The 60,948-nt window shown below is 43.7% G+C and overlaps 1 protein-coding gene across 1 annotated transcript; it reads right to left on the bottom strand.

Annotated features, from left to right (window-relative positions):
• Nucleotides 1–316: 316 nt before the first annotated feature.
• On the bottom strand, nucleotides 317–29,758 carry LOC107397229 (E3 ubiquitin-protein ligase DTX3L). The gene is made up of 4 exons (XM_015977159.3): nucleotides 29,613–29,758; nucleotides 26,450–27,379; nucleotides 885–1,102; nucleotides 317–785 (listed from the first exon to the last, which is right to left on the bottom strand). The coding sequence occupies exons 1-4, from the start codon at nucleotides 29,616–29,618 to the stop codon at nucleotides 716–718; spliced, it is 1,224 nt and encodes a 407-aa protein (XP_015832645.1). The 5' UTR covers nucleotides 29,619–29,758; the 3' UTR covers nucleotides 317–715.
• Between the last annotated feature and the right edge of the window lie 31,190 nt (nucleotides 29,759–60,948).

Below are 60,948 nucleotides of genomic sequence, written 5' to 3'. Positions count from 1 at the left end.
CATTGGACGCGTCATTGCCACCCCCACAGCTCCTCTTAGCAGCCCGACCCAGCCGACTGGATGGCCACATGCTCCCTTCTTCCCCATACACTGCCGTAAATGAGGTTGACTCAAAACAAAGCCGGGCCGCCATCCTACCGGGCCTGTACAGGTTATCGGCCGCCCACCAGAAAAATCCCCCAAAGCCAACCTAAACTGAGCAGTCACCACACAGCTTTATATATGAGGCCCCACCATTCTGTGGTGGAGTTCCCCTGAGCCTCAGTGCTGCAAGGTTGGGAAAGTCCCATGAATTTGAACAACAGACACAATTTCATGTGATTTTTTAATACACTCCAGTAAGTTAGTAAGAAAACGATCACCTTGTGTTCTGATCCTAGTTCAGGTGTAACAACAGTAGACAAAAATGTGCTTGTTTTTGCATCGGAGTCCACGTCAGATTCTGTTGCTGCCTTCAGAGCTACGGACAGGTCTGAAGCTTTCAATGTGCAGAAACATTGCAACACAGCTTTGCCTCCAATCATTCACTACAGAAATACGTTTACATCTTTGGTTCCCCTACAGTGTTGACCTTCATTCCTGGGCATAATGCTTCAGTTTCCTTTTACATTTGAAACTCCTTAGAAAGATTATAAAAAATGAACAAAAGTCAATTTAAGGAAGAAAATGATGGAATAAAATTTGCTGAAAAGCCCAAATCAGCCTTTAAAACAATTTATTCAATTCCTTTCACTTTTAATTCTTCTCGAACTCTGCTGAGGTAATCAGGATCTGGGTACCCATACCTGCAAACAGGAATACATACTCATTAGCTCCATAAGGAAAGCTCCACAGCTGATCAGAAATCGAGGTTTAAGAAGATGATTAGGTATGGTGGTCCTTACAGAGTAGGTCCTCCACCTGTGGAGGTCTTGTGATGAATATCGTTCCACGTAACTGTGTTGTTCCTGCCACTGGTGCTGGACTGGCCGATAGTGAAGGTGAGTCTCTGGTCAAATGCTCGCCTGAGCAACTTCACGATCTTCCTTCCTTCTGAGGAGTCAGGGAGGTAGGCAGTCCGGGACACCCCCACAAAGGGCTGGCCTGGGTTTGGATGCTCCTCCTGCAGACAAAGACGTAGCTTCAACTTTTTACTGAATAAAATTAAAAAGTAATTATATGAAGTTGGATTCCCAGATCCCAGGAGGCAGGAATGTTGTTGGTCAACAAATCATTGTGTGTAGCTGGATGCTGGTGATGGCACCCTTTGTGCTGGGGTGTCCATACCAGATTCAACTCAACCAGTCGGGTCGGGGCATTCATGAGCTGAAAGTTCATACGTTGTTAAGACTAATCTGGGAAACAGTATAGCCTTTTTCCCAGGAACGCTACTCAGCCTAAAACCGCTCTGTACAGTTTGAGTCAGCCCATCTGAGTGAAGTTTTGTTCCCATGTCAGCTCCTATGAGGGTGAGGGTGCCCCTCCCCACACACACCCTCATAGGTGTGGGGGGTGGGGGTGATTTTTACTTGTGACAAAATTGCATTGTACGTTTTACTTTTAAGCTGAGAACTGTCAAGCTGGAAAATCCTGTCGTTGTTACCAACAAAACAACGGTTCCTTCAGAATAAAAGCTGAACTCGCTGACCCAAAGGGGGGTCCCTTTGACGCTGTGAAACACCTGCCGCTTTTACCTGGAGACTATCCATAGACTGGTTTGTCGTGCTGAGGACGCTGCTTCATTCGGCTCCAGTACCAGAGGAGGGTCCGTGGACCTTAATTAAATTGTAATACCCTTCATTTCCATTACACGTTTTTAGCATTAGAAATTAATCTGTATGCCAGTTGTTCTTAACCTTTCATAATCATTATGGACAGGATTTCTAGGCACAGCCGTGGTCTGGAGGGTGTCGAGTTCGGGGCCAGGAGAATCTTGTCTCTGCTTTTTGCGGATCATGTGGTCCTCCTAGCTTCATCGAGCTCGGACCTTCAGCTCTTGCTGGGGAGGTTTGCAGCAGAGTGTGAAACGGCTGGGATGAGGATCAGCATTCCAAATCTGAGACCATGTTTCCTGACCAGAAAAAAGTGTTTTGCCAACTCCGGGTCAGGAGAGAGGTCCTTCCCCAAGTGGAGGAGTTTAAGTATCTTGAGGTCTTGTTCATGAGTCAGGGAAGGAAGGAGCGGGAGATCGACAGGCAGATTGGGGCAGCATCTCCAGTGATGCAGACGTTGAACCGATCTGTCGTGGTGAAGAGGGAGCTGAGCCAGAAAGCAAAGCTCTCAATGTACCGGTCGATCTATGTCCCAATCCTCAACTATGGTCCGGAGCTTTGGTCAATGACCGAAAGAACGAGATTGCAGAAACAAGCGGCAGAAATGAGGCTCTGCCTTAGGGATAGGGTAAGAAGCTCCGACATCTGGGAGGGACTGTGTGTGGCGCTGCTGACCCTCCGCATCAAAAGGAGCCAGCTGAAGTGGTTCCGGCATCTGGTCAGGATGCCTCCTTCGGGAGGTGTTTTGGGCATGTCCTGCCAGCAGGAGGCCCTTGGGTCGACCCAGGACAACCTGGTGGTAATACATCTCTAGATTGGCCAGGGAACGCCTGGGTGTTCAAGCTGAGGAGCTGGAAGACTTGGCTGGGGAGAGGATTGTCTAGGAGGCCCTACTTGGGATGCTGCCCCGTGAGCCCTACCTGGATAAGTGGAGGAAGGTGAGGTGAGATGAGGTTACTCATTCTGTCTATTTTCGATTGAAAAGAAAAAAAATCAAAAAAGGAAAAATGGATTTCTTTTTTGTTATTTTGTTTTTTAAACGGATTCAAAAATAACAAAAAAGTTGTGTTTTTCTTGTTTTTTGTTCTCGTCTCAGATAAAATATATGAAATGGAAAAACTTATTTATTTTAATATTTAATTTGTCAGGTTTGCATCAACAAACCTGTCTGCCTACAGAGCGCTTCTCTGCATTCCTCCTGAAAACAAAATTTTTTATTAAATCATGGATTTGGTTAATTGGTCACTCAATGCGATTAACAAGATTTTTTTCAACAATGAGAACGGAGCAGGGGGCTCCTACTTGTCCACATGGTACGCACCCAGTGGGGTGTATATTGGATTCCTGGAAGGAGTGGAATATTATATGCCTTTCTCAGCTGTCCGTGGAAGACATCGAAGATGTGTGCATTTTCAGGAAGATAATTACTTGATTTCTTCTGCTGGAGTGGGAGAATTTCTGGTATTTTGAAAATTGGGAAGATGGGGCGATTGGTGTGCAAATCAGACCCATTTAAAGTCTCAGCAGTGTGGAAACAGCTCAGACTGAGATGTTACTCAAGATGAATCGCAAGCTAGAGGTTCTAGCTGCAATCCCGGTGTTAGTGAACAAGATGGATGTGATCTTGGAGAAAGTCACTGCATGGTATGGGCAAGATTAAACCCAAAAATTAGATTTACTGAGAAACTGGATTACCATAAATCCTCTAATACAGGCCCGGGCCTGTATTTTACTCAAGCTAATCAAGCTCCAGGCCTTTATTGGTAAGAGGGCCAGAATTAGAGGCAGGCCTCAACTTCTATTTGAGCAAAATGAACTACCAGTAGAATGAATAATAACGAGGTGTGTCTATTTGAACCTATAAAATACTAGGTTCATTTACTGAAAATGTACAGTTACAATTACGTGGTACGGTTTGCATATAAAACATTAACAACAAGGCTAAATTACAGTAGGGAAATACTGTATTGTAACAAACAATAGCAAACATACCTGTACTGCATTTTAAACATTATTAAATACCGGTATTAGAAAAGGCAACAGCCACCTTACCGCTTCAAAGTTCAATCGCTTCTTCTCGTTTGGGTTGTAGTAAACTTAAATTTTTTTAAAGTGGACTGTCAAGTAATGAAAATCGAGTCGACTTTGACTAGTCATTGATGACGTCATACACCTGAAGCTGCGCGGGAGGGGGTGGGGTAGGGGTCGGTTGGTTCACTGGAGTTTTTGACAATTAAAATTGCGCCCACATTTTCAAAGTTAAACACATTTCTTTTAACAACGGTAGTTTCTGCTTCAGCCCTCTCCCCCCTCCCCCTGCGCAGCGGCCGCAAACTCACTGATGCGCCTGCAGCCTCTCAGAGTTCCTGCTGCTCTAAACATTAAAATAATTATTTCATTTTCTGTTCCTCACTTCTGATTACCTTCAATGGTGTCTGTTTGTTGCAACCAGCAGGTACAAAAACTAACTTGTTTTTATTTGACTATTTTTCTGTCCTGTCTGTTTATTATCTTCCTGCATCTCCTCTCAATCCTAAAGAGAAACTGCTACCTGGGTTCATATATATTCACCTCATGAGTTACCTTTGAACTGCAGTTCTAAAAGATCTACCGACCGCAAAAACAGCAGAGTGCTCACCGGCCGCATCAGTGATCGGTGCGTCACCGAGGACAAAACAGGTGATGCGCCCCGCTCCACAGCAGCGAAACGCATCAGGCACAAATAAAATAATAAAAGACAGAAAACATAAAAGGAAATGAGCCGACATGAACGATCGCGTGTTAAATTAGTTTTTGAGGTGGCGACACCTGATTTGATAATGTTACTGTGGCCGTTCTCAGGACGCAGATGTCTGGAGCGCGTCAACAATCAGAGCTTTGCATGCACAAGCTGGTTAAGGTTAGGATGGGGGTGAGGGAAAGTTAAATTGCAAGAGGGTAAAGGTCACAATTTGGTTAAATGTCCGTTTTACGGCGGGTGTCAGTACCGACGCTCTGGCACAGCGCATTGCCTCCCGACGCGCAGCAGCTCGTCACCTGCTGACAGCAGCCTGCTGTCTTTTCCGAGGACTGCACCTTGCCGGTCATTATCACGTGACAGCGACTAGTCGATGACAGGCATAAAAAGTCACTATAGAGCGGTGAAGTCGACTAGTGACTAGTTCATACAACCCCTACTGCTCCCCAGAGTGTTCTGCAGCATAATCAGCACGTTCTCTTTGAACTTGATATCAAATTTTCACCTCCTCTTCGTCTCCGCACGGTTAAAGTTACCCTCGGGGTCAATCACTGGCAAATCAAAAGTGAGACGGATGACACAACCGCCCCCCGTGGTACTTGCTTGTTACCACATTCCACCTGGCCACAATAAAAAAAAAGAAAAACGGCCATTATTCATCTCCGCCGACTTCGACCAAAATGTGATACCCGACCGTTAATTGAGTACAGGCCAATATTAGAGAATTTACGGTAGTTAAATAGTGAAAGGCAGAGAGAAAATTATCTCTGCCTGACCCAAATAATTCTTATCTGAATCTGGTGCCCTGGTAGCCTTGAGCTGCGAGAAGAACCAATCAGACCAAATCATATGCTGGTACGTCGCAAATGTAGCGTCACTACATAATCTCCTCTCCCCCCATGTAGCTGCTACTTACCACATTACCAGCTTTATGTTGTTTTTCTTCCTGAAGGAAGGATTTGAAGTTCGCTGAACTTACAGTAATTTTTCTTATGTTTTTCTCCATGTCTGGTTTGATGATGTCGCTTTGGCAATGCACATTTGTAGTCCTGGACTTATTTTCACACAAAACCTAAAATAACGCTTACCCCCGTTAAAAAATATGCACTTTCAACACATTAAAATGCGTCTTTAAAATTCATAGACATTAATATGTGAAATCCATGGCCCTGTAGCGGAAATTCACATTTCACACTCTTAAATTAATTTTGTTTGGATTTACGAGAAGGACAACAAACTGTTATTTCACACAAAGCTTTAATTTATCTTATTTCAAACAAAGCTTTAATTTCTCTTACACTGCAACAGAAGTGACATCTGGGCTTGACTTATAGTTACTCCTACACTCAATCCTCAAGTCATAAATTTTACCATGACTTGTGCTTCTGTCCCGTATCAATCGGAGGACCTGCACGGTTTCAGAAACGGACATGTTCTATATCAAACTGTCATGGCCTGACCTCCACCTAAGGCTGGGGTACTCGTAAAACTTCTCAGGGGTTGTTCTGGAAGCTTCCAGAATTTAGTCTTTATGAAACCTGGTATTTTTGTTTATCAGCAAGCAAAAGGTGTTTGTTTGGTTACCATTAAAGTCAATGTGTTCAAAGTAAATATTTGAACTGTCATCAGTTGTAGGAATAAATGTTTGTTTTGTGTTTTCTTTTATGTTAAAAGTCTGCCATTTTTGTTTCACCAGTTAAAGTTCATGTTAATGGTCAAGTTTTAAGGAATGAATTTAGTTATTCCCTGTTTAAAGTAATACTTTTTGATGCCTTATATGGATAATTTTGGTAAATTGTGATGTGGACTTTTATGGTTGGAAAGGTTGAGTTTATTTGGAAGAGCCACAGTGCCGTCCAGTAGTTAATAGGGGAAATGCATGTGGGTGTGTCTAAGGAAAAGATATTAAAAAAATACCTTGTTTTCAAGCCTCGCGGCAGAGCAAAAGCACAAAGAACCAGGCCTTAAGCAAATTCTGCTAGGCTCCACACCTCGCCTAGCAACGCCGTTGTTCCAAAGTTTCTCAAGTCATTAGCGCTCCCAAAAGCTACAGTATAACTCAGCAGCAACTCATTAAATTAAACCAATTTATTTCTGTTTTTTTTATCGTTTACATCAAACTGAAAGTTGGTTTGGTTTGGTAAAGTTTTCACAATAAGAGTTAAACTAATTTGGAGTAGTTTTTCTTATTTGGCTTCGTTTTTTAAATTTTGAACCCGCGCTCTGAATTCAACGTTTTCAGCGCAGCTGAAGTGAAGGAAACACAAAGTCAAGCCACTGCAGAGGAACGAGTCTTCTCCTCCACCACACAGATGACCGTCGACCAACTCAGGGGCCAAATTCCTTCGGCCCCGAGCGCCTCTTCGCAAGAGAGGAGACCCAGTGTCGGTACAGGAACTGCTCGGGTGCCAGATTGGCTCAGGGTCCTTCGACTGTCGATGACGTCAAAGTACGGCAAATCCACTCGGACAAAATACACTACACATCTTTATACTGTTCTTTCACTCAGGTTTTGGAAAGAATTTAGCAGTTGTGTTATTAAAATAATGTTTCGTGGTATTTGTAAAATAAAACACCATATTGTATTCATTTAGTAAAGAATGTGTAACTACATAAACTGAAGATCAGCCTGTGCCAAAATATTTTCTAAAATTTAAATAATTAGCACCTCTCTCGGTTTGTATGAATGTTGAACTCCTCTTCATATTTTGTTAATTATGTTTAATATTTCAATCCATTTAATCAAAATTTGAGTTCATCAAGGTCTCCATTCATCAACTAATATTTTTGCTTTAATTTCACATTTTCTTTGGCAATATGAATGTATTTCCCCAAAAATATTTTCCCATTTCAATAAATGCATTTCAGTATAATCACAATTTATTTATGTTGTTCTGCCTGGGAGTATTTATTGGACCAAAAATCAGTTATATGTATATCTAAAACTAGATCTTTTTATTGAATACTGAAAGGCAATGACCAACCAACATTGAACATTCAACATTATACTCAAAGAATTCCATTACTATTTAAATACACCACCTAAGGTTGCAAATTTCCAAATGTATTTGAATACAATTAAAAACATTTTAAAAAATCAATGACTGAAAAAAATAGTGTAAAATTTTTCATAGTTCAAATTTTATTTATATCAAAAGCACGAACACTGGAGCAATACAGTAAGCACAAGCATGTAACAAATAAGAACAACAGTCCAAAACAGAGGATCCCGGGGTCTGACTGCTCCTCTCAGCAAGCAAGTCGGAGATGAGATGCAGGAAGGGGAGCTACAACAAAAACAGAATTTATATAATTTTATTATATTTACAACTGAGATTACAATTACGATTTAATTCACAAATATTTTCTCAAGGGGCTTTTCTCATATTTTTCAACTAACAGATGCAAAAAAAAATTCTATGCAACTTGTACTGAATATAAACAAGTTTATGTATCTACATATCTACAAGTTTATTTGTCTACAGACACATTGTTGTATTTGAAGGTGCAATGCTTTGCAGCCAGGAGCACATCCCTTGAAGGATCATAGGTATTAGCAACACCAGTGAAATTTATTTGCAGGAAAGAAGTGTGTCCAGTTTATTGAAGTATTTTGTGTTTAGTTTTTGACGTCTTGTCCATGCGTAGTTCAGCTACACTTATAGCTGCTAGCCAAAACTCTGGAGTTAAATGTTTTCTGGCTTCACTAAAATACCTGTCTGTACTTATTTGATTGATGGTAGTTTTACTTTCTATTAGACTCCAAATGTAATCATTTGGCACGTTTCTAATTGATAATTTGTAAGAATGTAATCGGTGATATTAGCATTAGCATTCCTATGGGTTTTTCCATGTATATTAGCATTGCACTAACCACTTGCTGCCAGTCAAACTGCAGCCTTTATGATTAGATAATTGTAATGATAACAGCAAATCATTATTTGTTTCGTATCATGGCTTATGTAGTTCATACTGCTAGATGGTAGGGGGAGCCAGAGGGACGCAGATGACCCGCGGTCTGGGACAGTAGAAGGAAGCTTGTTTGTTGCATGTGAGCCTGAGTTCGATAAAGTACCTTCTCTTCAAGTAATGGTGTCGTTATTGAGAACCCACAACAATACAAGAAACAAGACATGGTGTCAGAAGTTGGTCTTGAAGAAAGGTGACGGGCAACTATATAGCTGTACCGACAGATCAGTGTGGCAGTAAACGTAGTGTAGCTAACACGCCGAGGGGGGAGAGAAAAAAAAAGAGACCTAGCAACGTGAGCATGGAAGGCTTACACCCACCACCAATTCTTCAGTTGACTGGAAATGTGGCTGAAAATTGGAGAAGATTTAAGCAACGTTTCACGTTGTACCTGTCAGCAATTGGACTCGACGAGGCAAGTGATAAAAAGCAAGCATCAGTGTTTTTGCATGTAGTGGGTGATGAGGCGCTGGAAGTCTATAATAACTTCACGTTTCCTGATGGTGATGGAATGAAGCTGAATGAAATAATGGAGAAGTTTGAGGCTTACTGCATACCTAAGAGAAATGTGACGTTTGAGAAGTACAGATTCTTCACATGTGTACAGAAGACGGGGAGACAATAGATCAGTATGTCACAGAGCTGCAGAACAGGAGTAAAACGTGAGTTTGGAGGACTGACACACTCTTTGATAAAAGACAGACTTGTGTGTGGGATTCCAGACAACGGGTTGAGAGAGAGGCTACTGAGAGAGGAAAATCTTGACCTGGAAAAAGCATTAACACTGTGCAGAGCAGCTGAAACAGTGAGGGCACAAGCTAAAGAACTGCTGAGTGACAGCTGCAGAGTGGATGCTGTAAAAAAGAACACACACAGGGTCAAAAAAGAGAGTGCTGCTGCTGAAGTGAAACTGCAATTGAAATCGCCAGCGAACAGGGACAGAAAGGAAAAGACTTGTGGTCGCTGCGGGATGCAACATCCTCCTAAAAAATGTCCGGCATATGGGAAAAGATGCAATACTTGTAACAAAAATAACCATTATGCTAGGTGCTGCAAAGTTCAAATCCCGAAACAAAGTTCGGTCCATACGGTGGATGAAGACGACACAGAGGAGCTCTATGTAGCTGCAGTGACAGACAATAAAACAGGAGGAAAGGACTGGATAATGACTCTCAAAGTAAATGACACACTCATGAAGGTCAAGCTGGATACTGGAGCTCAAGTGAATGTCATATCTGAAGCAGAGTTCAAGAGAATCAGACCTAGACCCAAAATGCATGCTACGTCGGTGAAAGTGAGTGGATATTCAGGTTCAGAAATACCTGTAAAAGGTAAATGCATGGTTAAAGTGACACACAAGGACAAGGAGCGCACGCTAACGTTCATCGTGGTGCCAAAGAATGTGCAGTCCATACTAGGGTTGCATGCCTGTGAGAGTCTGAACCTAGTGAAAAGAGTGCTCGTCGTGGAAACTGATGATGACATGGACTATAATGAGTTGATGAAGGAATATGGTGACCTGTTTCAGGGACTTGGTTGCCTTGCTGGAGAACACACAATCAGAGTCGATGAAAGGGTTAAACCAGTCATTCATCCGTGCCGCAAAGTACCATTTGCTCTACAAAAGCCACTAAAAGCCGAGTTGGACAGGATGGAAAACCTGGGAGTGATTGAAAAGGTTGATGAACCAACGGAGTGGGTGAGTTCTCTTGTTATTGTGGAGAAAAAGACGGGAAAGCTCAGGGTTTGCATGGATCCTAGAGACCTGAATAGAGCAATAAGGAGAGAACATTTCAAACTGCCTACAAGAGAAGAGATCATGTCACAGTTTGCAAAAGCAAAGTAAGTTAGCAAGCTAGACGCTTCATCAGGATTTTGGCAAATGAAGCTGGACGAAGCGAGTTCGAAACTGTGCACGTTCAACAGGCCATTTGGCAGGTACAGATTCCGGCGACTGCCGTTTGGCATTGCCTCAGCACCGGAAGTGTACCACAAGACAATACACATGATCTACGAACACCTGGAAGGAGTCGACACGTCAATGGATGACATCATTGTGTGGGGTAGCACAAAAGCTGAACATGACCTGAGACTGAGAAATGTTCTTGAAGCAACCAGAAGAGCCAATCTGAAGCTGAATAAGGAGAAATGTCAGCTGGGCGCACAAACTGGCATTCGTTGGAGATATTCTGAGCAGTGAAGGCATCAGGCCAGATCCTCAAAAGGTGGCTGCAATTGAAAACATGCAGAGGCCGCAATGCAAGAAAGATGTGCAGAGGTTTAATGGCATGGTGAATTACATGAGGAACTTCATACCCAATCTCTCGGAAAAGATGGCGCCACTGAGACAGCTAACGGAAAAGAGACTCGAATGGGAGTGGAATCATGAACATGAGAAAGCATGGCGTGACTTGAAAGATTTGCTTACGAAGGAACCAGTTCTGAAGTTTTATGATCCAATGAGGCCTTTTAACATCTCATCAGATGCATCACAGAGCGGGCTTGGAGCTGTTCTGTTGCAGAAGTATGATGAGTGGCAGCCTGTTGCCTAAGCATCGCGATCGATGACAGATGCAGAGACGAGATATGCGCAGATTGAAAAAGAACTGCTAAGCATAACTTACGCCTGTGAGAGATTTCACCAGTTTGTGTCCGGGCAGGCTGTCAGTGTTGAAACTGATCACAAGCCGCTGAGAGCATTGTTCAAAAAACCACTAAATGACTGTCCGCTGAGAATCTAAAAAATGATGATCCGGCTGCAACGTTACACACTGGACATGATGTACACGCCTGGCAAGCTGATGTACACAGCTGACACATTATCCAGAGCTGTTGATCCAAATGTGTCAGCAAACACCACGTTGGATGATGATGTGAGAGCATATGTGAGCATGGTCACAGGTGCACTTCCCGTTGCAGGAGGGAAGATGGAGCTCATAAGAACAGAGACAAGCAAAGATGGAACATTACAAGCACTGTGCAAGACTATCATAGATGGATGGCCCAGCTGTAAGCAAAGCTGCTCACCTGTTCTTCAAGAGTATTGGAACTGCAGAGCAGCATTGTCAGTAGTGGATGATGTGGTGTTCAAGGGAAGTAAAATTGTTATCCCAAAGAGCCTGCAAGGAGAGATGCTCAAAAAGATACATGCAGGGCATCTAGGCATGGAAAAATGTAAAAGGAGAGCACGTGAGGTGATGTACTGGCCACGGATTAATCAGGACGTGACAAATGAAGTGTCGAGCTGTTCAACATGTCTGACATATCAAGCAAGCAATACTGCTGAGCCACTAACGCCACACCCAGTGCCAGACCGACCTTATCAGAAGGTGGTGGCGGACCTCTTTGTGTCTGGAGGAAAGGACTATATTGTGGTCACAGACTACTACTCTTTGTATCCAGAAGTATGTTAACTGCAAACAACAACAGCAGAAGCTGTAATCACCTCTATGAAAGCTGTATTTGCACGACATGGTGTGCCAAGTGAAGTGTTCACAGACAATGAACCACAATTCTCCAATATGAGGTTTGGACAGTTTGCCAAAGAATGGGACTTTGTTCACACGACGTCAAGCCCACGTTACCCGCAATCTAATGGATCAGTTGAAAAGTCCGTCCAAACGGTGAAGAGGCTGATGAGTAAGGCAAGAGACAGTGGTGCTGACTTCTACCAAAGTCTGCTCGTATACCGCACAGCGCCACTTGAGTGTGGTATGTCGCCAGCTCAGCTGCTTATGGGACGACGCCTGAGATCAAACTTGCCCATTCAGGATAATCTGCTTAAAACACGTGAGGGAAACGGCGTGAAGAAGTTTAAGGAGCAACAAAAAGCGAAGCAGAAGTTCTATTATGATAGAGGAACAAAGAATTTGCCTGAACTGCATGCTGGGGATCAGGTGAGATTCAAAGACAAAACCAGCACATGGGAGCAGAAAGCAACAGTTCTACGGAATGATCAACCTCGATCATTCATCATTCAGACAGAAGATGGAGCTGTGCTGAGAAGAAATTGCAGAGATCTTCTTAAGGGACCAGTGGTAGAGGAGCAGAGGTTGGAGGCTGCTGATCAAACACAACACACACATGAGACACAGTCACCTGTAACATCTGCACATACACATGTACACACACCGAGAAGATCTGTAAGACAAGTGAAGCCACCCATGAGACTGACTGAACAGATGTAATGTGTTGACATGTTGTTTGGAAGATGATGTTACGTTACCTCTGTAAGTTCACCATGTTTGGTTTTTGGGGTTGAATGGGTTATAATTGTTGAAAGCTAGTTAAGTTGTTAACATTACTTTACCAAAGCTTGGCTTAACCAATAACATATAATTAGAGGCTGTTTATGTTTATGTAAGTCAGTATGTTATCTTATAAAAAAAGGAAGATGTAATGATAACAGCAAATCATTATTTGTTTAGTATCATGGCTTATGTAGTTCATACTGCTAGATGGTAGGGGGAGCCAGAGGGACGCGGAGGACCCGCGGTCTGGGACAGTAGAAAGAAGCTTGTTTGTTGCATGTGAGCCTGAGTTCGATAAAGTACCTTCTCTTCAAGTAATGGTGTCGTTCTTGAGAACCCACAACAATACAAGAAACAAGACAATAATCTCTTTTTGTCACATCGCAGTTTAACTGCACATGCAATTAATCGTTCAGCCCTAATAGACATGCAGCTCTATGTTAAAAGTGTATTTTCAAAGAGTCGCTAAAAATCAACATTAGGTCACAATACTACTTACTATTAATTGTGTAACGTTTCGATGCCTTTCGAATGGTGGTCTTTCTGCTCTCAGGATGTTGAGGCGATGAAGAGGCTGTGATAAGTCCCTTTTAAAAGGTAATGATGGATTTCTTTGTAAAAGTTGTCCATCTTTCCAACAGAAAAATTTGTCTGGACCAAAGTAACATGATAACGTAACTTCCGTAAGCTTCATTTTCAGCCAATCAACTACTTCGACGTCATCGGCAGTCAAAGGAACCCGAGCCGATCTGGCACCCGAGCAGATCCTGTACCGACACTGGCTGTCTCAGCCCTTGACTACCCTCTGGTGACGAGGAAAAAGGTCTGTTGAATCATTTCATTTGGCTGACTTTTCTTGCTAAAGTCCGCTTAGTGAATTCAGACTATCACATTTATGGCGTGTTTTATCTCGATCCCAATCCATGGTAACTTTTAGGGCTTCTTCTCATTTCTCTGCTGCAAGGAATTTTCATTTGCATGCAAACACACACGCATGAACACGCCCCCTTCTGCATTACCATATCCACTCAAACACACACGTAGCCACTTCACATAAGCTCACATGACTATTCACTTTGTTCCCCATTAGAACTTATCCTCAATTCTACTATAATCTTGTATGTCACCAAATTTCCACTTTTAATACGGGTCAGTTCAGTTGATATAATCAAAGCTTTGGGTATATCCATTTTCCTAATTCCAATGCGTGAAACTATAAATATATGTTTGGATTACTTGTAATTTGTATTAACTGATGTTTGTAATAAACTCACAAAACGAAAATAAAAGCCTTATCATTTCTAGCAATCTTGAGAATAGTCGGCGCATTCTGGCGTGAATTCATCCTTTAGATTAATTTGTGATGTTAAATTTAGACTGATTACATTGGAACAGATCTGAATATCAAATTCAATTGTCCAGTTTTAATGAAACTGGTGGTGCCCCGATTAAACCAATATGAGGTGACAAACAAATAAATAAGCTGAATCCACACTCGTTGGGATATATGTTCACCACATTTGATGTATAGATATAAATCTATTAATCGCTACAGCGCATAACAAGCAGAATTAGAAAAAAATGTTTTTAGCCTCATTGATTTGCGCTAATTTTTTCGTTATTTCGGGGACCCGTAGTGCGGAAAAAGATGGGCGTTAGGCTCTGAAATATTTTATTCCAACCCTCCCTCTATCTGCAGACTCAATAATTGGTAAAAATAAATAATAATTATAATTGATTAACAAATAGATTTTTAGGCATTGTATTCCTGCTAGTAAAAATAGCTGTTGATTTATTAATTTTTAATGAAGACTAGTGAAAGTACGATCTGGACTAGGATCAATTAAAATAGGAAATACAAGAAGGTGTGGTTGTTAATTAAATGCTAATATGGCTTGCCACAAGTCAGGTCTGCTTCCACAGCCAAACACAGTCCATGCTTCGACTCCTCTTGTGCAAATAGATGCCATGAATGACGAGGTGCTCCATTAATACAGGTGTTTCCATAATGACACAAATCTGAACACAAGTGTTACTATTAGCTCTGGTGCTGTTTACTTTCACAAGATGCAGCCAAAACTTATTTTCTTTTTTTCCGGTATTTTATTAGTTCGCAAACTCTGAGGTGTTTCGTAAACAAAGTTTGTAAGAGAGAGAGCAGTCTATGTCTGATGTGAACTGCAACAGCAGGAAGAGCGGGGTTTTCGGCTCAACAGACTGTTTACTGGAAAACTACCAAAAATTTGTACCGAAAAAGATCATTCTTTTTGTTTTATCAGTAGCTACTCTGCTCTACGCCAGTCTTGATTTCATAACTTAGCATCACAGAAAGACCCGCTGGATCCCTGACCCAAAGCAGGGCTCTCACACGCGCCACTAGCATAAAAGTTTCATGCCAACGTAGGTCTTGCTTCATTGCAAAGCCAGAGGACACTGCCAGTCCAGCGGCTGGTCTCTAAATTAGGAGGGGTCTGCTACTCACACACCGGTGTTACAGAAAGAAGCTGACCCTCTCGGGGCAGCCGCAATCGTGTTTATCAAAGGCAAAATGGTCGCTCTCTTTTTTTGTTAACAAAAATAAAGATTTTTTTTTATATCAAACTATCTTGGCTGATCTTAAATACAAAAAAACTGCAGTCTGTTTTTCAAGCATTTCCAAGGACTTAATACAGAAATCAAGTACTTTCCATACCTTGAAAACACGTTAATAAAATTCAAGCATTTTCAAGGATTTCAAGCACCCGTATGGAACCTGAGCTAAACATGACGGTGGTCAACAGGGAGGTGCTGGCTTCTTGCCCTCTAGCCAGAGGCTGGGGGCCAGGGGTGATGGGGCTGATGTCACGTGCCATGGGGTCTATATGGAGAAGCTCGCCTCACTAGGGATAAATGGACAATAAGAAACAAAAGTTGCCCACTGATCCACAGCAAGTTTCCATAATTTTATTTCTACATCATTGAAATGTTTTTAACTGATACTTTAAAAACTACAAACTGAGTACCAAGTACTTTTATTTATTAATAATGAAAAAGAACAACTGAACAAGTATTAGAGTAAAGGAACAAAAAGTTAGTAAACACAAAGAAGTTCAGATACAATCAGAGCTCCAACATGTGAATTTTGGTTTTATGTTTGTCATCAACAGATGTTAAATTTGAGCCATGAATGTTTTTATGCAGAGTTGTAAATAAAAACTTTCACAGAAAAATTTCTGGTTGATGTTAATTGCTGTGGAAAAAGAAAAATGCCAAATTGATCTTTTGTATATTCTGTGTTTCAGGCATGTAGCGATAAATATAGATTTATATCTATATTTCAAATGTGGCATAGATTTAGCCTGTTTATAATATTATATTAATTAATCGGGGCACCACCAGTTTCCGGAACTGGATTTAATATCTATATCTTCGCAATGTAATCAGTCTCAGTGTCGTGAGGCGGTGGTGAGGACCCAAGATGCAGGACCCAGGATGACACGAGGCACGGATGATGATTAAGTAAAAGTTCTTTATTTTTAGGTGAGCCAAAAACCAAGTATATCCAAGCTGGAAGCCAAAAATCCAAAAACCAGATAAATATCTGGGGATCAAAAACTCTGGAATAAACACAGAGGGACGAAACTGACAGAACTACAAACAACATTAATGGACCGACACAAGACAAAGACCAGGCAGGGCTTAAATAGACTGGGAGGGGCAATCAGGAAAACAGGCAGAAGGTGTGCGGAGTGAGCTGCTGGAGGGAAGGCAGGTGATGATAATAATCTAAATGGGGAAACAGAACAGAGAATGGCAGATAACCCTAAAATACAATATTTAAACCTAAAGACTGAGGGAAAGGCTCACACAACTATCTGGAGGAGGACATAATACACACATATACACTCAGACACACATACACAAACCCAAAAACTCTGACACCTATAAACAGAACTGGGAAATGACCAAGCACACACACACACACACAGAGCAGGGGACTGAGAGGCTGGGGGCTACAAGGACACAAAATGAAGACCTGGAAGGGCTGGGGAGGAATGAGATGACACGGGACCTGGGAGGAATAATTGTACCGGTACCACATAAGACACAAGGACTGAGACGAAGACAAGGACACATGAGGGCGCTATGAGACACAAAAGGGAATCTAGAGAGGGATGGAGGACACCAAAGCCCTTTTCAGACAGACATTCTGGAACATTTGCGAACAATTCAATCCGGTTTTTAACCGCAACTGTGTTTTCAGACACACCACTTTTGTACCGGAACTTGTCCTTTCGGCTGCGTTCACACAGCAGGGAAAAGTTCCAGATGTCTGACGGCGGGGGGTGGGGAGAATCGGACTTATGTTAAGAAGAAGAAGAAGAAAATATCATTTCTATAGCGCCTCTCAAGATAAAAATCACGAGGCGCTTAAGCATAATTCTGCGCACACGAAGACGCATAAGAGGCCTGGATGATGAAGTTCAATGGTTAAAGGAATCACTGAAGCGGTGTGAAGCGCTCCGTCACGAGTCTATACGGTACCGTAGGAGGCGAGCTGCCATGGTTCGCCGCATTCTACAGCAGCAGGCTATCTAGGTGCGCACAGCGTCCCCCGGTCCCCTCCTCCTCCCCCTCCCCCTTGTACGGAACTCTACCTCACCAGTCTGAAGCAGCCACCCTGTCCGTAACAAGTCCGGACCTGTTACTAGGGGCTTCATCCGGATAAATTCCGGAACACGTTATCCGGATGTTTGTATTCAGACAGAAAGGTCTTACGGACAGAGTCCGGAACATTTCCGTTTTTCATGGCCTGTCTGAAGGGGGCTCAAGAGGCACAAAAAGGAGGGGGCCGACGCAGACCACGACACTCAGAGTTAACACCACAAATTAATCTAAAGGATGAATTCTTGACAGAATGCACCGATTATTCCCGAGAATTGCTTGACAATGATCAGGCATTATTTACGTTTTGTGAGTTTATTACAAACATCAGTTGTGAAAATTGACAAAAAGAACCAAACACAACTTATTGTTTCATGCAAGAGAATAAGTAAGTGAATATACCCAAAGCTTTATGGCAGTGCTACGACTTAACTAGTCTGTAATAAAAGTGGAAATTTGGTGACACATAGGATTATAATAAATATTAGGAATAATTTCTAAAAGGAGGGTGTGCGTGTGTATTGTTATGGCAGAAGAAGGAAGAGTATCTTGAGAGCTAAACGTCAATGTGGGATCGAAATAAAACACGCCACTAAAGAAATGTAATAATCTGAATTCACGAATCGGCTTGTGGCAGAAAACCAGCCGGATAGAAATGCTCACAGACGTGCTTTCCGTCGCCGGAAAGGTGGCCAGCGGTTCCAAAAGCCTTGGGTTCCTGGCTCGTGGCCTTTTTGGATTAAATGGTGCTGGCTCCCTGGTCAATCAACGTCGGTCGTGGAAAGGGGAGGATATGGTAATCCTTGATCGTGGCTAGACTTTTCGGTTCCTCCAGCTACACCAAACGTGGAATTCAGATCGCGCGTCCGATGTAACGTGATGAAGGAGCCATTTCTACCCTAACAGCTGTTTCTTTTTGACACAGTGCCAGAGTGCATGAAACAGCCAAGGTCATGCATTCACTTCTAAACTGTTACATTCCAGAAGTGAAGACAGAAGAATGAAGAATGAACTCTTTTCTTTTAATTAAAGAACTCTATTTTTAATAAAGCTAATCAAAACAACTGTGACAGATCTGTGAAATCACAATGTTATATGTTTTAATAAGTAAATGACTTATTCTAGCCACTAGTCACCTGATACACAAAAGATAAATAATCATGACACATTCCGGTCGCAAATCCAATCAGAACCTTCACTCTGAAGCGTGGCAGAGTCTCTGTGGTGTTTATTTAATCTGTCAGCTGTGATTCGTCCAGAATCGTAAACACCAAGATAAATAAAACAGTCCAACGCCATTTTGAGTTCAGTATTCAGCCAGATCTCCAGATCCCCTGAAGTTCATCATTGCTACGTGGAGTACGGACCGCCCATCTGTACTTTTTACTTTTAAGCTGAGAACTGCCAAGCTGGGAAAATCCTGTCGTTGTTATCAACAAAACAATGGTTCCTTCAGAAAAAAAAGCTGAACTCGCTGACCCAAAGGGGGGGTCCCTTTGACGCTGTGAAACACCTGCCACTTTTTACCTGGAGACTATCCAAAGACTGGTTTGTCGTGCTGAGGACGCTGTTTCATCGGCTCCAGTACCAGTGAAAGGTCGTGAACCTGGCAGCCTGATCTAAGATGGAGGTCTCGCTGACGGGTAATGTAGAACGGCACAGATGGCGTCTCATGTGGTTTTCTAACGACGGTTCAAACGTTGATCAGTTAGGAGCAAAACATCATCTCCCACTCAGACTCGCTTCTCCAGAACGGAGGTTCTGAACTGACATCGCACCAACACACACTCCACCTAACATTTCATTCCATGAGCATCCATCACTAGAGAGTTAGTCCTGTTAAACTGTTAAAATCATTTAGATAATACATTTTTCTTAAACGTTTGGAGGTCTCTCTCTCTCTTCTCTTGTCTCTCATTTCATGCAAAGTGTATTAAATTTCCCTGTAATAAAAAGAACCACTCTTCTGGTTTAAATAGCCCAGTGTCCAGAGATGGGGTCCATGCTAGATTTGGATCAGTAATATCTCTGGTCATTAATTAAAATGTAACTCCTTATCCTCCATTACACCGAATTATCCAAAACGAGATCGAATCAGAGAAACTGTATTTGGGTTTCACTCTTAATGTGAGAACTTAACCGAACATGCAGACTTCGGGTTTCACGTAGGAAGTCAAAACAAATGGAGTTGCTTCTAAGTTTTACAGTAACTTTTGAGAGCTAATTACTTGACAACTGTAAAGTGCCGGGTTCGGCTAGGCCAGATGGAAACAGCCAGCAGGGATTTGTGCTTAAGGCATCCTTTTCTCTTTTTCTCCTTCCTCCACGAAGTCTGAACTCTGGTTTTATAAACTTCTTGGTCACACCCACATGTATTTCACTCATTAACCACTTGATGGCACTGAGGCTCTTTCAAATAGCCCAGTCTTACAACCATGAGAGATTCATGCTCACAACTGTAACAAAGTTATTCCAAATAAGGCCTCAAAAAGTATTACTTTAAACAGAAATGAACTAACTTCAGGTCTTAAGCTTGACTGCATCACTTTTAGCATGGTTTTGAACTGGTGAAACACAATGGCAGAAGTTTAACAGGAAAGAAAAAACACAGCACAAGCAGTTTAGGTTTGTAACAATCGACAAATACATATATGGACAATGGGTTTCCATAGGCTCCAATATCACGTTTTTGAAGAAAAATGGGAGGTGGCCACCACCGCCATTTTGACCGTGTCACAGGTTCCGTCAAGCCCAGACAATTCCACAAAAGGGAAGAGAAGTGGAGCTGAGGGTGGGGCTGTAAGGCTGGGATCAACTGACGACACCCGGTCGAACTAGCTACAAGCTAACCTGAAGCTAACCCAAAGCTAACGCGGAGGTGGGAGCGCAGCACACAGAAGCCGCGATCAGACAGAGATGCGACGAGCTGCGGGAAGGGGAGAACCGGGTGGAACACATCGGTCTCCCGAGAGCTCCACAAGCCGATAGTGGGAACCCAGCTCCATCAACATGTTATATTTCATCCCATTTTCTAAAGTGCAGCATTATGTTAAATGCACTAAGTTTTACCCTATTACATTTAAATTTCATGGTTAAACAGTACATGTTAAAATCTAAGCTCAGCTCGGCAGTGACCTAAAATACATAAATATAATTTTACTTACCGAAAAAATGAAGTGGAGACTCCTTGGACGCTCTATTAGTGCAATTAATGCCACAGCAAGTCATTTTGTCCAACAATTGCACAAAAATATCCAAAAAGAACGCACAAACGCTACAACTAATGGTCTAAGTTGAGAGACTGAAAATGGCGGAACAGTTTTCAGGCGAGGCCGAGGCTCTACTGAGGCCTTTCCCCGGAGCTAGCTCTGTGGTCACGTGGGTCTGATGCTCATTAATTATTCAGAATTTTAGGCTTTTAATACACTTAAACAGAAGAGTGAGAAAAACATTCACCCCCCTCAGAGTTGTCATGAGTGTAAACTAGATCATTTAAACCAAAAACATGTTCTGGTACCAGGCTGTAAACATGTTTATTTCTGCTGTGAAATTGGTATTTTTAACATGGGAGTCAATGAGGATTTGCTCGCTTCTGACACCAGCCCCTAGTGGATGAGGGTGGAACTGCAGTTTATTTCACTTCCGGTTTGACTCAATTGCTGTCCCGCATTGTGGGGGCTTGTTTGTAACTGATAAAAGTTTAAACATTTACTTGGAACACCTTGAATTTTAATGTTGAACAACCTAAAACACCTTTTGACTGTGGATAAACAGAAAAATACCAGAGTTTTGATAAAGACTAAATCCTGGAATCTTCCAGAATGACGCTTGAGAAGTTTTACAAGCGCCCGGCCTTGGGGAGAGTCAGTTCTTGGCAGGTTGAGGTAAGACAGACCAAGTCCTGATAATGTCCAGCTTCTCGATTGCTTAAGGAGGGAAACAAACAAGTCACTTGGTAAAATGTACGTTCCTGGGAGAAAATGTAGGAGTTAGCCAGATGCTTGAAAATGGTATCTTGGAATGTATACGATTGTAGGCGGGTTTCATGTTCCCCCTTTTTTCTGCTAAGTGTGAAAGAAACCTTTGTTCTTCTCCATGTAAAACCAAACAAAGTTAACCTGAGGATACAAAATGTGGACTTCTGCTACAGGCATACAAGTCCACAGCACAGACACTGGTCAGCTTCTAAGGGATCCAACCGTTTCTCACTGCACACTAACCTGTTTTATTAAAGCATTTAGGTCTTTGAGAAATGTAGAATATTTTCATTTTAGCTTTTAAATAAAGATACTGAATACTACGTAGATCTGAGATTACTTTCTAATGGACGTGTTTAACTTTGGTGTTTGGAACAAAGAATCCAAGAGTTGTTGTTTTGTTTTAATTAAACTTTTACATTTGAATAACAAACAAATAAAACACCCTGAAAAATGAATAAGTAATAAAATAGAAATGACTACAAATATACACAGTGGTCACTTATGGACAAAGGTAATTTAGCAATGGTAAATAAAATTAAATGAGTATCAGCAGCAGTCTTTAATGTAGTTAGGGATAAATGCTGTATGTTGTCCATGTGGGTCTGAGTTGTCCAGTAGGGCTGAACGATTTTAGGAAAAGACTGAATTCATGATTTTCTTCAAACACTAGGCTGCCAAGCCATCCTGTAGATTAAGTGGAGAGATGGTCTAGATTCTAATCTAGTACAACAAATCATTCACATTTATATTTATTATCTAATCATATAATAAAATCAGTTAAAGCTATTCATATTTTCTCCCATTATTATCTTTTTTATTTTTGATGTGTTTGTGAAGCAGCTTGTGCTGTTCATCTGGAGAGAGAGAGAGCTTTATAACAGCATGTTCTTGTTTTACTGCAAAAGTGCAGGGAGGAAATCTGTAGGTACAAACAGCTTTTAAACACTATTAAATAAAAAATGCTCACAGTTTTCCTGCATTACCGCGGCAGGCTGGCTGCATGTTTTTAAAGCCGTCTGATAGTTTCTCCTCACTAAAACTCTGCTACGAAGCCTAGCTTGTCCTGCGGAAAGCTCCGTGAGACTCGTACACTGAAAGAGACACGCTGACACCGTAGCGTGTCTAAACTAACGTGTGCCATCAGAAACATTCAGACCAGTTTTAAGAGAAGCTGAACTTTCAAGTGTGTGCAACAACGCACTTGCGCTGATGAAGCATAAACCAATCATCTCTCACCTACTGTGCTGTAGGACCACCACAGCCATTATTACCGGTTCTAGCAGCGCTGTGTGTGGAAATATAAAACAGGGAAATTAACCTAAAGGTGCAGCTCTGTCAGCTGTGGAATTGGGCTCGGCTCCGGACGGTACACCCCACCCCCCTCCCCTGTGCTGGCTGTTGCCGCCGCCGTAACACGGGGAAAACCCAGATGTGACCAAAACAAGTTGACACAACAGATCCTGGATCAGCCAGAACCGCTAAAAACCCACTGCTTTGACGGTCATGTAATCGTGCTTTTTGAAATTGCAGATTCAGTCCAAAAAAGATAGATCGTTCAGCGCTGTTCTCCAGACACAATGACTTGGTAGCACAACACTGTGACCATGTCCCTCTGCATGGACGGTCCTTCCATTGTCATCTGGCAACCCGGAGGACCACCTCTGCAAAACATATGCTTCCATTTGAGGGAGGATTGAGGCTGCTGCTGTTCTCGACAGGTTGTGCAAAAACTCCAGGTGCATCTGAAGCAGGAGGAGCCCCTGGGTGATGTGTCATCCAGGATGTTAAACAAGAGACTTGGGTCATGTGTTCAGCAACTCTCCAGCAGTCTGTGATGATTCCAAGTTCAGGGATCTGATGAAAGACTGGACAGAGAAGATGATGGTTAATAACTGCTACATGCTAATGAAGAGTGGTAAAATCAACCTGAACATATTTACTTTCCCAGTGTGGAATGTCTGAGAAACTGTACAGCTCTCAGCAAATACACGTGAGCTATTTTACTTATTATCTTTGAAGACTAAAAATGTAAAAGAGTATGATGACACTCCACCCAATACAATTATATGTTGGTCTATGGGTGCTTTGAATGATTATTATTGTGGTGAAATCACAATTGCTAAAGTAGAATTTGTATGCAACCTGCCATCCCGAACCCTGTACACAGGAAGAACCTAAAATAATATGAACTCTACTCTAAACTAACTTCTGATGCGGAAACATAAAGAACCCATTTCACTACTAAACACGAGGCCTCTCACCTGATGTGTTGGTGCTGAGATGTTCCACGAGCTCCTCCAGTTACACCAGCTGCTCCTGCTCTGGTTCCTGTACCAGACCCTGTGAGGCCCGCATCATGAAAACTGATGTGGAAAAATAAAGAAATTCATTTCACTACAAAAACAAGAGGTCTCAATAATGTTTGACTGGCAAAGTCATAGGAGTTGTTCTGCTGGATAGCTATTAGGGCTGACAAATTTTGGAAAATAATCTAACAGCGATTATGTTTCTTCAATATTGCAATTACAATGAAATTCACGATTATTTTCTCAAGGGGCTTTTCTCATTGTTTTCAACTAACGGAAGCATAAAAAAATCTATGTAACTTGTACTGAGTATGAACAAGTTTATGTATCTACATATATCAACAAGTTTACTTGTCTACATAAATACAAACACTCGAAAGTAAAGACAAAAAGTTGTATTTGAAGGTGCGATGCCAGGAGCACATCCCTTGATGGAGCATATTAGCATCAACTGTGACAATAGATTTGCAGGACAGAAGTGTGTCCCGTTTATTGAAGCCTTTTGCGTTTAGAGTTTTTGACGTCTTGTCCATGCAGAGCTTCCGTAGATCAGTTACATCCATAACTGCTAGCCAATACTCAGTGGAGTTAGTCTCTTACGGTTTTCTGGCTTTACTAAAATATCTGTCTGTACTTATTTGATTGATGACAGTTTTTACCTTCTATTAGACTCCAAATGTAATCATTTGGCACGTTACTAATTCGTAATTTGTAAGAATGTAATCGGCAATATTAGCATTAGCATCCCTGCGGGTTTTTCCATGTTTATTAACATTGCGCTAACCACTCGCTGCCAGTCAAATTGCAGCCTTTGTGATTAGAAAATCTTTTTTTGTCACATTGCAATTTAATTGCATGTGTAATTAATCGTTCAGCCCTAATAGCTATTAGCAGTATTAGCTGGTTTTCACTGATACTAGCAGGCTACCATGTTATTTATTACTCTTGAAGCTGAAAATAATCCCTGAATAAACTTTAAAACACTTAGTTACCATTTTAGCAAGTTAAATAAAAGATTTATGTTAGACATTTATTTTCCTTATTTTTCCACTTACCGGTCATTCAGCCATATTGGCTGTGTCTCAATTCAGGGTCTGCATCCTACGTCGGCCGGATTCGTCGGCCGGTTACGTCACAGCGCCGCGACTCGGCCTGTCCCAATTCGAAGACTCCTTCAAATGCGGTCGACGAAAGCGGCCTTCTTTTCGCCTGAATGAAGGATGGGTCCGGTGTATCCTTCAACGGGTAGCATTTCCCAAGATGCCTTGCGGGCCGGCCGGCAGAAAAACTTAAAAACAATGGCGGACAGTGAAGCGGGAGCTGTCGGAGAGGATTGCGCATATAAATGTCAGTATAAACTTGAAAACTGTTAGGTTAAGGGCTTTTTGTGACACATGAACGTTATTTTAGTTAGAAATGTTACAGTAAAAGTGCTTGTATTGCGGTCTCGGCTCGTATGTTCGGCCGCTCGGTGTCGTACTTCTCCCGCTACGTTTCCCCCTGATTTTAATAGAAGTTTGTATTTTAGGACCAAAAGAGAAAACCAGGGAATTTATTAAGCTTAGGGCGGAGATGGACCACATGATCACCGGAGCAAAGTATTCGGCGGCTGTGGCATGGAGGTACAATAACATCTCATATTTTAAAAACTCGTTTGAGTTTATTTTTTTCTGCGAAAACATGAAAGGAATAACCCGTTGTCCTCTTTTCTCTTCCTGTTTCTTTTCTTACATGTTTGTTAAGACTATTCTGGAGAAAATGGGCGTCCAGGGGAAGGTGCCAGCGATGACCAGCTCCTGGAGCTGATCAGGGAGGACATGAGGCTGCAGAGGGAGGCAGAGCAGCAGAGAGCACAGGAGAGAAGAAAGAACGTTGACAGCTTTTTACTTTGCTAGAAAAAATGGTTAAGGAAGATTAAACATGTACATATAAAAGAAATATCTAAATAAAATCAGTTCTGCATTAAACTCTTGAATTTTATTTTGGTTTACAAATGAGAATTGTTTACTAGAGGGTATCCGCTGGGTCTGAAAAGTCTTAAAAGGTGATAAATCGGTTTTGGTCGAATGAAGACCCTTAGAAAGTATTAAAAACTATTATCACATCTTTGCTCAGGCTCAGCTTGTTGAAAGTATTTTCTCTGAATTAGCTCTCCAACAGTCAAGGAAATGATTAAAAAGCTAAATAAAACTTCGAGCTCCATCGTTTAAAGTTCCTTCTCCCGTCTGCTCAGCGGTTCCACGGTTGCTAGGCGACGGAACGTTCGCCGAGGGAGAGGCGGGAGTTCATGAAGGCTAGGCCTGTCCAAATTCACAGCCGCTAACATCCGGTCTACCCGGCCGACGGAGGACGCAGCCCACGTCGGCGGGGTGGGCTGGGTCCTTCGAAGGATGCAGACCCTGAATTGAGACACAGCCACTGATTCATGTAGACAGGTGTTCTGCTCTTTTCTGTTTACCGAAGCAGAGCAGTTCACATATCTGGAGGGGCGCGGCCTAGGGATTATACCTGATGGGAGGGGTGGGAGTTCGGGGACCGTGTGTGTGTGTGTGTGTGTGTGTGTAAGCTAGCTAGCTGGGCCTAACTTGTTTGGAGATTCGTTCCAGCACATTTAAAAGAATAGTGTGGTCCAGAGTATTAAAGGCAGCACTTAAATGCAGTAGAAACAACACTGTCACTATCCATTCACCATAAATTAATCTAAAACCAAGTAAAATCTTCAGAAGGGCCGTCTTCGTGATGTGGTTCACCCTAAAAACAGACTGAAATTCACTGTAACGAGGACGGAGAGCTGCTAGACGTGTGTTCCTACCTTCTGAGTTCCACTTGGGATGTGATACTGGATGACTATTGTTCCGTGTCTCTCACATCCTGGTAAAGGTGAAGAGCTTGTAAACACGGTCATGGTACCCCCCTCTGGCTGAGTCCCCCTCAAAACGCCGTATAACTGCCCACAGATGGGACAGATCGGCTTGTAGACAAAGGCTGTTTTCAAACAGTCTTTACAGAACGAATGTTTGCACCTAAGTGTCTGTTTGTCCTCATCTTTGATCGTCTCCATGCAGATTGGACATGACTCATCTTGGCTGGGTGAGGGTTTTGAGGCTGCACTGCCTGCTGGGACGCTGGTCTCTGGATGTTTACGGAAACTCTGAGACTTTGGTGACAGAAACCTCTTCAGCTGATTTAAATATGGAAAAGGACCAACTACTGTTGTGTCTTTGCTGGAAGTTGGTTTAAAAAGAAGACGTGGAAATTTTCTTTTTAGATCCTCGAGGTTGTGTGGACCCAATCTGAGAGATGTGACCTCCAAATCAGAGGCTGTTCTCTGGTAGAAGGTGAGGAACTGCTGTCTCACAAAGTCTAGACGTACGCACTGAGGACGGGACAATCCAGGCTGCGCTCTGAACATCACCAGAGCTGAACTCGTGTGTGTCGCGTCTGGATAAATTTCAATCTTAAGACTTATTCCTTGCAGTTTTTGAAGTTTTTCTTTCCATATCTGCTGGATGTAGTCCATCACCTGTGCAGACACCTTTACTGTATACTGCTGAGGGCTCTGTCCCTGAGTGGGTCGAGAGTCTGACAGAGCCTTCTCCAGCTCCTCCAGCTCCTCATAGGTGACACGCACTTTGTAGCAGGAGTGTTTTTCTTCAAAGTGGTATGGGATCAGACTTCTCCTCTTTGCTGGATGTTCTCTAAAAACACGTTTATCTACTGTGAGGATGATGTCTCTGAAGAACTGCAACAGAACATAAAGATTATTTAGCAAAGCAATTTGAATGTCTTAAAGGTACAAAGCTAACATACAGCATCAGTTTTGAATGAATATGCCTGTGAAAAGTTTCGAGCTGCAGAGGCCTGATCCATCCCAGGTAACTCAATGTGTCAGGTAACAGAAGACGATGGAGGAGAGAGGAAGAGGCAGGGGCGGAGAAAGCTAAACTCACTCGTGGTAACAGTGCGATCTGTAGATGGTTTGTATTTTTAATGGTCACCAACACAGTGGCCATTTATGACTGGCCCTTGTGAAACGGTTACAGTCTCCTTACAGGCTAGTTTGAAGTTAACGCATATATTTGTTTTATATTGGATGGATAGGGAAATATGAAGCATGCTTTTATTTTGTAAGCGTTTGCAACCCTTGGGCGTAGTGTCTTAGTGTGTTGTCCCATCAGGATTGTGTTCATGGCCGTATCTACCATTAAGGACACCGAGGGCTGGACCTCGATATTCTTTCTGCAGAATTTAAAAAGAAATCTCAAACTGCCTTCATGGTTTTAGTACACGTGGTCATGGTGGATGTGCTACAACAACTCTTGGCAGTCAAACTAAATGCAATGCTGGTCATAAAGAATCACGCAGCTCAGCTTGTTTACCACTGAACATGAGAAGAAGAAGCAGGAGGATGAGGAGGATCCAGAAAACTTAAAGGAAACCAGCTGGAAATCCTTAACTTAATTTCCGATCTTCTAAAAAACAGCTAAACGTATTTTCACCTTTCGGCTCACATTTGTTTCTGCTTCCTGATCACATACTTTGTTTTGTTTTCGCTGTTTAGCGATCTCTTATGGCAAGTGAGTGTAACATTTAATCACACTTTTTATTTTTTGGGGGGTTGTCACCAGCATTCAGACATCAACTCAGTTTAATCACACTTTATTAATATTTTTAAATATAGCAATGATGTATCCAAGTTGAAATTGTATTATTACTAGTCAGTGAAAATAAAACTAACTTGATACCAGTAGAAATGATATTTAAGTTTAAATAACAACGGCACTAGTTGGGATTTAATATTGACAAACCCATTTTATATATTTTAATAGTTTGAATGCTGTTAAGCATGTGCTTTTTTTGCTTCTTGGTGCTTTTTGCTTTCACATCTTTCACTACATTCAGCTCATTTGACAGTTTAGCTTAGTTTCAGCTAGGGCTGCAACAAACGATTATTTGGATAATCGATTAATCGGATGGGGTCTCGACACGATTAATCGATTAATCGGATTACATGGGGAAATTTTTAAAAACTGCTAGGGAAACGTTATTTCTCTCCTTCCTTCACTCTATTTAACACAACATTATTAGAAAACAGTTCAATAGCAGAAAAACAACATGCCATCACCTAAATTGTCTTATAAGGTGTATAGACAGAGACCCTAAGCTACACCTATCTGTGACCTAAAATGCTTGGTCCAAGTTAAACAGCTTAAGGGCAATTCTCATCTGTTTTGTTTGATCTCATCTGTTGACATTTATTTTAAATGTAATTAAACATAGGCTGTGAATTAATCAAAATTGATCACTATTTCCAAAAATGACTGAAAAAATACCAAATAAAACAAAAGTAAATGAATGCCATCCTCCTTGCGATGATGCCCTGGGCAACTGCCATAAAGTCACATCAAGAAATGCTGCTGATCATTCCAATGATCCCAAATAGACTCACATTAGGCCACATGAAAGCAACTGAACCCAAAAATATATTAACCAGTATATAACTGGTGTGCTCGTTGACAACGTGCGCACGCAGGTTTGTCACTTGTGCACATCCTTGTGCGCTCACAGACACAGTTTGCTCCCTCTCAGTGCACAAATGACCTCTCGCCATGTATATTTGCGCTCGCGAGTCCCGTTCACACGCGCGCTGTGGACCCAATGCGCGTGCACGGGTTGTGACACGCTTTAAACGCCATACGGGAACACGTTCTGGTGACTGGAACTATTTTGGAAGGGGAACCTTTAGCCGGGGTCACGCAGCTCAACACAACACCGGTGCGTGTTTGTGTGTCTGCTGGACCACCTCACTGTAGTTTCATCGAAAAAAAAATCCCGCGCGTGGAGATATTTAGCTTTTATGGCCGACTTACATAAAAACAAGTGACTGAATAAAGAAGGAAAGCTACGGCTTCAGGCTCATTTTTGACCGACACAGCTCGCGCCAACCAGTTTAAAAGTAAACATAAGTAACTCACCTCCATTATACCGGTAAATAAAGTTATTTCCAGCCGTTTCTCTTTATAAACAATAACTATACAATAAACAATGACTGTACACGACCTACTAACGAGGGCTTCTGATCTGACTGCAGCAGTCTACTTTCAGTTTCACATTGTTTGAAAGAAGGTGCTGCCCCCTGGTGGTGACATACCAGAATGCCCCAGCTTTTGATGAATAAATGGGTGTGAAAAAACAGCACAGCTGTAGAAAACACATGTTCTTTAAACATGACTATCAATTTTACAGACAGGAACACAGCTCACAAGAAGAAAAATAAAAGGCTTTGCAAATCACACAAATATAACTTAATCAGCTGTAGTGGTTGTCATGATGAATTATAACAAAGTCCAGCAGCAAAACCACTTCTCCACTAGAAACCCATCAGGGACAGACCGATGTTCTGCTGAAGGTTCAGGGACCGCACGGCTGAGTCCTGGGGGAAGTCATTTTGTCTGATGAATCTCTTTTTTTATTGTAGATATTCTGGAACAAGGATCAACTGGAGAACCTTGTGTCCTCCAGCAGTAAAACATCCTGAGACCATTCGTGTGTGTGCGTGTGTGTGTGTGTGTGTGTGTGCGTGTGTGTGTGTGCGTGTGTGTGTGTGTGTACTTCCCAGCCAAGGGGGTGGACTCACTCACAGTTTAGCCTTAGAACAGCTATGTGAACTAGAAAGGACTTCTTGCAGAGATTCTGTCTGAATGCTGACTACTGAGAGAGAAAGGAGGTGAAGTTAAAGTGAGAAACAGAAAATGATGTTCTACTCTGTTTTGAGGACAAGGACATTATGCATTTCATCCAGCTTCTTCTTCTCTTGGGAAAGTTTCATATTCATAAAGCAAGTTGGACAGACTCCATACCAAACATAAACCACTTGAACTAAAACTCTGAACAATATATGATAAGAGAACTTGATACTCAAAAAGTGTGTAAAACAAACTATATTTTCGACAAACTGAACCTGAATATATGATGTTGTATTTTTTGTTTCACTATTAAGTTTGTACTTGAATTTGCCCCTGTAATATGTTGCTGGTGTTTTTCTTTACCCCTGGTGTTCACTTATGTTCAATGTGTACTTAGCATAGTTTTTTTGTTTTGTTTTATTTGTTCTTGCGTGGAAAATTAATAAAAAATAAATAAAGCGGACATCATGTGTTTCTGTGTTAGCTTTGATGGAAGTCCTGGGGGTGGGGGGTACTGGGGGGATACCCCCTACCCCTGTCCTCCTTGCATAAAGTTGCCCCCAAACAAATGTAGTATATATTTAATAGTGATGTAGTATCGTCCAAGGGTGAATAGTGGTGCAGTGGTTAGCACTGTTGCCCTGCAGCAAGAAGGTCCCGGGTTCACATCCTAGCCTGGGGTCTTTCTGCAAGGAGATTGCATGTTCTCACTGAGCATGTGTGGGTTCTCCCGGGTATTCTGGCTTCATTCCACAGTCCAAAAACATGACTGTCAGGGTGATTGGTTTATCTAAATTGCCCTAAGGTGTGAGTGTGTGTGTGTGCGTGCTTGGTTGTTTGCCCTGCGATGGACTGGCAACCTGTCCAGGGTGTACCCCACTTGTTTGCCCAAAGTTTGCTGGAGATAGGCACCAGCCCCCTGTGACCCTGCGTGGATAAGCGGATACAGAAACTGGATGGATGGATAGTATTGTCCAATGAAAGCAGTACACAACTGATGAAAATTAAAACCGCTAAACAATTCAAAGATTTAGATCCCCCTCTCTTATTCTCCTCTGATTTGTACGGTCCACACAAGCTTTTTAATCGGCAGGGGCAGCCTACCGCTGCTTTGCTCCCGAAGCTGAGCGGCAGGAGGAGGGAATGATATGGAATTAGATTAGAGCTGAAACCATCAAGACAAACACTTTAAAGATCAAACAAAATTTAAAGGCCCCATGTGTGAAATCCATAGCCTGGCAAGCCAGACTAAATAAATGTATTATTTAGTCTGGCCACGCTCCACTGACGGCTCTCGGTTGTGGGGCGGGTTCTACCGTTGTCTTTCAAATGATCTCCGCATTCCACTGGACAATGAATGTGACATACTCTTGTTTCACTCTGTTGCATCATCCCACCCACCAGGCATATAGAGTGCCCTGATTGGCCCACAAAGCGGATAAAGCTCTGTGATTTGTTCACTAAGCAGATAGAGCACTATGATTGGCCCACCATTATGGACCAATTACAGCTCTTTATGTGTTTGAAACCCCTCTAGAGAGCTGTGATTGGCTAGCCAGAGTCCTGGTAGGAGCTGCGGAGGTTCCAGTGGAGCATGCCTAGACCAAACTTTGCAAAGCAAGAATTTGGTCTAGTTCACTAGGCTATGAAATCCATTAAAATCATGATAAAAAATGTGACTCTTTAGCGCCATGCAGTTCAGAGAAAGTATTGCAGCTACATTTGCTCACTCATGAACTTGATAGCCTAACCAATTTCCAACCTCTCTAGCCTAACCCACAAAAAGCAGATAACTACTTGAGCAATGGGCTCTTTGCACGTCCTCTTCCGCATTCTTGTGGGTGTGGCTTGGTCATTTCTGGTGAAACGGCAATACGTAAACATGAGACGTTTACAAGACCTGTCTAAACTGACGATTAATGACATTCACCGCCTTTGTAACTCGGTATCAAAAGCACTGACGAGTAAATTAGTGAAAGGCTTTAAGATGTATGCCTCATCTTACATCCACAGATACGAAGGTGAGTCTTGTTTTGGCTTATACTTTGTGGCTAACACGGGCTAACATTAGCCATAGCATTGCTAACAGCAGCGCCAGCCGACAGCATTATTCCTGATAAAAATATCAAAATGAATATGCTCATTAAATGTCTGAATATATTCAGCCATTCGGAGAATGTCCACCCAAATATTTTTAGTATGTGTTAAAGTGCACATGGATTTAATGGGTGTTGCTTGTATGGTTGTTCTGTCTTGTTTGGGAATGTATGACTGTGTTTAGAGCTACAGGCTCAGAAAAGCAGAAATCTGCCGTAACAGTTTTAAACGGAGTCATGTCCGACTGTCTTCATGTTTTCCTGGTTAATACAATGAAATTGGTTTAATGAGTGTTTGTTGTTGTTAGTGTCAAACAGAGACCAGTGTACAGAGACCAGTGTAGCGTGATGAATTGTCCATCTTTGACCTAAAGGCCCTGCTCTATTTGCTCTGCCCAAGCAAAACCACAAGTTTCTGACACACGCCTAATCTACAAGATATGGGCCAAGGCCACTCATGCTCTGTGCTCTTATCTAAACTGTTGCTTCCTCGGACAGCACAAGAAAGAAGAAAGAAGACCAAGAACTCTATTAAATAATAATTAAAGAGCAAGTCAACCCCTACCAGAGTCTAACTCCACTCCCACGTCATGTTTGAAAAATGCAACACATGCTGTTGCCTGGCAGACCGAGAGGGCGGAGCTGCTAACAAATACACACACACACACACACAGGCTCACGACAGCATTGTGACATCATAATGTACCAGTTTGCATCATAGCATACTTCTTAGCCAATGGCGGTGGCAGATTTAAATTGAAATACAGTGCAGAGTTTTTACCTGACGACGGCACAACACTGCCAGTTTTAGGCAGAATATTTAAATTTTAACTAAGATGCACTGAAGTGCCAAATTATTGACGACACGTGTCTGCAGCACGATTAGACACTCGTTTATTTAGTTTATCAGCAAAAAAAAAGTTTATTTGGGGGTGACTTGCTCTTTAAATAACGTCTGTTAGTCCAAGTAATCATGTGAAGCCTAATGTCAATCAATCTGTGAAATAAGAATATTAATTACTTGATATTATTATCCTATGATAGTCATAATAAGTAATATAACTTTAAATATTTACACTAGACTGATCACACGTAATGCTAAATTCACATGACACATTTCCTTTTTCTGATCCAATCAGAACCTTCCAGATCTGACGCGAGGCGTGGTTTTGTTGGTGTTTATTTTGTTGTCAAATCCTGATTCGACCATAAATCAAAACATCCAAATTATAAAACTGTGCCCCACGTCATCTTAACTTGAGTTCTAGAGAAGTTATCGGAGTGGCCAGTCCGTAAATTGTCTCTTAAAGCTGAAAGAACCAACGACAAGCTGGATAAAATCTGTTGCATATTCCACCTGCTGCAACGGCTCCTTCAGAATAAAAGCTGAATCATCACAACCCCTTCAGGGTCTCGCTGATGCCAATAAAACTGTCGTGACCTGGGAGTATCTCAAGACGGGACTGGTCAACAACTGCCGCTTTGCTACAGGCTCCGGTTCCAGACAAGGTCATAGGAACATGTTTCACACACACACCATCCTCAGTCTCACTCCAACTTAGGTACATCATACACATAGTGTTTAAAGGTAGTCTTGCTTAAATAGTTCAGAAATAAACCTTCTTACCCTTTAAAACTTGTCTCTCTCCCTCTCTTGTCTCTGGGTTAATACGAAGTGTTCTCTAATCCCTGCAGTAAAAAGTTCCGATCTTCTGCTTAAAGTAATATTCAAAGATCCATCAAATTGATTTCATATTTCCTGTGTAATCTCACATTTTATGGGTCATCACTTAAGGTGTAACCAACGAGTCGTTACACCAGGTACACCAGGGAGAGGTTGCTGTTCGGAGTTCTTGATCCAGGAAGAAGCACGAAACACCTCATAGTGTTAATTAAAGTAGGGCACCGCGGGTTACTTGTCAGTGAATTCTACTGACTGTTCAGGTTCAACTTTTCTTTTTTATTTACTGCATGTCCCAAAACGTTAGGCGATGTTCCTTGCGGTCTCTGATGTTTTATTACTTTTGCATGTTTCCTTATGTTCAAGAGGGTTCGTGTTTCTGCGCTCGTGTTTTTTAAAAGCATTCAAACAAGACGAGCTCCAGATGTGTTGTTTGAATGCTGATTGAAGTACCCCCTCATTTGTATGTCTTTAAATGTACAGTCATATTCTACTAATTTTATTATTACAATGTCATTTATGTGACAAACAAAACTATTAAAACATTCTTCCACACACAGTTTTGCCTACATTTTCCATATATGAGGATTTTCTGCTCGCATGTATTGAAAGCAAAGCTACATCAGATAGATCTGATATGGAGGCCTCATTCGAAACTCATATTCCGATTTGATTATGACTGTATATGACTTCCCATGTTGTCATCAGGAGTTCCATTTAGGTACAGTATTTTTACCGTTGTAACAATGGGACTCCATGTCATATACCTACAATGTGTAAGCTAAGCCTAAACAAAAAGTAATCTCTGAAAATAATTTCTCAACAGGTTGTCGTCCGGGACGCAGTTCCCGTTATAATGGTGACATGTCGTAGCTGGCACTGCTTTGTGCAACCATGCAGTTGCTCTGCCGTTCCAGACGGCCCACTGCTCTCAGCGAAGCGGGCAAATGGTTCCCTGTTCACAGCTGTACTGAATCAGAACAGCAGTAGCACACCCTGGACTGCTGTAGGTTTTGAAGCAATGTGCATGTGTTCAATTATTAATTATTATACATATCTTCTCTCATTTAAAGGGATATTTCACCCCCAGGAGAAATTGTGTGTTAAATTCTCAGCTCAGTCATTCTCCTGATGCGGCAGTCCGTTTCCTTTAGTTTTGCATAAAACAACATAAGTGAATGGAAACTACTAGCATTTTGTTGTTTCCATTTGCTTACATGGTTTTATGCTAAACTAAAGCAAACGGACTGCCGGATCAGGAGAATGACTGAGCTGCATACACAATGCTATTTTCTTACTTATCTAAATCTGGAGAATATGAAAAAAGACACAAATGTAGTTTGGACTTAACCCTTGATCACATGGTAAATACATTTATTCACACAACTTCACTGATTTTGCATTTCTTAGGGTATAAAGCCTGATCCAGTTGGAAAGATGGTGGTGGTAAAGCCTGCACAGGGTCGTCTGTGTAAAGGAGGATTACAGCAAGTAATGCAGAAAACACAATGTTCATGTCTTGGTGCCTTATATATACATTTTTAGTGCCAAGTTAAATACATCTTGGTCATTCTTTTTACAAAGGAGTACTCTCTTCAGGCGAATGACGGTCTTCTTCCTGACCTGTCCGTGCTTCAGGTGGCAGAAACATATGGTGACTTGGATCCACTGGAAAAGCCACTGGTGACAACAATGGGGATGAGTACTGAGAAGCCTCTTGTGGATAGTGCAAAAAGGAAGTGTACTGTCCCATCAGCAGCCCAAACTCTTAGGACGATCCATGGAGGTCCATCAGCATGCTCCACCGTCTCCTTCTCTTCCCCTTGATACTCACCATCTGTCACCAGCGGAGTGTGTCTGGGTGTGAACAGAAGAAGAACATTGTCATTTGATGAGTTTGCAGTTGTCTTTACAGATGGCCCATAAAGTTGAGACATCAACACGTGACCAGAGCCGTGTTCATGAGTGGCACATGCTTCAGCAAACAAGAGTAACTGCACGTGTGTCACGTTAGAGGTCTTGACACTGCTGAAGCTCTTACAGAGCGAATAACCAGGGGCACCAAGGAAACTGCAGAACTGCAGAGAGGTTCAGGCAGCAAAACAAATGCCCAGTATTGTAACGTTAAATATCCACCTGTTGGATTAGTAATTCACCCTGATGCCCCATGGCTGGGTGCTTCCCCAGATGGCCTTGTTTATGACCCCAGGGAAAGCCCATCATTTGTACAGCAAAGTGTTCTTTTTTTCTCTAAATTTGTCCAAATTGCCTTTCATGTCAACATTTTCTGTAATTTTATTGCAATCTTCAATTACAAGTACACTTGTTTTGTTTTTGATGGTAAATCAACATGTTTTGTGTACAATGATTTTAGCTGCACTACTGATTCTGTCCTGATATTCCACTTTGGCTGAAGTGTAAAACCAGCAAACCAAAATCTAGTTGTGCCTTTGTTTATTAATGACATGTGATGATATATGCAATCAGTTTACAGCAATAAAAATCATCTAACTGATTTTGATTCAATCATTTCATTGGTAAACATTGTGTTCATCTGACCATGCTTACTGAAGAGGGCAAGGTAAAAGTGCGACTTACATAAAGATGCAACCTAAAGTGATATTCCTACCTAAGTACAGTCGTGTCTGTTATCCTCCCCAGAGTTGGATAAGTGAGAAAGTAGCATTGTCTAACCAGCCCAGGCATTCTCCTGATCTGGCTGCTCCCAGTTTGCTTTCAGCTTGTCTCAGAAAACAATGTATGTGAATGGGAAGAACAAAATGCGAGCAGCCTCTTGGGTTTTTATGCTAAACTAAACAGAACAGAAGAATAGAATACTGTATTGTCCCACACTGAGGAAATTCTGTCGTAACCGCAGCAGAGTGGCTTTACCAGTACTAAGTACAGATACTATTAGTACATTTAGAAGAATGGATTATTTAAAAATCACAGTATATTAAAAAACACAGAATTAGCACCTAAGAATACTATGTACACTATACCTATACACAGTATAATGGCAGCAGGAGTGTCAATGTTAATGAAGTTGTCACACATGTGCTGGTGAGTGGAGCGGAGGCAGGATCCAAGCGCAGGTGAGGAAGGAGGCAGGCAGGCAGTCAGGTGTGTTTAAAACAAGGATTCAATAATGAACACGCAGGACAAAGAAACAATGAACCGACACAGGACACAGAACAGAAGGGGTTAAAATTCAGGAGGACCGGGAGCTAAGGTGATTGGGAAAACGAGAGGCAGGTGGGAGTAATTAACGTGACACAAGGCTGAACCAAACAGGGAGACAGGACAGGGTGTGACAGTACCCCCCCCCCCTCCCCCCTCAAAGGGCGGATCCCAGACGCCCACAGGAACAAGGAGCAGGGCGGACCCGGAGGGAGGGCCCAGAGGAACCGAGGGACAGATGGAGAGGCGGCAGGGACCAGCAGAGTCCGGGGGCCTGCGCCTGGGACAGAGGAGGAGACGACGGGCTCTTAGGGGCCGGCGCCTGCGGCAGAGGAGGAGGCGACGGGCCCTTGGAGGGCGGTGCCTGTGGCAGAGGAGGAGGCGACGGGCCCTTGGAGGGCGGTGCCTGTGGCAGAGGAGGAGGCGACGGGCCCTTGGATGCCGGCGCCTGCGGCAGAGGAGGAGGTGACGGGCCCTAGGAGGCCTGCGTCTGCAGCAGAGGAGCTCTGCAGGCTGGGCCGGGGACATAGTCTCTGCAGGCTGGGCCGGGGACATAGTCTCTGCAGGCTGGGCCGGGGACATAGTCTCTGCAGGCTGGACTGGGGACATAGTCCCTTGGACGGGCTGGACCGGAGCGACCTTCAGAACCACCAATGGAACCGGAGACGGTGGAGACGTCGGACCAGAGGGAGCATCGACCTCTGGAGTGGAGAGAGCGACTTCAGACGAGACGACTTCAGAGGCGACTTCAGACGAGACGATTTCAGAGGCGACTTCAGAGGCGACTTCAGACGAGACGACTTCAGAGGCGACTTCAGACGAGACGATTTCAGAGGCGACTTCAGAGGCGACTTCAGAGGAGACGACTTCAGAGACGACTTCAGAGACGACTTCAGAGGAGACGTCAACTTCAGAGGAGACGTCGACTTCAGACACGTCGACTTCAGAGGAGACGTCGACTTCAGACACGTCGACTTCAGAGGAGACGACTTCAGACCCGTTGACTTCAGAGGAGACGATTTCAGACACGTCGACTTCAGAGGAGACGACTTCAGACACGTCGACTTCAGAGGAGACGATTTCAGACACGTCGACTTCAGAGGAGACGATTTCAGACACGTCGACTTCAGAGGAGACGATTTCAGACATGTCGACTTCAGAGGAGACGACTTCAGACACGTCGACTTCAGAGGAGACGATTTCAGACACGTCGACTTCAGAGGAGACGACTTCAGACACGTCGACTTCAGAGGAGACTTCAGAAGAGACGTCGACTTCAGAGGAGACTTCAGAAGAGACGTCGACTTCAGAACACGAGGAGGTGTCGACTTCAGAACTGGAAGGGGTGTTGACCACAGGACAGGACCGGGCGTCGACCACCATCGACTTCTGGTCCAGGGGCGTCGGCTTCTGGTCCGGGGGGCGTCGACTTCTGGTCCTTCAATTTCTGGACCGTCGACCTCTGAACCAGAACCGTCTGCTTCTGGTCCGGGGGCGCCTGCTTCTGGCCCGGGGGTGTCGGCTTCTGGTCCGGGGGCGTCGGCTTCTGGCCCGGGGGAGTTGGATTCTGGTCCGGGGGAGTCGGCTTCTGGTCTGGGGGAGTCGACTTCTGGGCCGTCGACTTTTGGACCGTCGACTTTTGGACCGCCGACTTTTGGACCGGAACCGGAACCGTCTGCTTCTGGTCCGGGAGAGTCAGCTTCTGGTCCGGGGGAGTCGGCTTCTGGACCCTAGACTTCTGGACCGCTGACCTTTGGACCGCCGACTTTTGGATCGCCGACTTTTGGACCGGATCCGGTACCGTCTGCTTCCGGGCTGGTACCCTCTGCTTCGGGGCCTGATCCGTCAGCTTCTGGGCTGGAGGCAAAGCCGCTGTGGGAGGAGCTTCCTGGACAAGCTGGACTGGATGCGGTGCGACCTCCGGGACCACTGCTGGAACTGGACGTGCTGAAAACTGTGTGAGCAGGGAGGACACACCATCCAGCAGGAGCTGATTAAAACTGAGGTTCTGATGGAGCCGTGCCGGCTCAGCCCGGAGACCGGCGAGCTCCGCTGGGTGGATCCAAATCAGACCTTTCATTGTGCAGTGGGACTTATATCTGGAGAACATCTCACATTAGGGTAGAGGAGAGGCAGGTGTTTGGCATTTGAGCTCAGTACAGTCTACTATCACCTGAGAGTCTGGATAATCTTTGAAGTCATCAGGGAGGGGAGCTTGAATTTCCTCTGCTTCAATCCAGATTAACAAAGAACCCAGAAAAGTATACAAATAATTGGTTCATGTAGAAATAATACAGCTTACAGTGGAAGGGTGAATTTTAAACCGTTTGCCAAGTCTCTCTCCTTAAGTCCTGCAGCAGGTACATTTGGAACAGGAACAGCTCGTCAACTGGTTGCAAGGAAAACCTGTGGTAAGAGCAAAGGCAGAAGTCATACAGATAGTGTGTTATATCTGCATTGGTTACAAGGTTGATAACTAACGCTGTTAATAGCTGCAAACCTGCAAGTTTACTCTGGTATAAAGGGCTCTTTGTTATTTCCAAACCAAATAAAGTCACTAGTGGGCAGGCACCCTCTGTTACTATTCAGTTGTGTTGCTATTACACTCGTTTACCGATTTAAGATTGTCTGTACAACATTTAATAAATGAAACCAGTGATTGTAGACTAGACCAGTCTAAAAATGCTGTAAGAAATGGAACGAAATTCAAGAATCAAATCAAGTTGAGCATTTGGAGGATTGTGAAACACTTACTCTTGTATAACTAATTCCCAGTAAACTGTTTGATACCCGCATCCTTCCAGCAGGGGTGTCAGACTCCTGTGTAGTAAAAGTTGCAGGAGAGGGCCTCTGTTGGGCTGGAGTTGGAGACTCCTTGTTTTATGGGGTCCTACAAATTACCTCAAGATTTTATTCAATTGTGTTGAAACTGACATGTAAAATCTTCTGGACACCGGCCCTTTAGGTCTGGAGTTTGACACCCCACATGTACAGGATAAATAATGTAAATACAAACCGTATGTGATGCTCTGACAGCAGTTACTGCTTCACTCCTCTTTTCTGCAGCTCTGGCTCTGGATGAGAGGACCATTTTGTGGACAGAAGGTTCAGTTAGCCTCAAAGTTAATGAAGTGAGAATAACTTACAAGTCTGTTGGAACAGAGAACAGTTAGAATGTGGATTTATATTAGGTAATAAGTAAAGGTGGATAAAGTATTACTTTATTACTTCAAACATTTTCCTCTCAGACCAAATTATAGAAAACTTAATATCAGATGTTACTCAGTTTTCAAGGAGCTCTTTTATCTATTAATGTTTTTATTCTTACTCATACAATGTTTTGAATGGCTACTTTTTACAGTAATTTTAGTAAAAAATTACTGAAGTAGTACTACTCTTACTTGAGTAAAATTGGGTACTCTACCCCCTCTGATGTCTTGGAACATAAACCACACATACACACACACACTGATAATATTTTATGATTCTAAGACAAACAAACAGACAGACAGACAGACATAGATATAGACAGACAGACATAGATATAGATATAGACAGACAGACATAGATATAGATATAGACAGACAGACATAGATATAGATATAGACAGACAGACATAGATATTGACAGACAGGCATAGATATAGACAGATAGATTTGTACTTAGCAGTCTATCAGCCCATTTTACTCTGTGTAGAATTGGATGTCATCATTGGACCATGCGAATCGTTATAATCCAAATGTTGATTGCATTTTGAGTTCTTTATTTTCTTCTCTTAACGTTTCTAACTCTTCTTTCAGGTTATAGATTTCATTTAGGTCCATTTTGAGGTAAGCTGGTTCTGGGACAGCACAATAGTCGTGTTCCCCAGTAGAATGAATTTCCATCGGCTCTTCATCTGCTGGGTTGTCTCTCTACTCGGTCTTTGAGGCTGAATGGAGTAATCACTCCACTGAAACACTACTGGCACAGTCCCTTTCTTTAAAGTCCTTCTCCCCCCCGGCGGTTTTAGGCTGAAGGATCTGATCTGAAGTGGCGTGTAAACTGCAGACCTTGCTGTGTGGTGTTACAGTGAGCTGTCGCGGCAAATACTAACCACCATCTTCTTATCTCAGCATCGCTTGGGAAGGCGTGAAAATTCGGAAGTAAGTTATATTTTGAAGACGCGGTACACTGATGGACACAACAGTGCTAATAGTATTGTTTTACTTGCCTTTAAAATACGAGTTTGTCTTTGCTAGCTGTCAGATTTACTCTAACCGGAAATGAGGCAGTCGCACTCTGCCTATGCTGATGTGACGTCAGCACCGTACATGCAAAGAGCCCATTAAAAAGTATTTTTAGTCACGTGGGTTCACCGAGCAAGATGGCCGCCTGATTTGAGACTGCAGGGAGAGGCCCTTGTATTTATGCAATTTCGCTAGTTTACTTCAGCTTCTTAGCTGGAGAAGAGGTGAGAGATTGGTTGGAAGGTGATTCTGACTAGGACGGTGATATTGGAGTGATGATGATGACCCGGACGGCCAAGCAAAATGCGGGAGCGGGTGCGGCTAATGCTAAACATGGTAGCCCCAGCCATTCGCTAGATATGAGTAGGGATGGGTACCTTTGACATTTGAATCGATCCGGTACTAATTCCCGGTACCTAGGAATCGATACCGGTACTTAACGGTACCAATTTTCGATACTTTTGAGTGTTTATTATTTTAATTCTCTTTTATAATTAAATATATATTTTTCTCAATAAATAACCATATTTGATAAATATCACGATAAATAACATTCAACTGTTTGTATTTTAACATCATCCTTGTAGTTTTATAAGCTGATAATTAAACTGAAGCAAACATCTTTACTGTGAACTAAATTTACTGTGTCTTCATTCCTTTTATCGTCCTTTTTCATCTGATTTTTCCTACTGGGAAGTTAGAATTTCCGAGGAGAAAGCGAACGCATCATTAGATGATAACAATGGTGGCGTAGGAAGCTAACATATCAAGCTAACGTTATCTTAAACAGTTTATTTAACTGCTGGAGCAGATTAAAACGATGATGCCTCAAACTTAAATCTTTGTCACTGGTTTCATCTTCACCCAATCACCCGTCGCATTTAGTAAAGTGATGCCAAATGTTAGAGCGCATTCATGTTCTTCTAGTCAGAATTTCAGAGTTCCGAGGAGAAAGCGAACGCACCATTAGATGATAACAATGGTGGCGTAGGAAGCTAACATATCAAGCTAACGTTATCTTAAACAGTTTATTTAACTGCTGGAGCAGATTAAAACGATGATGCCTCAAACTTAAATCTTTGTCACTGGTTTCATCTTCACCCAATCACCCGTCGCATTTAGTAAAGTGAAGCCAAACTTTAGAGCGCATTCATGTTCTTCTAGTCAGAATTTCAGAGTTCCGAGGAGAAAGCGAATGCACCATTAGTGAAGCGGAAGCTAACAAATCAAGCTAACGTTATCTTAAACATTTTATTTACCTACCGGTGACGTAACGCTCTTGCGCATGCGCAGCTGTCTAGGCAAGTTCTCGTTATGAAGGACGGGTACCGAAACGAGGCACCGTTTCAAATGAATTGAATCGGTGCTCAGTCGGTACTGTGGAATTCGGTCGGTACCTTAAAAAGTACCGAATTCGGTACCCATCCCTAGATATGAGCGCTTTATCTGCTATGCAACAATCGCTGGATAAAGCCACCGCAGAGATGGTGAGAGTCGGGCAGCTTCTGTCGGGCCTGCCAGCAGACATGAACGAGATAAAAGAGGCCAATGCTGGCCTCCGAACGGAGGTGCATGGAGTCCTGGAAGACGACAACTTTAAACAACGCAAGTCAGCTGAGGAAAGTGCAAAAAAATGCAAGGAGCTTCATCAAGAAATCGAAGAGGCGGCTAACAGAGACAGACGGCAAAATCTATGACCTATTGGGTTAAAAGAAAAGCTGGAGAATGGAAAGCTGGAGGCCTGCGTGAGAACCATCATGGCAGAGGCGCTGGGAGTCTATCTGGACCAGACGCAGCTACAGCGGGTCAACCGTGCACCTATGCCCCTACCGGAGGAGGGTCGACCGCCCAGACCAGTTACCATGAGGTTCTTAAGCTTTTCGGAGCGGGAGTGAGTGATGGCAGCCGCACGAGATAACTACAGAAAAAAGGAGAGCATTATATGGATGGGCTGCATGCTTTCATTTTTCCCTGACATGACCAAAGAGATGGCAGAGAAGAGGAAAAGATTCACGGAAGCCAGGCAGAGGCTTCATAAGCTGCATGTGCATTTTACTTTGGCGTTCCCAGCCAAGCTGCGCTTCACATGGAAGGCGAAACAAATGAAGATCACGGATCACCGCAAAGCATTGGATTTCCTAAAACCAGTAGGAACTGCAGAAGAGGGCCAGGAGTGACGGGGGACTGATATGATCAACACCGGTAAACCTGCGTTATCGGTGCAATTACACACTCAATCATACCGCCCAGCCGAACAGAGGACTTATAGTGTGTCAAATATGATTACAAAGTCTAAGAATAGATGTTATGTGGCACCGTTCGCTTCTGCTATGTGTAGATATCCACTTAAATGGGTTAACTAGTTGGATAAACATCACTCAGTTGGTATAAAAGCAACAGTTCTTACGAGGGGACTCTGGGGATTTTGAGGGCGACTACTGGCGTGCTGCATGGGCCGTGATTGCGGGAGGATTCTCCAAGAGGGGAGCAGATTGGGGGTGGTAGAGTTCAATATGTTATCTTGGATTCAGTATGTTAGTAAGAAACTTGTAGTGTTGATGGGGAAGGGCAAATGAGTGTGGCCAGTGGGCTATATTCTGTTTTCAATAGTAAAGATCTTGTCACAAGTATTGTTTTTTTTTACTTGATTTATTTATTTATTTTTCATTTTTATTTATTTTTTCTTCTTTTTTTTCTTTTTTTGCAAAGGATATTAGTCAGAGATTTAGGATAATATGGCTAATGGTGTAAGAGTTGTATCTTGGAATGTGAATGGGCTTCAGAATATTGTTAAGATGAGGAAATGCTTAACATATTTGAAATCCCAGTGGACTCAGTAGGCTCAGACTTAGAAGTGCTGACATTAAGAAGGGACTGGGTGGTGCAGGTGTTTCATAGCTCCTACTCCAGTAAACAACACGGGGTGGCTATTTTGGTACACAAAGCGCTAATTTTTTCTATGATTAAAGAACAAAAAGATACAGAGGGTAGACTGATATGTTTGGAAGCCAAAATTAATGGAATAAAGGTTGATCTTTGTCATATTTATGCACCCAACATAGAAGATGCAGATTTTTTTCCACAATATTAACAAAATGATGGGTAATACTGACAGAGGTCACATGATTATAGCGGCAGATTTGAATCAGGTCATTGATGGGTTGTTAGATAAAACCACAATGTCCAAGAATATACCAAAAGATAGGCCCGCTATTAAATTAATGATGAAAGATTCAGGCGTGGTAGATATCTGGAGGATGGTGAACCCAAGGGAGAAGGAATATACATTTTTCTCCCATATTCACAAGTCACATTCCAGAATTGACTACTTTTTGATTAGTAATGCGCTAGCGGAGAACATCTTAGACTGCACAATAGGACCTGTTGCACTATCCCATGCTGCTGCTGTACAGCTGGGTTTAGTTTTGGAACCAGGGATAATAAAGAAGAATAGATGGAGACTGAATATTTCACTGTTTCAGGACCCTGAATTTGTCGAATTTCTGGGAGGGGAGCTGGATGTTTTTCTCGACCTTAACGTGGGATCCACTGAGAGGATTGGCACAGTTTGAGAGGCTCCTAAGGCCTAGAGGGAAAGTTATGGCATTTGCTAGTAAAAAGAAAAGGGAAGAGTTACAAAAAGTGGGGATTTTGGAAACTGAACTTAAGGATCTGGAAATGGCGCTATCTGAAAGATATAATGATGTACTTTTTAAACATGTCTGTGATAAGAAGTTTCAGGTGAATGAGATATATAATAGAAGAGTGGAATATGCTACAACTGGTTACAAACATTATACAGTTCACCCAAAAATTAGCATATTGTGAAAAAGTTCATTATTGTCTGTAAAGTACTGATAAACATTAGACTTTCATATATATTAGATTCATTACACACAACTGAAGTAGTTCAAGCCTTTTATTGTTTCTAATATTGATGATTTTGGCGGAAACCCCAAAATTCCTATTTCAAATAATTTGCATATTTCATCCGACCAATGAAAGAAAAGTGTTTTTAATACAACAAAAGTCAACCTTCAAATAATTATGTTCAGTTATGCACTCGATACTTGGTCGGGAATCCTTTTGCAGGAATGACTGCTTCAGTGCGGCGTGGCATGGAGGCGATCAGCCTGTGGCACTGCTGAGGTGTTCTGGAGGCCCAGGAGGCTTCGATAGCGGCCTTAAGCTCATCCAGAGTGTTGGGTCTTGCGTCTCTCAACGTTCTCTTCACAATATCCCACAGATTCTCTATGGCAGGGGTGTCAAACTCATTTTAGCTCAGGGGCCACATGGAGGGAAATCTAGTCCCAAGTGGGCCGGACCGGTAAATTAAAAACAACTTCAGATTGTTTTCTTTGTTTTAATACAATCAATATAAAACAAGGCTGGAGCCTGAGGACAGTGTAGTACAAGTACAACACCTGAAGTGTACTTGAAAATTTGAAAAAAATAAATAAAATAAAAATCAACAAATAAAAAAAACATTCCTTAGTGATTCAAAGAGCTTACAGATCACATGGCTAGATCAGTTTCATGCAGCACTTAAAGTATATTTGACTCATTTTACTTTACATCTTTTAGCTTTCACCAGCACATCAACATCAGAAGTCACATCCTGAGTGGCGGCCATCTTCAGGATGAGATTCAAGTTCTTGTGTGAGCCTTGAGCGCAGCTTTGTTTTATTTATACTCATTACAGAGAAAACTTGCTCACAATGATACGTTTATTTTCACTCTACATTGTAAAGTATGAAAATAAAGTTTACACAACCATCTCGCGGGCCGGATTTAACCCGCTTGCGGGCCGGATCCGGCCCACGGGCCGCATCTTTGACACCCCTGATCTACGGGGTTCAGGTCAGGAGAGTTGGCAGGCCAGTTGAGCACAGTAACACCATGGTCAGTAAACCATTTAGCAGTGGTGTTGGCACTGTGAGCAGGTGCCAGGTCGTGCTGAAAAATGAAATCTTCATCTCCATAAAGCTTTTCAGCAGATGGAAGCATGAAGTGCTCCAACATCTCCTGATAGCTAGCTGCATGGACCCTGCCCTTGATAAAACACAGTGGACCAACACCAGCAGCTGACATGGCGCCCCAGACCATCACTGACTGTGGGTACTTGACACTGGACTTCAGGCATGTTGGCATTTCCCTCTGCCCAGTCTTCCTCCAGACTCTGGCACCTTGATTTCTGAATGACGTGCAGAATTAGCTTTCATCTGAAAAAAGTACTTTGGACCACTGAGCAACAGTCCAGTGCTGCTTCTCTGTAGCCCAGGTCAGGCGCTTCTGCCGCCGTTTCTGGTTCAAAGGTGGCTTGACCTGGGGAATGCGGCACCTGTAGCCCATTTCCTGCACACGCCTGTACACGGTGGCTCTGGATGTCTCTACTCCAGACTCAGTCCACTGCTTCCGCAGGTCCCCCAAGGTCTGGAATCGGTCCTTCTCCACGGTTTTGAGCAATGAACCAGGCTGGGAGTTTTTAAAAGCCTCAGGAATCTTTTGCAGGTGTTTAGAGTTAATTAGTTGATTCAGATGATTAGGTTAATAGCTCGTTTAGAGAACCTTTTCATGATATGCTAATTTTTTAGATAGGATTTTGGGTTTTCATGAGCTGTACACCAAAATCATCAGTATTAGAAACAATAAAAGGCTTGAACTACTTCAGTTGTGTGTAATGAATCTAATATATATGAAAGTCTAATGTTTATCAGTACATTACAGATAATAATGAACTTTATCACAATATGCTAATTTTTTTAGAAGGACCTGTATATGTATAGTTGTTTTTTACAGCAGCGACACACGTGCAACAATAAGCTAAAATAATGACATAATGTTAAAACTAGAAGGTAAAGAAAGACAGATGGTTACAAAATAGCTCACCTGCAAGGCTCTAGCCTGGACCGGTGCAGGCTGGTGGAAGACTACATCAGTCTGACAGCAGATTTCTTGGGCCGATTTAGCCTGAAACAAATAATTATATCACATTGTTGTGGGATTTTAGTAACTTAGATCATTTACAAAACAAACTGTCTAATATATGTGCTTTATAACACGGCTGGTGAGTGATCTGACTGCTTCCAGAGTTAACTCAGTGTCCACAATCAGACATGTTCTAATGACAGCCGGACTCGACACCAGTTCAGAACCGGGTCAGGTCTGCTGCAGGAGAAGGTATTCCTCAGTGTCCCTCCTGTGTTTCTCTGCATCAGCGCTGAGATTACTAAATGGTACAAAATCTCAACCTAAACCCGTCTATGACATCATTACACACACACACACACACACACACACACACACACACACACACACACACACACACACACACACACACACACACACACACACACACAGTATGGGCTGATAATAGCTAAATTACGTGAACCACGTCTCCCTTACTTTGTAATAATAAATATAGCAAATATAGCTGCAAAATTACAGTTAGAGAACGATCTTTAGAAGCTGTTAAAAGTAATTATTTAGCTTACTCACCTCTGATTGGGCCCAAAATCTCCGTTTTGAGGAAGCAGCAATCAGTGGGATCTGGCTAATTACTGGAACGACTTGTAATAATTTGTGAAACGCTCTTCAAACCAGCATAACCCGGTTCAAACTCCATCAAGTTGGTGAAAGAGTCACATGTAAAAAACACTAAACTACTAAATCTAACAGCCAAGCTACTGGAACTAAATAACTATAACTTTGCTGGGATTCTGACACAATGCTAATGCTAATGTAACGGGCGAGCTGTAGCGGTTTGAGCTCGTGGTCTCAGGACAAATATGAGATAGGCGAAAAATACCTTTGGAGTACGGGAACACGTCTCCGTTTATTTGGAAGCTTCACTTGTTAACACCACAGCAGCCTGCGAACGAATGAATGTCTACGCAGAGAGTCTAGTGACTCCACCCTCCAGTCCGACCGTTCAAGGTTAACGGCACATGAGCACAACCCATCACCCGCTTACAGTCGTCCCCCCTCACAAAAGAAATGTCCCCATTTCGTGAACACTATGAAACGGACAACATCATAGTACATATAACATAAAGGCCTCAAATATAACATGGCACTACATAACAGAAACCCAACATATCAGCTAACATGTACAAAACAAAATAAAATAAAAACCCAAAATATTACCTCATCACATAGTCAGCAAAACGTGCTGGTGGTTTGGTACGCGTCCAGCACGAGAAACCTGTACTGGAGTACCCATACAAACAGAGGACCCTTCCAAACTAGGGCTGGTACTAACACCAGACTCAGGTGAGGGAACAGGGGTCCCCGAATCATAACCAGCTGGTGACAGGGCAAGATCTGGAAGTTCGAGGGATGGTAAACACACAGGTGGAGTCCGAGACAGGCCCGTCGGTGGGAAGGTTACGGGAAGGCAGTAGCGCCGTAGTCGGTCATAGTGTACAGTTTGGATGGGAGCCTCATCTCCATATGGGCTACTGATCACATAGGTAACCCCAACCGAGCACAACGGCTCTCTGTCGGATCATTTAACCATACTAGGTCCCCGGGCTCATATGGATGATGTCGCTGTCCTCTGTCATAGAATGTTCTCTGTCTGTCACTGGCAGTTATGCTGTTGTCCCTACACTGTCGAAAAGCAGTCTGTAGGTGTCTTTGCAGGGATAGAACAAACGCATTTGAAGAGTCCTGCCCAGGACCACATTGCGGAGTCGGACCCAGTACCATGTCAACCTGAGTACGAGCTTCTCGCCCGTGGGTGAGAAAATAAGGTGTGAATCCAGTACTGGAGTGTACGCTAGTGTTGTAAGCAAAGGCTACTTGTGAAAGAAAGGAGTTCCACTCACCCTCACATGCTAGTAGAATCTTAGAAAGCTGATCAATAAGGGTTCCATTTAGCCTCTCCACTATGCCATCAGACTTGGGGTTATAGGGTGTGGTATGTGTTTTTTTCACCCCCAACATTTCGCTTAACAGTCTAACCACTTCAGATTCAAACTGCCTGCCCATGTCCGTATGAAGAGTCTCCATCATCCCATGCTCAAGGATATAACTATTAAAGAGGCATTCAGCCACCGTAGTGGCTCTTTGGTCAGTTACCACATAGAGATTGACGAATTTAGTGAAGTAGTTTTCAACAACCAAAACATAACGGTTGCCTTTTGAAGTGATGGCAACTCCAGTATGTCGGCCGCAACACGTTGGAAGGGACGCTGTGCTAAAGACGACTTCATAGGGGCTTGCTGATGGGGAACTGGAGACTTTCGTCTCTGGCATGCATAACACTGGTCACACCACACTCACATGTCAGCATACATACTGGGCCAGTAGCACACGCTGCATGCTCGAGCCAAGGTCCGTTCGACCACGAGGTGGGCAGACAAAGGACCACCATGCAGATGGCGCAAAACCTCGGGAACCAGGGTGACTGGTATGACAATTTTCCAAGTCTGCTCCACATCTGACAGTGCCACAATCCTACACAAAACCCCGTCGACTAGAGCCATCCGGGAAAACTCATTCCACAAAATCCTAACTCCCCGGCCAGCACCCTTCATTCTCCCTCGTGGTGGCCTTTGGCCCTCTTTGAGCCAGTTTATAACACATATGATATCTGGGTCTCTCTCTTGGAGCTGCTTAATGTCAGAGCCATCATGAGACAGGGATTGAACCATGACCTGGTCAGCCTGTAGAGCAGGCTCAAAAGGTCCGGGCATGTCAGGGGCTGGCACATTCTGGGGGGGACTCCTCTGGGGTCTCAACAGAGCACACCACAATGGAAGAAAAATCAGCAGTCTGTGTCCCTGAACTTGCCACTGCAACAGGCAAGACAGGACACCGAGATAAAGCATCAGCGTTGGTATGATGTACTCCATTCTTATGAGCAATCACCCAGTCGTATGGGTCCAACTCAAGGGCCCAGCGACTATGCCGGCTTGTATGGTCATTGTCAACAAGGAGCCGCCTTAGACCAAGTAAGGGTCTGTGGTCAGTATCAATGGTAAAAGGCCGTAGGCCTAAGTAATGTCTAAAGTGCCGGACAGACCACACTATTGCCCACAGTTCTCTGTCGTACGTGGACCACTTGCGCTCCGCTGCAGTGAGAGCATGGCTGGCGTATGCAACAACTCTTTCAAGACATCAAAGGTCTGCGCGAGCACAGCCCCAACTGCACTTTGGGACACGTCTGTGTACAATACAAAAGGTTGTGCAAAGTCAGGGTGACACATCACAGGTTCAGCACAAAGCGTAAATGGCCTGTATTTGATATAGCGCCTTCTAGAGTTCTTGAAACCCCCCAAGGCGCTTTACAACACAATCAGTCATTCACCCATTCACACACACATTCACACACTGGTGGGGATGAGCTACAATGTAGCCACAGCTGCCCTGGGGCGCACTGACAGAGGCGAGGCTGCCGAGCACTGGCGCCACCGGTCCCTCCGACCACCACCAGCAGGCAACGTGGGTTAAGTGTCTTGCCCAAGGACACAACGACAGCGACAGACTGAGCGGGGCTCGAACCTGCAACCTTCCGATTACGGGGCGAGCACTTAACTCCTGTGCCACCGTCGCCCCAAGGAACATGGCATTCCGCTGTCCAAAGTAAAGAGGCATTTTTTCCAGTGAGGCGGACAAGAGGGGAGGCTCTTTGAGCAAAATCCTTCACAAACCTCTGATAATACGAACAGAGGCCAAGGAAGGCACGCACCTCTGTTGCGAAATGAGGGATAGGCCATTTCTCAACCTTGCATGTGTTCCTGGGATCAGGGCGTAGACCATCAGCTGAGATGACGTGGCCCAAAAACACTACATGGTCAAGAGCCAACTGACATTTGTTTGCCTTCAGTCACAAGCCTGCGGATCTGATCCTTGAAAGCACTTCGCCCAGTGCCACCACATGCTCACTAAAGGACTTACTGCAAATCAGTACGTCAGCAAGGTATACCATACAGATCTGCCAGGGGAGGCCTTTAAGCACCAGCTCCATGACTCTCTGGAAGGTTGCTGGAGCATTGGAAAGACCCATTGGCATTGACCTAAACTGGTACAGCCCATGTCCAGTAGCGAAGGCAGTCTTTTCACGGTCTTCCTCAGCTACCTCAACTTGCCAGTAGCCATCTGAAAGATCTAATGTACTGAACCATGTGGCCCCTGCTAGAGCATCCAAAGTGTCATCCACCCGGGGGAGGGGGTGGGAATCCTTCACTGTAACGGCATTTAGGCCCCTGTAGTCTACACAGAACCTCCATGTATTATCCTTTTTCCTAACCAGCACCACAGGAGAGGACCATGGACTACAACTTTCCTCAATGACACCGTCAGACAGAAGTTGCTGCACCTGTCTGTCCATCTCCTTATGCTTGTCTGAGGAGGTACGATATGCTCGTTGCTTAACTGGGGGGTGGTTGCTGGTATTATTCCTGTGTTTGATCATGCCTTCACCTTTGGAAAAACCACGTCCAGGACGGAAAACTTCTTGATGTTTATACAACACAGCATGAAGCTGTTCTTTCTGGGTGTCAGACAAGGGCAGTCCAACAGGTCAGGTAAGGTTATTTGCTGGTGACCGGAGTCCACACAGTCCACAGGTTCAAAGACATCACATTTGTCAACCTGGTAAAGAACCCCTAAGTGTGACCCAGTTTGCATGTGTAGCTCATGATTAGTTGGATTAAGCAGCCGCGCAACAGTGAGCCCATCCTTCACCGGTGCCACTGTATGCGCAACCACAAACTCCACACTGTCACGAGCCTCTGGCTCAAGGTACCCAATGTAAGGGTCAAGGTGTGGACCCGTGGTCTGGGGGGGTTCCACCTGCACGGGAACAACCATTTCACAGTATGGCGGAATAATGACATCTGTAGACATGGTTATATTGCAACATTTTGGGATAAAGTCCACAGCATGTAACAGAGGAATGTCTATCCCTTTGAGACGAACAAACCCCCCGGCCACATCTAGGACAGCCTGATATGCAAGCATGAAATCAAGACCCAAAAGAACTTTTTGTATAGCCCCCCCTGACAATATGCACAATCTGTTCTACGTAAACCTCACTCAAACAGACTGAAATGGTCATTGTTCCAAGTGTGTCCAAGAGTTGTCCATTCACAGCATGAGCAAATGTGTAGTCAGCACCAAGTACACGTTTGCGTAGGGCAGGGATCGACGTCTTGAAGTCTTCCGAAATCAGTGAAACATGCGAACCAGAGTCAAGTAGAACAGCAACATCCACCCCCTCAGTCAGTCCTTTTACATAGGATGTATGTTTGGACTCACCCATCGGTCTGCAGTCCATCGAAGCGACATCAGCCACAAATGATGAGCGTCCACTGTGACCCTCAGCAGGAGAAACTCCAGTTATTGGTAGTTTCCCTGGTTCCGTCCAGCTGGAGAAGGAGAAGGCGAATGCCGAGAAGGGGATAGAAATCTCACACTCCTCCTCCACTGTGGCCTCTCACTGGGGCGTGGTCTCTGGGGGCTCCTGCTTCCCCGGCGGTTTGCAGGATCATCTGGTGAACCTCCATTGGATCCCCGTGAAGGAGCAAGCCATTCCTCGTCGCGTCCATCCGAACGTCCTCCTCGGGAAGAGCGCCCCTTCCGTGAAACTCCGGCTGGTGTGCCCTAGCAGCGGATCGGCAGCCATCTCCACCACAGTCGCACAAACACGGAAGACGTGGGTCCATGTATGCTCCACGGTCTGACAGACGAGCCCGTCTGTCATCCTCCACACCGTGGCTTTGCGCCTTCATATCTGTCACATCCATTTGTAATTTGTCCATCCTTGCAGTTAAACGCTCCACGGCACCAAGGAGAATCTCTGTGTCCTTATTATCACAGCCCCTCTCAGCGGTCCCAGCAGGAGAAAGTGCAGCCACCGTCACCGGGCCATTCGAGGAGAAGTTGCAGGTCTGCGTCCCTACGCCCAAGGCCAGCCTAGCCCGCTCACAACGTCCAGCAATAATCAGGGCCTCATCTAGATCAGTAGCCCCCTGTTTGTGACATTTAGCATGGAGGCCTGGGTCCAGACTGGGCGAGAAAACGCCTAAAATTTTCTCCATTTTGTGCCCCGGCGTCATACTCAGGAAAAACCTCTGTGACAAGCCTCGAAATATCAGCCGCATATATCTCCAAACTCTCATTAGCCAGCCTAGGCCGAGCAGTAACACGGGTCTGAAAGTACAAGATGAACTGTTTCTGTCCAAATTCCTCATTTAACTTCTCTTTAAAGTCACCTTGCATAGCTGCAGGGAGGCTGTCCCACAAAAGGAAAGCAGCCCCGTCCAGTCTAGTGGGCAAAAGAGCAGCCAAAGTGGCGGTGTAGCTCCGTCTTCCTGCTCCTCGAGTTTGGGCGCGAACGGCAGCCTCAAACTGTTTAATCCAAGTAGCGAAGAGTTTACGACTGTCGCCACAAAATGGCGTGGGCAGCTCCACTTTGATGTTACACACATCCTCAGTCCAAACTGGGCTCTGCTTGTCCTCGTCCATACCGGTAAAAGAGCCTCTGAACATGGTCCTGTGTAGCCTTCTCACGAGCCACGTCCCGGGGGTAAACGTTGCCAAACACCGCTGCCACCAAAGTAACGGGCGAGCTGTAGCGGTTCGAGCTCGTGGTCTCAGGACAAACAAGAGATAGGCGAAAAATACCTTCAGAGTACGGGAACACGTCTCCGTTTATTTGGAAGCTTCACTTGTTAACACCACAGCAGCCTGCGAACGAATGAATGTCTACACATAGTCTAGTGACTCCACCCTCCAGTCCGACAGTTCAAGGTTAACGGCACATGCGCACAACCCATCACCCGCTTACACTAACTACAGCATCACTCACTAGCGGCTAATCCGAGCCCCGACTGCTACAAGGCTGGTTGAGACAGCCGTGCTTTTATAACCTACAGCCACAGAGCTGCTACGTAGCATCGTTCTCGTTAGCCATTGGCTAAAACCAACTCAAAATAAACGTGTTCTATACTGAAGCTGAAGAGGGCGCTAGACTGACCTTTTAAGGTGGAATTTTGAGTTTTCAAAGAAAATGCATCAAAATGCAAAAAATAATGACTACACATGTCTACAACACTATTAGCCGCTCATTTATACTAGTTATCATAAAAAAGTTGATTTGGGTTTGACTTTTGTTGAATATTTAATTTCATATTCTCGTAGCGCTTCCACCAGGAGCTCTCAGCTAACTCAGTTCTTAGCTGACTTTTAGCGCCATCATATTGTCCCAAAATAATTCAATATTCTATACAGATAAATTCAACAGTGTGCTGCAGTTTTACCACTGCGTGTATACATTGATATAACTCTGGAACATATTGAACTGATACCTTGGCAGAATAACTTTCTGACTGACTAGTTGCTGCAGTAACTCGCGAGCTTGTTGTGGTTTGCACTAATCCAGGATGCACAGAGGTTCTCCCAGTCCCAGGAGGATATAGCTATTGTTCAAATATGTGGATCATCTTCCAGATCATATCTGTGTGTGTTGTAGCTTTACCGAGCTTACCGGAGCTAACACTGTTAGCCGTGTTGCTGCAGTCATCTTAACGGCACTTGTCTGGAGTCCAGAAGAACTGAAGTGATTCCAGATGGCGTTATTATTTTAGGTCAAACCTACGTTAGTTAAAAATGCATGTAGGACTTGTGGCTCTGACTCTTTGTTAATGTCTTATGACAACATTCCTCAACAAAATTGACCCAGTTCATATTTATATAGATGGTAAAGTGCAGTTAAACAGAATTCCTACAATTTTTACTCTAAGTTTGGCAAATATCTTTAAAAGAAATGACAGCTGATCCTTTTCCTTCAGTGGAAGAGTTGCAGACGGGAGTCGTAGGTTTTCAAGCAGTGCGTGAGACCGTTGGAGGCTGACTTTGGCTGACGGTGGTTGTGAGAGTGCTCAATAAGCTGCTGCAGAGCTGATCACACCGGAAAGCCACAGACTTGCAAATCACCCTCATGGTCCCCGTTTCTTGTCACAATTCTGTTAATGAGGAAATTGTCCAGGATGGCTGAAAAACACAAAGTGCATGGGTTGTCAGTCCTGATCCTGGAGGGCCGGTATCCAGCATGTTTTAGTTTTCTCCCCCTGCTTCAACACACTTCAGCCGGTGATTAACAGGCTTATTCAGAGCTTGGTGAGCTGCTGCTGTCACGCTATGAGCAGCAGGGTTGGACCCGGGATGCAGAAAACCCAGAACGACCAGAGGCAGGAGTGGTTAGGAAAATAAATTCCTTTATTTAAAGGAAGATCCGCCGAAATCCAAATGCATAGAAACCAAGCCTGATCTTGAACGACCAAAAACAAAACAGAAGTTCACTCATGAGCACGAACCTGCAGACAACACGAAAGGTACAGAACAACGCCGACACACACAAGAGAGACAAGACGGGGTTTATACACGGGGCTGGGGGATTAAGGGAAATGGGCACAGGTGAGATTAATAACTGAGAGGTGGAGCAGAACAGGGCAGGTGAGGAAACCAGACCTAAAGTCTGTAAAACAAAGCTACTGAACGTAAATAAACCTAAACACTGTAGAAATAAGACTAAAGATAAACGAATGACCTCAGAGTTGCAGAACTAATACACTGGAAGGCAGGGGAGGATCATACTTAGATGGGGAAGGAACACTAAAGGGAGACATGAACTAGATCATCTAAAATAACAGGAAACTAATGATAAGTGGAGTGAGTAGAGGGGAACCTGGAGGGGGCTGGGGACCACAAGGATACAGAACCTGGCAGCTGCACAGGGGATTCAACCACCGAACAACAAAGGAACAACAAAACCATGCTGGACACCAGCCCTCCAGGACCTGGACCCAGAACTCCCACTTTAAAGGTAAAATTCAGATCCTGAGATTTTCAAAAAAAAAAAAAAAAAAAAGCTCAGACGCTTGAGCCCAAATAGCTACCCCCCATCCCTGCCCAGGTCCCGGAAACTCCCCAGACCTTAGTCCCATTCAGAACTCGTGGTCCAGAGGCAGGAGGACCCTGATGATGAAGAATGAGCTCCGTCAGTCAAGGTCTGGACCAGAAACTGCTGGGCAGCTTTTTTAAGCAGAGTGTTTGTTTTACATTTCATTTATTAATTACCAACAGCCTCCTCACGTCTCTGGGCTCGTATAGAATCCGCCTCTGCTGTCTTTTAGACACATTTCTCTTTTATGAATGACATTATTGTCCTGTTGACGCGATCAGACATGAAAAACACTGGTTCCTGTGTGAGTGGAGCGAACACGAAGCATCATTCCTGCTGAAGTGTGTGTGTTCATCCAGGAGAGGTCTCTGGAGCTCCACTCAGGAGCTGGTGTGGAGGTGACTCTTCCAGCCACAGTCTGGGGTTTCCAGCCTTCAGGAGCAATGCAGTTATAAATCACCCGATGATTGTCTGTTCCTCTTCCAGCCTAAGGTTTTATCCACATGAGCGGTTCTGGTGTAAAACGGAGATACAAATGTCAACCAGGCCTTACCGCTAATAGAACCAGACCATCTTGGGTCCGATCAGGTTCTGTTACCAGTAAAGATGGAATGACAAGTGTTTATCTTTAATGTCAGGAGAAGTGTGAGCCATGCTCCTCCAGCTAAACACATCCGTCCAGCTGTGGGACGACGGCAGTCCACAGAAAAACGACCGACGTGGTTCTTTACCCCTCCGGGGGCGGATGGGTTGGGGTGGACTGACCCGGTACTGGCCGCGTTCCACATGCTGCGGCATCACTCTCCTGGAGCTGTAAACAGCTGAATAGCAATCTACTCGAATAATAAAACCATTTATGAAATCACTTTCATTCCCCAGGCAGTAGATTGTGCTTCAGTATGTTGATTGATCTTTTTATTTCCTCGTCTGCTTTAATTGAATTAGTGTTTAAAATAAAAGTCTCAGAATGTTGAGGCTTCTTTCATGCATCTTATTCCTGCTTTTCTCCGTCTTTCTCGCTGCGTTTCTGCCTCATTATGTAAATGGCAGCTTTTATTTAAAGTGGGTCACGGAGCCGGTTTAGGCTGGATTTACATCAGGCTGCAGGGGGCAGCCCTCAGCCGTCCTCAGCGGCTCGCTCAGCACCGACAGGTGAGAAGCAGCAGCACACACACGTAGCACTGGACAAGGGGTGGAGGTGTGTGTGTGTGTGTGTGTGGGGGGGGGGGGAGTCTGCGTGTGTGTGTGTGTGTGTGTGTGGGGGGGGGAGTCTGTGTGTGTGTGGGGGGGGGGATGTCTGCGTGTGTGTGTGTGTGTGTGTGGGGGGGGGGGGGAGTCTGCATGTGTGTGTGTGTGTGGGGGGGGGGATGTCTGCGTGTGTGTGTGTGTGTGTGGGGGGGGGGGGAGTCTGCATGTGTGTGTGTGTGTGTGGGGGGGAGTCTGCATGTGTGTGTGTGTGTGTGTGTGGGGGGGGGGGGAGTCTGCATGTGTGTGTGTGTGTGGGGGGGGGAGTCTGTGTGTGTGTGTGTGTGTGTGTGTGTGCGTGTGTGTGTGTGTGTGTGTGTGTGTGTGTGTGTGTGAGTAATGCCAGTTCTCAGGTGACTGTTAGCTCACCTGTGGACAGCTTCTCCGTGTTCCCGTCTGGGTCCGTCGCTGCTAACGGATAAATGGGTAAACTGACTGAATCTCCATCAGTAGATCTCTGAACCCACATCTCATTTTTTCAGACTTGTTTACAACTGTTGGGTCTAAAACTGCATCATTTATAGAAATTGAGACAAATTTTACGTGTAAAGATTTAATTCTAAATAACTATTTTAAACTTTTGTTTGAAAGCTAAATTTAAGAAAATGTAGTTAATTTTTCACTCAACAGCAACAAGAAAATCTATCCTGAAACTGTGTTTGCAACTCTTGTTCGCAAATATAATAAGTGATCAGTGGCAGGTACAGCTGGCCTGCTCAGAAACTTCAGCTCTTGTTTTAAACTAAATCGTTAGTTAATCTGTTTGCAGAAACAAGGAGACCAACCCTGGGATCAGAACAAAGTCAGATGTCCCCTTTCACATTCAGAATATCCTCATAATCTGCTGGGGCTTAAAAATCATCTGGTCCAGTCCTGGCACTGGCAACATGGGAACCCGAGGCAAAATTTTATTTAGAGATGAAATAATTTTCAGAGCTGGGGTGGGGGTGAGGTATGTGGGGGGGGGGTCCATGGTCTTGGATAACTTGTGTTCTTTCTATCTCTCCTCCCACCTGCACTGGCTGTCGCTGACAGTGCTCAGCGTGCAGATCCTTAAAGGAAATGTTTTCAAAAGCCTGATTGGTTGGTTCCCCTCTGGCTACTTGGTGTCCTATGCATGGTGCATGATGCATGTGGGAGAAGGACCATCGCTGATCTGCTCATTCAAATCGGGTGTGGCAGAGTAGGGAAACATCCAAAATATGCAAGGCAGTGGCTTTGAAAGATTAGTAGACTAGTCAACAACAAATATGGTTGAATGTCCAGACTTTAAGCACAGATGGTGCTGAATATAACAGCCTCAATGTATGTGATGTGGAAGACACCATGTATCTTTAAAGGTGTGATTCACTCATTTAACCAGTGAATCTGCAGTGATCTCTAGTAGAAATTAATGCCTTGTAAGTCATACTCTGGGGGAAATAGCTCCAATGCACCTGTTCCAGGAAGTAGAAGTGAGCCAGATCAGAGGAGAGCATCAGACGACAGGATTTGGAGTCTTACTTCCTGATATCTGTACATCTCTCCTCTGATTGGCTAAAAGCAACGCAACTACCACTAACTGTTTGTTCTGCAATGTTGATCATCATCATCATCATCGTCATCATCATCATCATCTTCATCATCATCTTCATCATCATCCTTTATTTATAAAGCACGTTTAAACAGCGACTACGCCAACCAAAGTGCTGTACAAGACGATAGGACACCAAACTAGAAGACAGAAGCATAAAATAGATAAAAACACTTAAAAACTAAAGTAACAGATAAAAATAAGTAAAAAAAAAAACTAAAATAACAGACAAACTTAAGCGTTAAACAATCCCAGCTGGGTAAGCCAGGGAATACAAATATGACTTCAGACGTACTTTAAAAGTTGGAAGGGAGGGGGCAAGTCGGACCGTCAGGGGGAGTTGGTTCCAAAGCTTAGGCGCACAAACTGAAAAAGCCCGTTCGCCACGTGTCCCATAGCGAGCTGGAGGGACGAGGAGAAGGTGCTGGTCAGAGGACCTCAAGGTTCGCACCAGAACATAGGGGCTTAAAAGCTGCACCAAATAAAAGGGCGCCATTTCATGCAAAGATTTATACACCAGCAGTAGAATTTTAACCTTAATCTGAAACTGCGCAGGAAGCCAGTGCAAATATGCAAATCAGGTGAGATGTGTTGCCATGGGTCTGTGTTTGTTAGAAACCTCGCTGCAGCATTCTGTACCGACTGGAGGCGTACCACTGAAGAGGAGCGAACCCCATATAACAGTTAGCATAGTCCAAACGTGACGTTACAAAAGCATGAACAACTGAGTGGGGATCTCTCTTGTTAGGGACCGATTTTAATGTAGTCAGCTGCCGAAGATGAAAGAAACACGACCTGGCTATCTGGTTCATCTGTGTATCCATTTTAAAATTGGCGTCCAGTCTGACCCCCAAACTTTTAATTGTCGGCTTCAGAAAAACTGACAAAGAACGATGCAGAGATGGCTCCACAGCAGAGGGGGAGCAGGGGGCAAAACAAATAGCCTCCACTTTAGAGCTGTTCACATGGAGGAAATTGGCAGAAAGCCATGACTTAATTTCATTCAGGCAGTCAGTCAGTGGTTGCACAGGGTCAGCCGCTTTAAGAGCCACATACAGCTGGCAGTCGTCAGCATAGAGATGATAATTCACCCCGAATTTTCTAAAAATAGCTGCCAAAGGTAAAATATATAGATTAAAAAGAAGCCGACCTAAAATGGACCCCTGGGGAACCCCACAATGAAGAGGTGCCACTCTAGAGATGCACCTCCCTAAGACAACATTAAAACGTCTGCCATTGAAATAGGATCGGAACTGCTCAAGTCGCCGTAGTAGGATTGCATGATCGACAGTGTCGAAAGCGGCCGATAAATCTAGAAGTACCAACAACACATGAGAACCAGAGTCAGAGGCAAGCAAAATATCGTTAAAAACACGAATAAGAGCCGTCCCAGAGCTGTGGTGTGGGCGATAGCCAGACATAAAAAGGTCTAAATCATTGTTACATTTAAGATAATCAAAAATCTGGGTAAAAACCATCTTCTCCAACAATTTTGATAGGAAGGAGAACCTAGATATAGGACAGTAATTGTTCAAGTCATTCGAGTCCAAGCCTTGCTTTTTTAGAAGAGGCTGGACCACCGCATGCTTAAACTGTTGGGGAACAATCCCCGTTCTGAGGCTTGCATCAAGGATCTCGAGCATCGGTTGAGCAACCACTGGGAAGACTTCCTTGAGAAAGCGAGGGGGCAAAAAATCAGAAGGAGAGCCA

This window comes from Nothobranchius furzeri, chromosome 17 (assembly GCF_043380555.1).
Source record: "Nothobranchius furzeri strain GRZ-AD chromosome 17, NfurGRZ-RIMD1, whole genome shotgun sequence".
Lineage (NCBI taxonomy): Eukaryota > Metazoa > Chordata > Actinopteri > Cyprinodontiformes > Nothobranchiidae > Nothobranchius > Nothobranchius furzeri.
This window is presented reverse-complemented; position numbering and strand designations above follow the sequence as displayed.

Bases quoted from the DNA above. Each gene is read 5' to 3' on its own strand.
- LOC107397229 (XM_015977159.3), bottom strand. The intron at 1,103-26,449 runs GTAGGAACACAC...CTTTGTCTGCAG, and splicing joins TCCCAAGTGGAACTCAGAAG to GAGGAGCATCCAAACCCAGG. The intron at 786-884 runs GTAAGGACCACC...TCCTGTTTGCAG, and splicing joins ACAGGTGGAGGACCTACTCT to GTATGGGTACCCAGATCCTG.